General features: G+C 47.8%; 1 protein-coding gene across 2 annotated transcripts; it reads left to right on the forward strand.

The window, feature by feature from the left end:
• The first annotated feature begins 7,197 nt into the window (after positions 1-7,197).
• On the forward strand, positions 7,198-41,581 carry LOC143785102 (uncharacterized). 2 transcript variants are annotated; one of them, XM_077273773.1, is made up of 12 exons: positions 7,198-7,387; positions 16,072-16,131; positions 16,225-16,284; positions 16,366-16,413; positions 17,702-17,721; positions 24,611-24,685; positions 29,379-29,453; positions 29,814-29,885; positions 31,291-31,356; positions 31,431-31,447; positions 37,749-38,007; positions 39,988-41,580. In XM_077273773.1, exons 1-12 carry the CDS (start codon positions 7,353-7,355, stop codon positions 40,146-40,148), a joined length of 948 nt encoding a protein of 315 aa, XP_077129888.1. In that variant the 5' UTR covers positions 7,198-7,352; the 3' UTR covers positions 40,149-41,580. The 2 variants fall into 2 exon arrangements, with proteins under 2 accessions (XP_077129888.1, XP_077129889.1); XM_077273774.1 differs by lacking the exon at positions 16,225-16,284 and having other exon boundaries at positions 7,211-7,387; positions 39,988-41,581.
• Positions 41,582-55,197: the final 13,616 nt, after the last annotated feature.

The following is a 55,197-nucleotide window of genomic DNA, read 5'->3' on the forward strand; positions in this document are numbered from 1 at the left end:
CTTCTGCTTGAAGAATGAGGCAAAGTATTTGGCTGAGATGAGTGGGGAGGGAAGAGGTCCTGGGGGACGGAGGAGAGAATTGAAGGTGTTGAATAACTGTTTAGGCTTGTGAGACAGGGAGGATATGAGAGATGAGAAGTAGGTTTGTTTAGCTGTGGTGACTGTGGTTTTGAAAGTAGTGAGGGACTGTTTGAATGCGATGAAGTGCTCGTGGGAATGGGATCTTTTCTATCTCTGCTCAGCAGCCCTGGAAGCTCGCCTCAGTGTTTTGGTCAGGCTGGTGTGCCAGGGCTGTCTGTTGATTTTGCACGCTTTGGAATGTGTGAGAGGGGCAACCGATTCCAGGGCTGCAGCTATGGTGGTGTTATATAGAGTGGCATCCGCATTGTGTAGTGAACTTATTTCTGTTAGAGGGAGAAGGGATTCATACAGTGAGTGTAGATCGAGGTGTTTGAGATTTCTCCGAGGATGTGTGAGTTTGTGGGGCGGGGATTGTGGACCTGGAGAGGAGAGGGAAAATAATGTAAGTAGATTGTGGTCAGAAAGAGGAAGAGGCGAGTTAGAGAGGTTAGATAGGGAGCAGAGGTGGGTGAAGATTCAGTCCAGTGTGTGGCAATCTTTGTGGGTAGCTGTAGAAGACCATTGAGTGAGGCCGAAGGAGGAAGTGAGAGATAGAAGTGTAGCGCCCACACTGCCGCAGGGCCGAGGGGTACCCGGTACCGGGCCTCTGAGTCTCTGGTCTGGGATTGTCACGGTGGCTAGACCCAGTCTGTGACCCTGCTGAGGGGCGTACAATGAAGGTGGAGGTATGGTGATGATGTTATGGTGTGGTGCTGTGCCGGTCGCAGTAAATAACGAGGACACCAGGTTGCAGTCTCTTTACCTCTTTACTGAAGGCTTCAGGATCCTCAGTCCGGAATACGGTTAACCAGGCTGCGCAAGTCCGGCTGGTCCGATGGCACCTCCAGAGTTCCCTTTGCAGGTGGAAATCTGTACCTACCTTCTAGCGCTTGTGTGTTGTGGTCCTCCCCTGCTGTGCTTACGGGATAGTCCCCACAAGTGTTGTGTCTGTTTCTCATGTTCCCTCACAACTCGATTATACCATGTTCTTCTTCTTCGTCCCCCAGATGCTATGGTTAGGACGCACCCGTATGACGGGTAGGCTCGGAGTTCTTCCAGGACCCTAGAGTCGCCCCTCTCCAAATGTTGCCCCCTATGTCTTCGTAGGTGATTTGGGTGAGACAGCCCGCCTATAACTGACTGTCCTGCTGTAGGTTTGAAGTAATGCCTGGAGCTCTATACTTCCTCGGCGTTCCGGCCACCGGTTATTTGCGCCTCAGTAGGATGTTGCCTCGGTCTTACAGCACGACTCCTACTGGTGTTTCTCCTTGTGCATTGATCTCGTTTCTCACTCAGCACAATAAACCTCGCTTCTTGTCCTTTCTTGGGGTACCGCCGCTATATCGTGCAGGCGCGGTCCCGTAACGTTCTCTCTGTTTGCTAGGCCTCTGTCAGGATCCCACCCCTGACAGGGACCCCTCTGAGTCTCTCCCTGCAACACCCTCTGCCACAAGGTGTTGCCTGTTCGATTCCCAGTCAGCTTTCTCACTAACTTCCTGCCTAACCCCCAGTTTTACCAGACTGTGAGGAGTGGCCTAATACATAGAACCCTTAGCTCCCCCTGGAGGCCAGACTGTGAAATGTATTGGTGTCTGTGATACCTGGTCAGATGAACTCCTTCAGTGCCATCAGACGTACCATAGCCCCCCTTAGAGGCGGAGCAACAGTACTGCAACGATCAGGACTCTGGGGCGCTGCACTCCCCCCCGGTTAAATCCAGTACTCCTGGACTGGGAAGAAAACAGCAATACATGTCAGCAAAAAGACATGCAATTTTGAAATGCAATAACAAGTAAACTTTAACAGAGCTTCCCTTTATGGGAGGTGAGGACACTTGAACGTTACAAACATGGTTAAATATTTAAGTAACATACTATAAATAACTTCTTTTACCCAACCGGGTATTCTACTAAGTGCAAATTTCTGAACAATAATTTAACGTTGCCTTTAAGGACGTACACACTGAATCCACTAAAGACCTTCTTATAAAACACTATAAGGCTAATCAACTTTTCTGCATTCTCCTTCTTTACATCTGCAGGACCGCCTGTCCTAACTGCTCCAGGCCTGCTGCCTCTCCTTTCTGTTACAGGACCGCCCCTTTCCTCCCGGACCTACTGCCTTTCCGCTACTATACACAGTATAGAACTTATCATCCATCTTTCAGTTCAGGATTACTGAGCCATCTCTGTATGGCTCCTAGGAGGACTCACTGACTAACCCCGTACGGGTTCACTTTCTGTCCTCATTCTTCTATCAACATCATTAAACATTTCTTACAATTAACTAGTTAGCTACATTCAACTTTTTCTTTCAAGACATTATTGCCATTTAATCATCTTAAGGCAACACTGTTCGTAAGTGCAATATGTGAACATTCCCTTTAAGAGGGGACCAAGTCTCTATGAGGTAGTGCAACTTCTCAAGCTGCAAGTCTATTCGCAGTAAGGACTCCGGTGCTGGTTCCAAGACCAGTGTCTTCGCAAAGAGTCCTTTCCTTGTGTAAAACCAGTAGAGAGCACCTTTAAGAAGGTGCAAACTATTTACAGCATCAGTTTGTGAATCATTCACCGTCCATGATTCGGTAGTCTCTTGATAACTGGGGCAAAAGTAGAAAACAAACAAAAAGCAATAGGGATCCCGGGTCAACAAAGGGATCCCTTTAAGAATAACCCTAGACGGGTTTTAGCAGAAAGACAGTAGAAACAGTTAACTATTTACAATTTATAAAGCATTCTTGCTTACTCAGTTTCTGGCAGCTTCGGTCCTTGGTCCCCGGCCGATGCAATGTCAGTACCGGTGGTTGGTCTCTCAGGTGCCGTCAGATCACCCGGTGTCTGGATTCGAAGGCTAACCCTGCTTGCAAGTTCGGTAGCCGCTACAAGGCGTACGGTGGTGATAGTAACAAGATCTGTCAAGTCCGGATCAATCATGGTCGGGGCAACAGGTGACGCTCCCTCAGGCTTACAGCGTTGGACGTTCCGAGCGCACCATCCTTGTGCACTCCGGTGGCGGGTGTAGGTCACCTGATCCCCCTTTTGCAATGGGTCACCATATTGGTTGCAGCAGGGAGTTTTCACGTTGTAACTAGTAACGAAGACGTCAGTCGGTAGTCCCGGTTCCTGTATGGAGCCCCAACCCCTCTTCGGGTGGAAGGCCAGCACAGTTCCCCGCTTTACCACGTCTTTCCTGCCGTGCGCAGGCTTTCTGCGTTACATTTTTGGCGTATCAGGCTGTTCTGTCTCGTTCCGGTTTTGCCAATGTAGGATCAGACATTGTTTATACTGTTCCCAAGTGAGCACAGCAAGGGTGAGGCCTTCCCCCCCGAGCTCCATCCAGCTCGTTCCAGGGGGTGTCCCACCGGAGGATCACCCCGTCTGGGCCCACGTCTATGGGTTCTCCCATCTTGGTCGGTAGTGGAGGTACCAGCTTCCCCATCGCGTCGGGGGTGAGGATCACCCGTTCAACCGAGAAGAGGCAGTTACTGTTGGGATGAGAAGCGGTCGCGGGAGCGGGAGCGGTCGGGGGAGCAGGATCGGTCAGGGGAGCAGGGGCGTCTTCCATACCTGCGCCTGATGTGATTCCACCGATGTCGATCCGTTCCGTTGACGAGGACGCTGGAATCGGCTGCGGCCCGGACCGCGGCTCCTCCAAGTTGGCCTCCCGATGTGGCTCCGCTCTCCATGGCTCCGCATCTGCTGGCTCCGTGGTCGGGATAGGTAGGCTCGGCTCCTCCGCCGGCGGCTCCAAGGAGTTCGGATCCTTCTGCTGCGGTGGAGGCGGGTCCGCCTGTGGCAGGTGAGGGTAAGCCGGGATCACTTCGCCATCGCTCGGGCACTTGCTGATCATCATCGCTGTCCGGCATTCGGCGGCAACGCATGCACCTGGCTCCACCATTTCTCAGGGGTCGAGCTCTCTCTTCACCTCGTTCCCGCTGTTGCAAATCAGGGGGCGGTTCTCCTCCGCTGCTGGGCAGGTCATCATCTCGCAGCAGAAGTCGGAGGGGGCGGTCGCTACTTTTGGCGCCGCTTTGGTAGTCTCCTCCCATGGCACGCCCTCCTTCTTCCCCTGCGCTCCCTGTGGCACTGTAATGGCGGCGATCTTTGGCGGGAACTTTTGGCGGCAAGTGGCAATACACAGTCTTTGCAATAAAGCACAGTCCAAGCACAGTAAATCACAGTTCCAAGGCACACATGACCTGATTCTTCAGGCTTAAGTAGATCCTGTTCGTGACACCAAGTTTGTAGCGCCCCCACTGCCGCAGGGCCGAGGGGTACCCGGTACCGGGTCTCTGAGTCTCTGGTCTGGGATTGTCACGGTGGCTAGACCCGGTCCGTGACCCTGCTGAGGGGCGTACAATGAAGGTGGAGGTATGGTGATGATGTTATGGTGCGGTGTAGTGCCGGTCGCAGTAAATAACGAGGACACCAGGTTGCAGTCTCTTTACCTCTTTACTTCAGGATCCTCAGTCCAGAATACGGTTAACCAGGCTGCGCAAGTCCGGCCGGTCCGATGGCACCTCCAGAGTTCCCTTTGCAGGTGGAAATCTGTGCCTACCTTCTAGCGCTTGTGTGTTGTGGTCCTCCCCTGCTGTGCTTACGGGATAGTCCCCACAACTGTTGTGTCTGTTTCTCGTGTTCCATCACAACTCGATTATATCATGTTCTTCTTCTTCGTCCCCCAGATGCTATGGTTAGGACGCACCCGTATGACGGGTAGGCTCGGAGTTCTTCCGGGACCCTAGAGTCGCCCCTCTCCAAATGTTGTCCCCTATGTCTTCGTAGGTGATTTGGGTGAGACAGCCCGCCTATAACTGACTGTCCTGCCGTAGGTTTGAAGTAATGCCTGGAGCTCTATACTTCCTCGGCGTTCCGGCCACCGGTTATTTGCGCCTCAGTAGGATGTTGCCTTGGTCTTACAGCACGACTCCTACTGGTGTTTCTCCTTGTGCGTTGATCTCGTTTCTCACTCAGCACAATAAACCTCGCTTCTTGTCCTTTCTTGGGGCACCGCCGCTATATCGTGCAGGTGCGGTCCCGTAACATTCTCTCTGTTTGTTAGGCCTCTGTCAGGATCCCACCCCTGACAGGGACCCCTCTGAGTCTCTCCCTGCAACACCCTCTGCCACAAGGTGTTGCATGTTCGATTCCCAGTCAGCTTTCTCACTAACTTCCTGCCTAACCCCCAGTTTTACCAGATTGTGAGGAGTGGCCTAATACATAGAACCCTTAGCTCCCCCTGGAGGCCAGACTGTGAAGTGTATTGGTGTCTGTGATACCTGGTCAGATGAACTCCTTCAGTGCCATCAGACGTACCATAGCCCCCCTTAGAGGCGGAGCAACAGTACTGCAATGACCAGGACTCTGGGGTGCTGCAGAAGCTTAGTAACAGCTGAGAGGAAAGTGTCAATGGGGATGTTGAAGTCACCCAAGATGATAGTGGGGATGTTAGCGGAGAGGAAATGAAGTAGCCAGGTGGTGCAGTGGTCAAAGAAGGTGGCGGCTGGTCCTAGGGGGCAGTAAATGACAGCCAGTTGGAGGTTAAAGGGGGAGAAGATGCCCACAGAGTGCACCTCAAAGGAAGGGAGGGTGACAGAGGGTGGCAGTGGGATTGGGGTGAAGTTATTTGACAGGAGAAAACCAACTCCTCCACCACCATGCTTGCTGCTGGGGCGGGGTTTAAGAAAGGTGGAATCCACCATACGAGAGTGCAGCAGGAGAGGCTGTGTCAGAGGGGGGGAGCCAGGATTCAGTGATGGCGAGGAAGGAAAGTTTGTAAAGAAAAGATCATGGATGTAAAAAAGATTGTTGCCGACAAGAGCGAGCGTTCCATAGAGCTCCTGTTGGTGGGACTGGGGAAGGGGGACCGGGTGAATGGGTATAAGGTTAGTGAGGTTAGGGAAAATAGTGATAAAGCGTGGATGGAAGGTAGAAATGACTGTGGGGTGTGGTGAGGAGGACCAGGATTTGGAGAGATATCACCTGCAGTGAGGAGGAGCAGAGAAAGTGATATCAGGAGATGGGAGGAAGTGGCAGGAGGGGACATGAGGAGGCAGGAGAGTGCTTGAGGGGCAGGAGAGGACATGACGGGGCATGAGGGGGCTGTCTGTGCTTGGAGACAGAGGATTGGATGTTGGGGAACAGTTCTGAGGAGGAGGTGAGATGGATGGGGAGGATGGAGGGAGAGATGACCAGCTCCTTACTAGGTGTAGGGATTAGGGGGTTAGTAGGAAGTGAAGGATTATAGGGGTGAGAGTGGAAACAAACAGAAACATTGTTCACAGTGACTGTAGCCAGTTCTCTTCAGTTCCAAGCCTGGGCTAATTCAGGGCAGCGCACTTGTATGACGCACTTGTATGACGCACTTGTATGACGCACTTATGTGATGCACTTGTATGACGCACTTGTATGACGCACTTGTATGACGCACTTGTATGACGCACTTGTATGACGCACTTGTATGACGCACTTGTATGACGCACTTGTATGACGCACTTATGTGATGCACTTGTATGACGCGCTTGTATGACGCACTTGTATGACGCACTTGTATGACGCACTTGTATGACGCACTTGTATAACGCACTTATGTGATGCACAGGGCAGACAAGCTGCTCACGATATATTTGCTGACAAACGCGTTCAGGTGTGAGACATGAGGAGCCCGGACTCATCTCCAGGACCAGTTCATCAATCTGAGGCAGATGAAGGATATTGCAGTCAGAATAAACAAAAGGGTCATAAGGAAAAGTGGGATGAGGTAGCGACATAGCAGGGTGAGAGTTCAGAGTCTGGAAAAGCTGGGTTGTTGCAGAGTGGGACGTTCCTGTGGGAAGAGGAGATAAATAGACGTATAGAGAGCGAAGGTAGAAGAGAGTCGGGGGCTCATACAGTATAATGAGGGGACACAAGAGGGTGAATCCTCCATAATCCGAGGACGTTCTGCGCTCTGTAACGTGCGGAGCTTCCCCGTCAGCGCAGTTTTGTGTCGTGTTCCTCCAGCCCTTCCCCTTTAAGGCGATGCAGCAGAGTCGTCCCCGCAGCATTAGGGAGGGAGAAGGAGAAAAGAAAGTGAAAGAAACTTTGTCTTCAAATGAAACCAGAAAGGTGAAAAATCTGCCACAATCTGATCTCATCGGAGGGAGAGGAGGTCGCTGAAACGGAGCGAGATCCTGAAGAATTAAAGGGGTCACAGGAATCAGGAGGCGACAACGACAGAAGGAAAACGTGAGGATGTCAGGAAACCCTGCGAGATCCCAGCCGGGCAGGTACGTCACTAAATGGAGGCAGCAGCTCTGTCCGGGGGGAAAATGGCTTCATTAGTAGAAAAATGTGCAGAAGCAGCGCCCCCCTTGTCCACAGGTTGTGTCTGGTACTGCAGTTCAGCTCTATTATAGTGAATGGGACTACGCTGTAATACCGCACACAACCTGTGCTCAGGGGGGGCGCTGCTTCTTTAACATATCAGCCAATTCTTGGCAACCCCTTTAATTCCACGATTAACATGAACACCACCGTGCGAGATCAGTCACACGGTGGACACCGATACACGCGGCTCCTACAGGACATCGGCAAAATCCGTCCAAACAATGAGGCTGCTGACTGCTGGGTAATAATAATGATACATACGTAGTGTCATGGATACATTGTTACATATTCACCATGACCCCTATGATCAGGGCAGGGAGGACGTGTCCGCAGTCACCAGGGCGGGACCAGCACATTTCTGCATGGCTTCTTCTTCACCCCTTCCCTTCATGGCCGGATTTCTGTGTTTAAGCTACACCGTCTTCTAAGGCCCCGATGTGCCTATGCTAATAACTCCATCACTGCCCTAGACCACCAGGGACCATACTAATAACTCCATCACTGCCCTAGACCACCAGGGACCATACTAATAACTCCATCACTGCCCTAGACCACCAGGGACCATACTAATAACTCCATCACTGCCCTAGACCACCAGGGACCATACTAATAACAACTCCATCACTCCCCTAGACCACCAGGGACTTTACTAATAACTCCATCACTGCCCTAGACCACCAGGGACCATACTAATAACTCCATCACTGCACTAGACCACCAGGGACTTTACTAATAACTCCATCACTGCCCTAGACCACCAGGGACCATACTAATAACTCCATCACTGCCCTAGACCACCAGGGACTTTACTAATAACTCCATCACTGCCCTAGACCACCAGGGACTATACTAATAATTCCATCACTGCCCTAGACCACAAGGGACCATACTAATAACTCCATCACTGCCCTAGACCACCAGGGACTATACTAATAATTCCATCACTGCCCTAGACCACCAGGGACCATACTAATAACTCCATCACTCCCCTAGACCACCAGGGACCATACTAATAACTCCATCACTGCCCTAGACCACCAGGGACCATACTAATAACTCCATCACTGCCCTAGACCACCAGGGACCATACTAATAACTCCATCACTGCCCTAGACCACCAGGGACTTTACTAATAACTCCATCACTGCCCTAGACCACCAGGGACTTTACTAATAACTCCATCACTGCCCTAGACCACCAGGGACCATACTAATAACTCCATCACTGCCCTAGACCACCAGGGACTTTACTAATAACTCCATCACTGCCCTAGACCACCAGGGACCATACTAATAACTCCATCACTCCCCTAGACCACCAGGGACCATACTAATAACTCCATCACTACCCTAGACCACCAGCGACCATACTAATAACTCCATCACTCCCCTAGACCACCAGGGACTTTAGTAATAACTCCATCACTGCCCTAGACCACCAGGGACCATACTAATAACTCCATCACTCCCCTAGACCACCAGGGACTTTAGTAATAACTCCATCACTGCCCTAGACCACCAGGGACCATACTAATAACTCCATCACTGCCCTAGACCACCAGGGACTTTACTAATAACTCCATCACTGCCCTAGACCACCAGGGACCATACTAATAACGCAATCACTGCCCTGGACCACCAGGGACTTTACTAATAACTCCATCACTGCCCTAGACCACCAGGGACCATACTAATAACTCCATCACTGCCCTAGACCACCAGGGATTTTACTAATAACTCCATCACTGCTCTAGACCACCAGGGACCATACTAATAACTCCATCACTCCCCTAGACCACCAGGGACTTTACTAATAACTCCATCACTGCCGTAGACCACCAGGGACAAAACTAATAATTCCATCACTCCCCTAGACCACCAGGGACCATACTAATAACTCCATCACTGCCCTAGACCACCAGGGACTTTACTAATAACTCCATCACTGCCCTAGACCACCAGGGACCATACTAATAACTCCATCACTGCCCTAGACCACCAGGGACTTTACTAATAACTCCATCACTCCCTTAGACCACCAGGGACTTTACTAATAACTCCATCACTGCCCTAGACCACCAGGGACCATACTAATAACTCCATCACTGCCCTAGACCACCAGGGACCATACTAATAACTCCATCACTCCCCTAGACCACCAGGGACTTTACTAATAACTCCATCACTGCCCTAGACCACCAGGGACCATACTAATAACTCCATCACTGCCCTAGACCACCAGGGACTTTACTAATAACTCCATCACTGCCCTAGACCACCAGGGACTATACTAATAATTCCATCACTGCCCTAGACCACAAGGGACCATACTAATAACTCCATCACTGCCCTAGACCACCAGGGACTATACTAATAATTCCATCACTGCCCTAGACCACCAGGGACCATACTAATAACTCCATCACTGCCCTAGACCACCAGGGACCATACTAATAACTCCATCACTGCCCTAGACCACCAGGGACCATACTAATAACTCCATCACTGCCCTAGACCACCAGGGACCATACTAATAACTCCATCACTGCCCTAGACCACCAGGGATTTTACTAATAACTCCATCACTGCCCTAGACCACCAGGGACCATACTAATAACTCCATCACTCCCCTAGACCACCAGGGAATTTACTAATAACTCCATCACTGCCGTAGACCACCAGGGACAAAACTAATAATTCCATCACTGCCCTAGACCACAAGGGACCATACTAATAACTCCATCACTCCCCTAGACCACCAGGGACCATACTAATAACTCCATCACTGCCCTAGACCACCAGGGACTTTACTAATAACTCCATCACTGCCCTAGACCACCAAGGACTTTACTAATAACTCCATCACTGCTCTAGACCACCAGGGACCATACTAATAACTCCATCACTGCCCTAGACCACCAGGGACTTTACTAATAACTCCATCACTGCCCTAGACCACCAGGGACTATACTAATAATTCCATCACTGCCCTAGACCACCAGGGACCATACTAATAACTCCATCACTCCCCTAGACCACCAGGGACTTTACTAATAACTCCATCACTGCCCTAGACCACCAGGGACCATACTAATAACTCCATCACTGCCCTAGACCACCAGGGACTTTACTAATAACTCCATCACTGCCCTAGACCACCAGGGACTATACTAATAATTCCATCACTGCCCTAGACCACAAGGGACCATACTAATAACTCCATCACTGCCCTAGACCACCAGGGACTATACTAATAATTCCATCACTGCCCTAGACCACCAGGGACCATACTAATAACTCCATCACTGCCCTAGACCACCAGGGACCATACTAATAACTCCATCACTGCCCTAGACCACCAGGGACCATACTAATAACTCCATCACTCCCCTAGACCACCAGGGACTTTACTAATAACTCCATCACTGCCCTAGACCACCAGGGACCATACTAATAACTCCATCACTGCCCTAGACCACCAGGGACCATATTAATAACTCCATCACTGCCCTAGACCACCAGGGACCATACTAATAACTCCATCACTGCCCTAGACCACCAGGGACCATACTAATAACTCCATCACTGCTCTAGACCACCAGGGACCATACTAATAACTCCATCACTCCCCTAGACCACCAGGGACTTTACTAATAACTCCATCACTGCCGTAGACCACCAGGGACAAAACTAATAATTCCATCACTCCCCTAGACCACTAGGGACCATACTAATAACTCCATCACTGCCCTAGACCACCAGGGACTTTACTAATAACTCCATCACTGCCCTAGACCACCAGGGACCATACTAATAACTCCATCACTGCCCTAGACCACCAGGGACTTTACTAATAACTCCATCACTGCCGTAGACCACCAGGGACAAAACTAATAATTCCATCACTCCCCTAGACCACCAGGGACCATACTAATAACTCCATCACTGCCCTAGACCACCAGGGACTTTACTAATAACTCCATCACTGCCCTAGACCACCAGGGACCATACTAATAACTCCATCACTGCCCTAGACCACCAGGGACTTTACTAATAACTCCATCACTCCCCTAGACCACCAGGGACTTTACTAATAACTCCATCACTGCCCTAGACCACCAGGGACCATACTAATAACTCCATCACTGCCCTAGACCACCAGGGACCATACTAATAACTCCATCACTCCCCTAGACCACCAGGGACTTTACTAATAACTCCATCACTGCCCTAGACCACCAGGGACCATACTAATAACTCCATCACTGCCCTAGACCACCAGGGACTTTACTAATAACTCCATCACTGCCCTAGACCACCAGGGACTATACTAATAATTCCATCACTGCCCTAGACCACAAGGGACCATACTAATAACTCCATCACTGCCCTAGACCACCAGGGACTATACTAATAATTCCATCACTGCCCTAGACCACCAGGGACCATACTAATAACTCCATCACTGCCCTAGACCACCAGGGACCATACTAATAACTCCATCACTGCCCTAGACCACAAGGGACCATACTAATAACTCCATCACTCCCCTAGACCACCAGGGACCATACTAATAACTCCATCACTGCCCTAGACCACCAGGGACTTTACTAATAACTCCATCACTGCCCTAGACCACCAGGGACTTTACTAATAACTCCATCACTGCCCTAGACCACCAGGGACCATACTAATAACTCCATCACTGCCCTAGACCACCAGGGACTTTACTAATAACTCCATCACTGCCCTAGACCACCAGGGACTATACTAATAATTCCATCACTGCCCTAGACCACCAGGGACCATACTAATAACTCCATCACTCCCCTAGACCACCAGGGACTTTACTAATAACTCCATCACTGCCCTAGACCACCAGGGACCATACTAATAACTCCATCACTGCCCTAGACCACCAGGGACTTTACTAATAACTCCATCACTGCCCTAGACCACCAGGGACTATACTAATAATTCCATCACTGCCCTAGACCACAAGGGACCATACTAATAACTCCATCACTGCCCTAGACCACCAGGGACTATACTAATAATTCCATCACTGCCCTAGACCACCAGGGACCATACTAATAACTCCATCACTGCCCTAGACCACCAGGGACCATACTAATAACTCCATCACTGCCCTAGACCACCAGGGACCATACTAATAACTCCATCACTCCCCTAGACCACCAGGGACTTTACTAATAACTCCATCACTGCCCTAGACCACCAGGGACCATACTAATAACTCCATCACTGCCCTAGACCACCAGGGACCATATTAATAACTGCATCACTGCCCTAGACCACCAGGGACCATACTAATAACTCCATCACTGCCCTAGACCACCAGGGATTTTACTAATAACTCCATCACTGCTCTAGACCACCAGGGACCATACTAATAACTCCATCACTCCCCTAGACCACCAGGGACTTTACTAATAACTCCATCACTGCCGTAGACCACCAGGGACAAAACTAATAATTCCATCACTCCCCTAGACCACTAGGGACCATACTAATAACTCCATCACTGCCCTAGACCACCAGGGACTTTACTAATATCTCCATCACTGCCCTAGACCACCAGGGACCATACTAATAACTCCATCACTGCCCTAGACCACCAGGGACTTTACTAATAACTCCATCACTGCCCTAGACCACCAGGGACTTTACTAATAATTCCATCACTGCCCTAGACCACCAGGGACCATACTAATAACTCCATCACTCCCCTAGACCACCAGGGACCATAATAATAACTCCATCACTGCCCTAGACCACCAGGGACAATACTAATAATTCCATCACTGCCCTAGACCACCAGGGACCATACTAATAACTCCATCACTCCCCTAGACCACCAGGGACTTTAATAATAACTCCATCACTGCCCTAGACCACCAGGGACCATACTAATAACTCCATCACTGCCCTAGACCACCATGGACTTTACTAATAACTCCATCACTGCCCTAGACCACCAGGGACCATACTAATAACTCCATCACTGCTCTAGACCACCAGGGACCATACTAATAACTCCATCACTGCCCTAGACCACCAGGGACTTTACTAATAACTCCATCACTGCCCTAGACCACCAGGGACTATACTAATAATTCCATCACTGCCCTAGACCACCAGGGACCATACTAATAACTCCATCACTCCCCTAGACCACCAGGGACCATACTAATAACTCCATCACTGCCCTAGACCACCAGGGTCCATACTAATAATTCCATCACTGCCCTAGACCACCAGGGACCATACTAATAACTCCATCACTGCCTTAGACCACTAGGGACTTTGCTAATAACTCCATCACTGCCCTAGACCACCAGGGACCATACTAATAACTCCATCACTGCCCTAGACCACCATGGACTTTACTAATAACTCCATCACTGCCCTAGACCACCAGGGACCATACTAATAACTCCATCACTGCCCTAGACCACCAGGGACTTTACTAATAACTCCATCACTGCCCTAGACCACCAGGGACTTTACTAATAACTCCATCACTGCCCTAGACCACCAGGGACCATACTAATAACTCCATCACTGCCCTAGACCACCAGGGACTTTACTAATAACTCCATCACTGCCCTAGACCACCAGGGACCATACTAATAACTCCATCACTCCCCTAGACCACCAGGGACCATACTAATAACTCCATCACTACCCTAGACCACCAGGGACCATACTAATAACTCCATCACTCCCCTAGACCACCAGGGACTTTAGTAATAACTCCATCACTGCCCTAGACCACCAGGGACTTTACTAATAACTCCATCACTGCCCTAGACCACCAGGGACCATACTAATAACTCCATCACTCCCCTAGACCACCAGGGACTTTAGTAATAACTCCATCACTGCCCTAGACCACCAGGGACCATACTAATAACTCCATCACTGCCCTAGACCACCAGGGACTTTACTAATAACTCCATCACTGCCCTAGACCACCAGGGACCATACTAATAACGCAATCACTGCCCTGGACCACCAGGGACTTTACTAATAACTCCATCACTGCCCTAGACCACCAGGGACCATACTAATAACGCAATCACTGCCCTAGACCACCAGGGACTTTACTAATAACTCCATCACTGCCCTAGACCACCAGGGACTATACTAATAACTCCATCACTGCCCTAGACCACCAGGGACCATACTAATAACTCCATCACTGCCCTAGACCACCAGGGACCATACTAATAACTCAATCACTGCCCTAGACCACCAGGGACCATACTAATAACTCCATCACTCCCCTAGACCACCAGGGACATTAGTAATAACTCCATCACTGCCCTAGACCACCAGATACTTTATTAATAACTCCATCACTGCCCTAGACCACCAGGGACCATACTAATAACTCCATCACTGCCCTAGACCACCAGGGACCATACTAATAACTCAATCACTGCCCTAGACCACCAGGGACCATACTAATAACTCCATCACTTCCCTAGACCACCAGGGATCATACTAATAACTCCATCACTGCCCTAGACCACCAGATACTTTATTAATAACTCCATCACTGCCCTAGACCACCAGGGACTTTAGTAATAACTCCATCACTGCCATAGACCTCCAGGAACAAGTGCAATAAAATCAATGTCTGCTCATTCCATAAAAAGCACCTGGCAGCCTCCTGTGACACCTCTTTGTTTTCACTGCTCCCTGTTGGTGGGGTCACTAACCTCATAAAACTGGGGTCCATTAATTAGGATGGAGGACATTATACTAAGAAAGGGCCAAGGATGGGGGACATTATACTAAGAAGGGACCCAGGATGGGGACATTATACCAAGAAGGAGCCCAGGATGGAGAACATTATACTAAGAAGGGGCCCATGATGGGGACATTATACCAAGAAGGAGCCCAGGATGGGGAACATTATACTAAGAAGGGGCCCAGGATGGGGGACATTATACTAAGAAGGGGCCCAGGATGGGGAACATTATACTAAGAAGGGGCCCAGGATGGGGACATTATACCAAGAAGGGGCCCAGGATGGGGGACATTATACTAAGAAGGGGCCCAGGATGGGGGACATTATACTAAGAAGGGGCCCAGGATGGGGACATTATACCAAGAAGGGGCCCAGGATGGGGAACATTATACTAAGAAGGGGCCCAGGATGGGGGACATTATACTAAGAAGGGGCCCAGGATGGGGGACATTACACCAAGAAGGGGCCCAGGATGGAGGACATCATACCAACAAGGGGCCCATTATGGAGGACATTATACCAAAAAGGGGCCCAGAATGTTGGACATTATACCAAGAAGGGGCCCAGGATGGGGGACATTATTAATTCTATATATCTGTAGCTTTGTCACAATAAAACTAGAGCTCAGGCACATTTCTTGGCTCTAAACCATCAGTGTCTGCCCTTGATAAGAGGCATGAAACAATGGGGCAGACAATAATGATGATGAGGTCACGTTAGTGATGGCGATGATGAGAGCAGGAATCGTAATGATAATAATGAAGGTGGTGATGATGCTGATCTTATATTCTGCTGTTTTCAACAGGTGGATGAAATGTCCTTCTTGTAATCTTGACTGCTGCGCTTGCTGTACACCAGAAGAATGGTAAGAGAACACCTGGGATCTCCCGATGATGATGATGATGATGATAATGATGGTGCTGACAGAAATGATCATTTATTCTCGTTTTTTCGACAGGTGCATGAAATGTCCTTCTTGTAATCTTGACTGCTGCACTTGCTGTACACCAGAAGAAGGGTAAGAGAACACCTGGGATCTCCCGATGATGATGGTGATGGTGCTGACAGAAATTATCATTTATTCTCGTTTTTTCGACAGGTGGATGAAATGTCTGTCTTGCAATCTTGACTGCTGTACACCACAAGAGTAAGCCAACTCCTGTGATCTCCTGATCATGGTGATAGTGGTGATGATGGTGGTGATGATGGTAGTGGTGGTGATGATGATGGTGGTGATGATGGTGGTGGTGGTGGTGATGATGATAGTGGTGGTGATGATGGTGGTGGCGATGGTGATGATGATGATGATGGTAGTGGTGGTGATGATGATGATGGTGGTGATAGTGGTGGTGATGATGGTGGTGGTGGTGATGGTGGTGGTGATGATGATGGTAGTGGTGGTGATGATGGTGGTGGTGATGGTGGTGTTGATGATGATAGTGGTGGTGATGATGGTGGTGGCGATGGTGATGATGATGATGATGGTAGTGGTGGTGATGATGATGATGGTGGTGATAGTGGTGGTGATGATGGTGGTGGTGGTGGTGATGGTGGTGGTGATGATGATGGTAGTGGTGGTGATGATGGTGGTGATGATGGTGGTGGTGATGATGATGGTAGTGGTGGTGATGGTGGTGGTGATGATGATGATGGTAGTGGTGGTGATGGTAATGATGGTAGTGGTGATGATGAGGGTGGTGAAGATGGTGGTGATGGTGGTACACCAGTGGGGTTACCGCTCAGCCTCCCCCACTCCTGAATTGTCTCCAGTCTTGCAGATATGACTCTTGTCCAGGTGTAACAATGTAGCAAAGAAAGAACCACAGGAACTGAAGAGTAGTAATGTCTGACAGTCCGTGTGGGAGGAAGGTGCTGGGTACGGTCATAATCCCATCTGTCCAACACGGTGATCCCGGCCTTAGTCTTGTGCGGGTGGTAATGGGGACTGACAAGTTACAACACATCTAGGACTCAGGCCGTGATCAAGGTGTTGGACAGATGGGATTATGGCCGTGCCCACCACGTTCCTCCCACGCGGACTGTTAGACATTGCTATATTCAGCTGTAAATGTTTGAGGGTCGTGGTTCTCTCGTGGCTACTTGGCACTGAGCGCCATCTGCTGAGCCACGAGTGCCAGACGTAACTTGCCCTGGTGTAACAATGTGGACGTTCCCTCCGGGATCCAGGGAGGCCGAGTCTCTGTTCCGTGGCCCTCTGTAGACATAGCCATGATGTGCCACACCTGGAGCTGGTCTGGGGTCACTCCGGCTCCACCATAACCTTACAACTTACTAAGGGCGAGTTTCATCAATTCCCGCTATCTTCATCCACCCGTTAATTGCTCCATCTGTGACCCTGATGATAGACCTCCTCCGCTGGGGCCACATGTCAGACATAAAGGGCCTGGCTCTAATCTACTTGTCTTTCATTGCAGTGAGACTGGGGCGTTGTTGGGTAAGAAACAGAAATCACAGCAACAATGTAACGTAATAATGAACGGAGAAATGTCTGCCCGACCCAGGAAAAATCCCCCTGCACCGGTCCACTGACCACGGCCGAGCACCCGCCGGCATCGCCTGTATAAGGCCGGGGACACACATACCGTATAAAAAAACGGTCCGTTTTTCACGGACGAGAATCGCACAAATGTTTCCAAAACAGTGATCCGTGTGCAGTGCGAGGATGCGATTTCCTCGCATCAAATGATCCGTTTGACATCCGTATGGCATCCGTATGCTGAGATTTTCGCGCAGGCTTGCAAAACCGACATCTAATGGATTTATTATTATTATTATTATTTATTGCTATAGCGCCATTTATTCCATGGCGCTTTACAAGTGAGGAGGGGTATACATAATAAAAACAAGTACAATAATCTTGAACAATACAAGTCATAACTGGTACAGGAGGAGAGAGGACCCTGCCCGCGAAGGCTCACAATCTACAAGGGATGGGTGAGGATACAGTAGGTGAGGGTAGAGCTGGTCATGCAGCGGTTTGGTCGATCGGTGGTTACTGCAGGTTGTAGGCTTGTCGGAAGAGGTGGCTCTTCAGATTCTTTTTGAAGGTTTCGATGGTGGGCGAGAGTCTGATGTGTTGTGGTAGAGAGTTCCAGAGTAGGGGTGATACGCGAGAGAAGTCTTGTATGCGATTGTGGGAAGAGGAGATAAGAGGGGAGTAGAGAAGGAGATCTTGTGAGGATCGGAGGTTGCATGTAGGAAAGTACCGGGAGATGAGGTCACAGATGTATGGAGGAGACAGGTTGTGGATGGCTTTGTACGTCATGGTTAGGGTTTTCTACTGGAGTCTCTGGGCAATGGGGAGCCAGTGAAGGGATTGACAGAGGGGAGAGGCCGGAGAATAGCGGGGGGACAGGTGGATTAGTCGGGCAGCAGAGTTTAGAATAGATTGGAGGGGTGCGAGCGTGTTTGAGGGGAGGCCACAGAGCAGGAGGTTGCAGTAGTCAAGGCGAGAGATGATGAGGGCATGGACTAGGGTTTTTGCAGATTCTTGGTTGAGGAATGAACGGATTCGTGCAATATTTTTGAGTTGAAGTCGGCAGGAAGTGGAAAGGGCTTGGATATGTGGTTTGAAGGAGAGATCAGCATCAAGGATAACCCCGAGGCAGCGAGCTTGTGGGACTGGGGAGAGTGGGCAGCCATTTACTGTAATGGTTGGGGGGGGTCGCGTGAAATGGGGGAAAGATGATGAATTCTGTTTTGTCCTTGCTAAGTTTCAGAAATCTAGCGGAGAAGAAGGATGAAATAGTGGACAGACATTGAGGGATTCTGGTTAGTAGGGAGGTGATATCTGGTCCAGAGATGTAGATCTGTGTGTCATCAGCATAGAGGTGATACTGAAAGCCGTGAGATTCTATGAGCTGTCCCAGGCCAAAGGTGTAAATGGAGAAGAGCATGGGCCCCAGGACTGAACCTTGTGGGACTCCGACAGATAGGGGGCGAGGTGAGGAGGAGGTGTGTGAGTGGGAGACGCTGAATGTCCGGTCTGTTAGGTATGATGAGATCCAGGATAGGGCCATGTCTGTGATGCCAAGGGATGAGAGGGTCTGTAATAATAGGGAATGGTCCACTGTGTCAAAGGCAGCCGACAGGTCGAGGAGGAGGAGAACAGAGTAGTGTCGCTTGCTCTTGGCGGTTAAGAGGTCATTGGTGACCTTAGTTAGTGCAGTTTCAGTGGAATGGTGTGGCCGGAAGCCAGATTGTAAGCGGTCAAAGAGGGAGCAAGAAGAGAGATGGGAGGACAGTTCAAGGTAGACGTGTTGTTCCAGTAGTTTTGAGGCATAGGGAAGTGATATAGGGCGATAGCTAGATACAGAGGATGGGTCAAGAGAGGGCTTTTTGAGGATAGGTGTGATGGAGGCATGTTTAAAGCTTGAGGGGAAAACACCAGTTGTTAGTGATAGGTTGAAGAGATGGGTTAGGGTTGGGATGAAGATTGTGGTGAGGTTTGGGATGAGGTGGGATGGGAGCGGGTCAAGTGCACAGGTGGTGAGATGCGATCTTGAGAGTAGAGTGGCGAGTTGATCTTCTGTAATGGTGGAGTAGTTGGTTTTGGAGGTGGAGGGTAGGGAAGTTGGGAGGAAGGGCTTTGGGGCTTGTTGACCAAAACTGTCTCTGATGTTATCAATCTTCTGCTTGAAGAATGAGGCAAAGTCTTCAGCAGAGATAAGTGAGGAGGGAGGAGGTGCTGGGGGACGGAGGAGAGAATTGAAAGTGTTGAATAACTGTTTAGGGTTGTGAGACAGGGAGGATATGAGAGATGAGAAGTAGGTTTGTTTAGCTGTGGCGAGTGCGGTCTTGAAAGTAGTGAGGGACTGTTTGAATGCGATTAAGTGGTCGTTGGAGTGGGATCTTTTCCATCTGCGCTCAGCAGCCCTGGAAGCTCGCCTCAGTTCTTTGGTCAGGCTGGTGTGCCAGGGCTGTCTGTTGATTTTGCGAGCTTTGGTATGTGTAAGTGGGGCAGCAGATTCCAAAGCTACAGCAATTGTGGTGTTATATAGAGTGGCAGCGTCATCCGCATTGTGTATGGAACTTATGTCTGTAAGAGGGAGGAGGGATTCAGAGAATGAATGTAGGTCAAGATGTTTAAGATTTCTGCGAGGGTGTGAAAGTTTGTGGGGTGGGGACTCTAGACATGGAGTGGAGAGAGATGAGAATGTGAGAAGGTTGTGGTCAGAGAGAGGAAGAGGTGAGTTAGAGAGGTTAGATAGGGAGCAGAGGCGGGTGAAGATGAGGTCCAGTGTGTGACCATCTTTGTGAGTGGCTGCAGAAGACCATTGAGTGAGGCCGAAGGAGGAAGAGAGAGATAGAAGTTTAGTGGCAGCTGAGAGGGAAGTGTCAATGGGGATGTTGAAATCGCCCATGATGATAGTGGGGATGTCTGCAGAAAGGAAATGAAGTAGCCAGGTGGTGAAGTGATCAAAGAAGATGGTGGCTGGCCCTGGGGGGCGGTAAATGACAGCCAGTTGGAGGGGGAGTAGATGCGCACAGAGTGCACCTCAAAGGAAGGGAGGGTAACAGAGGGTGGCAGTGGGATTGGGGTGAAGGAGCAGTTATCTGACAGGAGAAAACCAACTCCTCCGCCATGCTTGCTGCTGGGGCGGGGTGTGTGAGAAAGGTGGAAGCCACCGTAAGAGAGTGCAGCAGGAGAGGCTGTGTCAGAAGGGGTGAGCCAGGTTTCGGTGATGGCGAGGAAGGAAAGTTTGGTAGTAACAAAAAGATCATGGATGTAGGAAAGCTTGTTACAGACAGAGCGAGCGTTCCACAGAGCTCCTGTTAGTGGGACTGGGGAAGCGGGGGCTGGGCGAATGGGTATAAGGTTAGAGAGGTTACGGAAGTTTGTGATGGAGTGTGGATGGGAGGTAGAAATGACTGTGGGAATGTGGTGAGGAGGACCAGGATTTGGAGAGATATCACCAGCAGTGAGAAGGAGCAGAGAAAGTGTTAGCAGGTGGGAGCAGGAGAGGGCGTGAGGGGGCTGCCTGTGTTTTGAGACAGAGGATTGTATGTTAAGGAACAGTTCTGAGGAGGAGGTGAGATGGATGGGGAGGATTGAAGAGGAGATGAACAGTTCCTTACTTGGTGTGGGGATTGGGGGAGGTAGCAGAAAGTGAAAGATTATAGGGGTAAAAGTGACAACAAACAGAAACATTGATTTATGTGCTCAAATGTTCGTTAAAACATATATACAGTATATATATATATATATATATATATATATATATATATATATATATATGTCATTGAGACACATATATATATAGTCTGTATTTATATTTAATTCAGCGCGAGATATGTGAAAAGTCGGTAATTCAATTGCCGGCTTTTCATTTCTCCTGCACAAACCCGACATGATATGACACATGATTACATACAGTAAACCATCTCATATCCCCTTTTTTTTTGCATATTCCACACTACTAATGTTAGTAGTGTGTATGTGCAAAATTTGGGCGCTGTAGCTGCTAAAATAAAGGGTTAAATGGCGGAAAAAATTGGTGTGGGCTCCCGCGCAATTTTCTCCGCCAGAATGGTAAAGCCAGTGACTGAGGGCAGATATTAATAGCCTAGAGAGGGTCCATGGTTATTGACCCCCCCGTGGCTACAAACATCTGCCCCCAGCCACCCCAGAAAAGGCACATCTGGAAGATGCGCCTATTCTGGCACTTGGCCACTCTCTTCCCACTCCCGTGTAGCGGTGGGATTTGGGGTAATGAAGGGTTAATGCCACCTTGCTATTGTAAGGTGACATTAAGCCAGATTAATAATGGAGAGGCGTCAATTATGTCACCTATCCATTATTAATCCAATTGTATGAAAGGGTTAAAAAACACACACACATGATTAAAAATTATTTTTAATGAAATAAACACACAGGTTGTTTTAGTATTTTATTGTTCTCTCAATCCAGCTGAAGACCCTCGCTTGGCAAAATAATAAACCCACAATATACATATCCTCAGATGAACCGTCACGTCCCATGAGGTAATCCATCTGAAGGGGTTAATTATTTTACAGGCAGGAGCTGCGCTAATGCACTCGCTCGTGTCTGTAATCCCCGGGGAATGAAAGAAAGCTGGGTGATCTGTACTTACATAGAGTCGCGGTGATGCGCCCTCTGCAGGATGAACTCATATGAACTCGAGCGTGGGAACTTTTCCAAAGCTGCAGTTCATGAGAACATCCACCAGAGGGCGCCTCACCGCGACTCAATGTAAGTACAGATCACCCAGCTTTCCTTTCATTACCCGGGGATTACAGACACCAGCGAGTGCATTAGCGCAGCTCCTGCCTGTAAAATAATTAACCCCTTCAGATGGATTACCTCATGGGACGTGACGGCTCATCTGAGGATATGTATATTGTGGGTTTATTATTTTGCCAAGCGAGGGTCTTCAGCTGGATTGAGAGAACAATAAAATACTAAAACAACCTGTGTGTTTATTTCATTAAAATACTTTTTAATCATGTGTGTGTGTTTTATTAACCATTTCGTACAATTGGATTAATAATGGATAGGTGACATAATTGACGCCTCTTCATTATTAATCTGGCTTAATGTCACCTTCCAATAGCAAGGTGGCATTAACCCTTCATTACCCCATATCCCACCGCTACAGAGAGTGGGAAGAGAGTGGCCAAGTGCCAGAATAGGTGCATCTTCCAGATGTGCCTTTTCTGGGGTGGCTGGGGGCAGATGTTTGTAGCCAGGGGGCCAATAACCATGGACCCTCTCCTGGCTATTAATATCTGCCCTCAGTCACTGGCTTTACCACTCTAGCAGAGAAAATTGCGTGGGAGCCCACGCCAATTTTTTCCGCAATTTAACCCTTAAATTTAATAGCTACAGCGGCCAAATTTTGCACATACACACTACTAACATTAGTATTGTGGAATATGCAAAAAAAAAGGGGATATGAGATGGTTTACTGTATGTAATCATGTCTCATATCATGTCGGGTTTGTGCAGGAGAAATGAGAAGCCGGCAATTGAATTACCGGCTTTTCTATAGAACACCGCTGCGTATTTCTCGCAGTGCACACTGCTGGTCCGTGTGGAATCCGATTTTTTCTCGCACCCATAGACTTTCATTGGCGAGTCTCGGCCGAGATACGCTGACAATCGCAGCCTGCTGCAAGTTCCCTCGGATCCTGAATACGGTGGAGAAAATATCGGATGATGGGAGCTGCACCATAGGTTAACATTGGGCCGAGTGCTATGCGATTTTTTATCGCATAGCACTCGTCCGCATTACGGTCTAGTGTGACCCCGGCCTAACGGACGGTCCGCCAGCTGTATAACTGACTTGTGTTCAGTTTCTGCTTGCTGTCAATGAATGAAGCAATTCCCGGTTACATGTAAGGGTATGTGCACACGTATTTTTTAGGGCTGCGTTTTTTTCCGCAGCGTGGGCACAGCGGTTTCTGTTTTCCATAGGTTTACATTGTACTGTCCACTCATGGAAAACTGCTGCGGACCCGCAATTTGTGCACATAGCCTAAAGTGGTGAGCACTACTCCTGCTCTCACAGCTGACGGACGTTACAATGTATCAGTCAGGTAGGTCCAAACAGAAGACACTATGTGCTGCACTGATACATTGTAACAAGACCTCAGCTGTATGGGCAGGACATCGCTACGACGGGTTTTCACCGGCAATTCACTGACAGCAAACAGTGATCCTGAAATTGTAATGTAAAGAGTAATCTGCAGAGAGATGGTGGAGGAGGATCTGGTCGTCCTCGGGAATACTTATAGATACAATGATTCTGGAGCATCTTCCCCTCGGAGTCTACATTGTGCCGTTCCTCTGTTATTCCTCCTGGAAACTTATGAATACACTGCAACTGGGCGTTACCATTTCCCCTGTCAAAGGGGCTTATCCCTCCACAGTCTGATACTGTCAGTGCTGATTGGACAGTGTGAGATGTGCAGGGACACACCCCTCTCTGGTAACGCCCACTTGTTCATTTTGTATTCATACATTTCCAGAATGAATAACAGAGGAACAGAGTTTAATAATGGAGAAAATAATAATGTAATGAAGCAGACAAGTCAGGAGAGAGGACAGATCTGAATGCTGGCCCTTTAAGAACAAAGATTTAACATGACGGAGCGATGTGACAGCTCGGTGGAGAGATCATCCGACAAGCACTGATTACAGGGGGCTCAGCGGGGAGGACTGTGGGGGGCAGAGATGAGGTATTCCAGCACTGCTCATGGCGGGGGGTGACACTGTATATAGGGGACGGTCTGCTCTGATAACGTAGGGCGCGGTGGTGAGGACTCGTATATATAAACCGTCACTGTCTATCAACCCACAGGAAATGACAACGGGCGGCAGAGGACGACGCCACAGAGCACCACCATCCGCCAGCAGCCAACACCGTCACTGCGGGGTAAGTGATGGTGAGAACAAGCGTCGTGTGAAGGAAAATCACACAAGGGTTAATAATATACGACTCCAAAAGGCCAATAAACCGCCCCCGAGGATCCAAATATGGCCAGATTTCACTGTCACCACCTGCCTGTCACTGCCTGTCATTGCCTGCCTGTCACTGTCACTGCCTGCCTGTCATTGCCTGCCTGTCACTGTCACCGCCTGCCTGTCACCACCTGCCTGTCACCACCTGGCTGTCACTGTCACCGCCTGCCTGTCCCTGTCACCACCTGCCTTTCACTGTCACCGCCTGCCTTCACTGTCACCTCCTGCCTGTCATTGTCACTGCCTGCCTGTCACTGTCACCGCCTGCCTATCACTGCCTGCCTGTCACTGTCACCTCCTGCCTGTCATTGTCACTGCCTGCCTGTCACTGTCACCGCCTGCCTGTCATTGTCACTGCCTGCCTGTCACTGTCACCGCCTGCCTGTCACTGTCACCACCTGCCTGTCACTGCCTGTCATTGCGTGCCTATCACTGTCACCGCCTGTCTGTCACCACCTGCCTGTCACCACCTGACTGTCACCACCTGCCTGTCACTGCCTGCCTGTCACTATCACCGCCTGCCTATCACTGCCTGCCTGTCACTGTCACCTCCTGCCTGTCATTGTCACTGCCTGCCTGTCACTGTCACCACCTGCCTGTCATTGTCACTGCCTACCTCTCACTGTCACCGCCTGCCTGTCACTGTCACCGCCTGCCTGTGACTGTCACCGCCTGCCTGTCACTGTCACCGCCTGCCTGTCACTGTCACTACCTGCCTGTCACTGTCACCGCCTGCCTATCACTGCCTGCCTGTCACTGTCACCGCCTGCCTGTCATTGTCACTGCCTACCTCTCACTGTCACCGCCTGCCTGTGACTGTCACCGCCTGCCTGTGACTGTCACCGCCTGCCTGTCACTGTCACCGCCTGCCTGTCACTGTCACTGCCTGCCTGTCACTGTCACCGCCTGTCTGTCACTTATTGCAGAAGTTCATACATATTAAAAATATAAAAAAAAAACAAAAACATAAAAAGTCATAAAAGAAAACAATCTAAGGCCACGGTCACACTTACTTGTGGAAAATTGGTCCGAGTCTCGCTGCTGAGAGTCGCACAAGTGTTCTCTGTATGGTCATCACTGTGTAATGCGTTTGCGATGATGCGATTTTCTCGCGCCTATGTGTCCGTCTGACTTTACATTTCTCACTGCTTTTCCCCATTGAATTTAATGGCTCAGTGGGCTGAAATGAGGAGAATGGTTGGGTATTTCTCACCGGTCACACTGATGGTCCGTGTGGTGTCTGAGTTTTTCTCGCCCCCATAGACTTGCATTGGCCAGACGATATACGCATACAATCGCAGCACGCTGAATACACCTGAGAAGATAACCGCTGATGTGATCTGCCCCATAGATGAACACTGCGCCGAGCGCCGCGATGTTTTCTCACAGAACACTCGCCATATTCCTCGCTAGTGTGACCTCGGCCTAACCGGCAACATCACAGCTTTTCAGTTTCCACAACTCTGACAAGTAATGTGATAAGAAGTGAACAAAACATCAAACCTCCCCCGAAATTGTATCAATAAAAACTACGGAAAATAACAAAACCTCAACATAAAAATTACAGAATGACAGTTCTCGGAAAATGGCGACACAAAATATTTATTTATTTTATACATTTCCATTTTGTTTGTTTCTCTTTCACTACCTCAGTAAAAAAAAATAACTTTACCGGTTTGGTATCTCTGCAACTGAACAACCTAGAGAATGGCGTCACCGGGTCGTTCTTATTACTCTGTAATTCCAGAGCCCCCGGACAATGGAGGAGCTGCGGTTTATTGTATGGTAAAATGAACGGTGACATTCGACTCTACAATAGAACGTTGTTCTATCAGCCTTTTATTCATATGGATTGAGAAAGGTTCCATCATCTGCCGAGACCCTCACACCCACCACAATGTAATAACAATCCCCCCCACGAGGAGCACAAATGCCGATTGGTCCGCCGTCAGGATCAGACCACTATCTCCATAATGGAGGGGGGTTGGATTAGGCACTGATTGCGCTGAGGCAGGACAGGAGCATATAACGCGGTATCGTAAGAAGAGAATTATTTGGGCATCTTACTCCAACCTTATGGTGAAATGTTGAGGGTAATTTGTAATTTTCTGGACCTGGCCTCCTAATAGATGGAGAGTCAGGCCCACTGTTAGAGATGTCCTCACACCGTGGCTCCACCCCCGAGGAGTCGTTAGGTAATTGTCTTCTGGGTGATGACTGAGTCTTGTGGTAATGAGAGGTCTCGCTGTGATCTCCAGTTATCTGAACACCAGAGTTCATCCATCTGCTTAGTAAGAATATTACTTCCTGGCCCAGGAGGAAAGCAGATACTGTTGGATAGATGCTGCCACCTTCTTAGCAGATCCTCACAGGCACAAGCTCCGTAAGCCGCTCCGGAGGAATCGGGAGTCACATACAGATATATAGATCATAGGGAGTGGTCGTCAGCAGTCTGAGTGGTGGTAAATGGAGGTCTCCTGTGATGCGGCCACCTTGGTCAGCACCCGTATAAGACACCTCCTCCCTGTGAACTACTTTTCTATTTGATTCAAATAACAATTTGCTGCCGAATGAGATGAATCAAGAATTGAATTAATTTTGGACAATTTGCTCGTTCTCTACTTGTTACTGTATATAGCCTGAGAGTTGTTCTAAGACTCCACTAATAGAGCTCCACTGTTTCACTTACCCTGACTCTAAGAAACTATATTAAAGTCAATGACCCAGAGATCTTAACCAGTAGCTCGAATGTACTGACTGCAGAAACTTCTTGACACACGTTTCACCACAAAGCTTCATCAGGAGCTGGTTTGTTATATATAACTAGCCCTGGACATTGTATGTCACTTCGCTCTTAGTATGTGTCAGGGTAAGTTCTACTAACCCTGGTCTGTGGCTTTGTTTCACAATGTATCGTAGTCCCCTGTGATTAGTTCCTGACCGTGGCTTGTTTCACTGACTGCCTGTCTCATAATTCTGTCCCTGACTTTTACCTCCTGGTTAATACCTGGCATCATGACAATTCTCTGCCAACTCGCTCCACCAGCCAACTGCTGCTCTGTGACTGTAACCCAGGGGGCCCTGCACAAGTTCAGATCTCTATATGGGGCTTAAAGGATGAAAGATCCTCTGGGATCTGCCAAGAAGAGTGGCTTTTGGAAGGTTTGTGTCATCTACCTACAGTTATAGCTATACATTTCTCAGGAACACTGCCAGATGCTGATGTCAGGCAATGCATCATGTGTGCAGCATGTAATAACAGCCAGAGGGGCAGCAGGTTATAACAGCCAGAGGGACAGCAGGTCAAAACAGTCAGAGAGGCAGCAGGTCAAAACAGCCAGAGAGGCAGCAGGTCATAACAGCCAGAGGGGCAGCAGGTCATAACAGCCAGAGGGGCAGCAGGTCATAACAGCCAGAGGGGCAGCAGGTCATAACAGCCAGAGGGGCAGCAGGTCATAACAGCCAGAGGGGCAGCAGGTTATAACAGCCAGAGGGGCAGCAGGTCATAACAGCCAGAGGGACAGCAGGTCATAACAGCCAGAGGGGCAGCAGGTCATAACAGCCAGAGGGGCAGCAGGTTATAACAGCCAGAGGGGCAGCAGGTCATAACAGCCAGAGGGACAGCAGGTCATAACAGCCAGAGGGGCAGCAGGTCATAACAGCCAGAGGGGCAGCAGGTCATAACAGCCAGAGGGGCAGCAGGTCATGAGAGCCAGAGGGGCAGCAGGTCATAACAGCCAGAGGGGCAGCAAGTCATAACAGCCAGAGGGGCAGCAGGTCAAAACAGCCAGAAAGGCAGCAGGTCAAAACAGCCAGAGGGGCAGCAGGTCATAACAGCCAGAGGGGCAGCAGGTCATAACAGCCAGAGAGGCAGCAGGTCATAACAGCCAGAGGGGCAGCAGGTCATAACAGCCAGAGGGGCAGCAGGTCATAACAGCCAGAGGGGCAGCAGGTCATGAGAGCCAGAGGGGCAGCAGGTCATAACAGCCAGAGGGGCAGCAAGTCATAACAGCCAGAGGGGCAGCAGGTCAAAACAGCCAGAAAGGCAGCAGGTCAAAACAGCCAGAGGGGCAGCAGGTCATAACAGCCAGAGGGGCAGCAGGTCATAACAGCCAGAGAGGCAGCAGGTCATAACAGCCAGAGGGGCAGCAGGTCATAACAGCCAGAGGGGCAGCAGGTCATAACAGCCAGAGGGGCAGCAAGTCATAACAGCCAGAGGGGCAGCAAGTCATAACAGCCAGAGGGGCAGCAGGTCATAACAGCCAGAGGGGCAGCAGGTCATAACAGCCAGAGGGGCAGCAGGTCATAACAGCCAGAGGGGCAGCAGGTCATAACAGCCAGAGGGGCAGCAGGTCATAACAGCCACAGTGCTAAAGACTGTAGTCATGATGGAGTGAATAACACTGATATTGAAGTAGTCAGTAGTGACATTTTGTGGTGAACCTGGACAAAATTTTTGCATATTACAGTAGTTGTGCTCAGCTACTTCTGTTGTTCTTGTTCACTGGTTTATTGAAAGCAGCAGAAGGTTTGTAGGCTTTCCCAATAAAGCTAATAATGGGGTAAGGTTTCATTTTGATTCCAACTGAATCTACATCACCCCACAGGAAACAGTGTCGGGTCAGGGGACAGACCTACACAAAGGATGGACAATTCACCAGAGCCAACACAGACAATGTCAGGTAAGTGATAATGGCGGGAAGGTGAGAAAAAGCTGTATAAAAAGCACAAAAATGTAAAAGACCAGGTAAACATGTGCAAGGAAAACTCAAGAAAGTGACACAAGGGTTAATAAGAGTTTAAGCGTGTAGCTGGTAATGTAACATGACAGTGGACATGTAACACAGTGAGATAGATACACAGATACATAATTACAGGAAAAAACATAAAAATCAATTATGTATAGATACATATGTGGAAGTATCCAGCAAAGACCTTGTATATACTTACAATAATAATACTACAGACACAATTATATAGTCAGTCATCACCCTGTATGGCAGGACTGACCACTGCTAACATCCCTGCCTGTCACCCCACAGAAAACAATGATGAACAACAGGAGAAGACCCCACAAAGGACGAAGAGTAATCAAGATTCAGAAGAGAGAGCAGGTAATGTATACACACAAATATGGGATATGAGGGTGCATGTGTAGTCTGGGGTCCATGATATATATTGTCTGTATATTATCTGTGCCTTGTGTCTTGTCCGTGTCTTGTTTGTGTTTTGTCCATGTCCTGTCCGTGTCTTGTCCATGTCTTGTTTGTGTTTTGTCCATGTCCTGCCCGTGTCTTGTCCGTGTCTTGTCCATGTCTTGTTTGTGTTTTGTCTGTGTCTTGCCCGTGTCTTGTCTTTGTCTTGCCCGTGTCTTGTCTTTGTCTTGTCCGTGTCTTGCCGGTGTCTTGTTTGTGTTTTGTTCATGTCCTGTTTGTGTCTTGTCCGTGTGTTGTGTTTTGTCTGTGTCTTGTCCGTGTCTTGCCAGTGTCTTTTTTGTGTTTTTTCTGTGTCCTGTCCATGTACTGTCCATGTCTTGTTTGCGTTTTGTCCGTGTCTTGTCTGTGTCTTGCTTGTGTTTTGTCTATGTCCTGTCCATGTCTTGTCCGTGTCTTGTTTGTGTTTTGTCTATGTCCTGTCTGTGTCTAGTCCGTGTCTTGTCTGTGTCTTGACCGTGTCTTGTCTTTGTCTTGTCCGTGTCCTGTCCATGTCGTGTCTGTGCCTTATCTGTGTCTTGCCTGTGTCTTCTTTGTGTTTTGTCTATGTCCTGTCTGTGTCTAGTCCGTGTCTTGTCTGTGTCTTGTCCGTGTCTTGTCTTTGTCTTGTCCATGTCCTGTCCATGTCGTGTCTGTGCCTTATCTGTGTCTTGTTTGTGTTTTGTCTATGCCCTGTCCATGTCTTATCCATGTCTTGTTTGTGTTTTGTCTATGTCCTGTCCGTGTCTTGTCTGCGTCTTGTCTGTGTCTTGTTCATGTCTTGTCCGTGTCCTGTCCGCATCTTGTCTGTGTCTTGTCCGTGTCTTGTCTATGTTTTGTCCGTGTCATGTCTGTGTCATGTCTGTGCCTTGTCTGTGTCTTGTCTGTGTTTTGTTTGTGTTTTGTCTATGTCCTGTCCATGTCTTGACTGTGTCTTGTTTCTGTTTTGTCTGTGTCCTGTCCGTGTCTTGTCCATGTCTTGTTTGTGTTTTGTCTGTGTCTTGTCCATGTCTTGTCTGTTTCTTGTCCGTGTCTTGTTTGTGTTTTGTCTATGTCCTGTCCATGTCTTGTCTGTGTCTTGTTTGTGTTTTGTTTATATCCTGTCTGTGTCTTGTCCGTGTCTTGTCTGTGTCCTGTCCATGTCCTGTATGTGTCTTGTCTGTGTTTTGTCCGTGTCCTGTCCGTGTCGTGTCTGTGTTTTTTTGATGTCTTGTCCGTGTCCTGTCAGTATCTTGTCCACATTTCCCCTAACACCAGACTGATCCACCTCCATCCTGCATTATCGTCCTCACTTTCGTCTTTATCTTCTTGTTTACATTTCTTGTAGGTGAATTTAGCAACGGAAAAAGTTCTTCATTTGAAGATAAACTGGAGCACATGCGAATAGTGATAAGTAATCGACTTATCTTACTTTGTCTCCAGCTCAATATTAAAGTTATTAAAATCTTCTTTTGTTCTATTTTGTAGGGAAATCTCCCAATAAGGTGAGTGGAGAAGTTCATTATTTTCCACCCATAGAGACACAATCTAAACCCGGGCCCCTGAATATAATCTATGCAATGGCCCCAGCCTACCATTTATATGTAAGTGCCCCTTGGCACCCCCCCATAGTCACACTCCTGTCTTCTACCACCATCATACTGTGTGGGGGAATGTACTGTGGGGACATCATACTGTGTGTGGGGGAATGTACTGTGGGGACATCATACTGTGTGGGGGGAATGTACTGTGGGGACATCACACTGTGTGTGGGGGGAATGTACAGTGAGGACATCATACTGTGTGGGGGAATGTACTGTGGAGATATCATATTGTGTGGGGGAATGTACTGTGAGGACATCATACTGTGTGGGGGAATGTACTGTGGGGACATCATACTGTGTGTGGGGGGGAATGTACTGTGAGGACATCATACTATGTGGGGGAATGTACTGTGGGGACATCATACTGTGTGTGGGGGGGAATGTACTGTGAGGACATCATACTGTGTGGGGGAATGTACTGTGGGGACATCATACTGTGTGGGGGAATATACTGTGGGGACATCATACTGTGTGTGGGGGAATGTAGTGTGGGGATATCATACTGTGTGTGGGGAGAATGTACAGTGAGGACATCATACTGTGTGGGGGAATGTACTGTGGAGATATCATATTGTGTGTGGGGGAATGTACTGTGAGGACATCATACTGTGTGGGGGAATGTACTGTGGGGACATCATACTGTGTGTGTGGGGGAATGTACTGTGAGGAAATCATACTGTGTGGGGGAATGTACTGTGGGGACATCATACTGTGTGTGGGGGGGAATGTACTGTGAGGACATCATACTGTGTGGGGGAATGTACTGTGGGGACATCATACTGTGTGGGGGAATATACTGTGGGGACATCATACTGTGTGTGGGGGAATGTAGTGTGGGGATATCATACTGTGTGTGGGGGGAATGTACTGTGAGGGCACCCCCCATAGTCACACTCCTGTCTTCTACCACCATCATGCTGTGTGTGTGGGAATGTACTATGGGGACATCATACTGTGTGTGTGGGAATGTAGTGTGAGGATATCATACCGTGTGTGGGGAAATGTCCTGCGGAGACATCATACTGTGTGTGGGGAATGTACTGTGGGGACATCATACTGTGTGTGTGGGAATGTAGTGTGAGGATATCATACCGTGTGTGGGGAAATGTCCTGCGGAGACATCATACTGTGTGTGGGGAATGTACTGTGGGGACATCATACTGTGTGTGGGGAATGTACTGTGGGGACATCATACTGTGTGTGGGGGAATGTACTGTGGAGACATCATACTGTGTGTGGGGGAATGTACTGTGGAGACATCATACTGTGTGTGGGGGAATGTACTGTGGGGACATCATACTGTGTGTGGGGGAATGTACTGTGGAGACATCATACTGTGTGTGGGGGAATGTACTGTGGAGACATCATACTGTGTGTGGGGGAATGTACTGTGGAGACATCATACTGTGTGTGGGGGAATGTACTGTGGAGACATCATACTGTGTGCAGCGCCATCTTGGTGGAGGATTTTTTTTTTCTCTAGCAAGATGACGCTGCTGGTGCCTGTGCAATAGAAGCTGTTGGATCACCTGAATAAACACATATAGCTGCTACTGCGCAGGCGCCATTTTCAAATGGATTTTTTTTATGATTAGGATAACCTCAAGCACATATTCATTATGTAAACTATGGGGCGGGTCAGTGAGGGATCTGTCAACAGTCTGCATTATGAATAGTTAATCAGCACCACATGAAGCCCTGCCCACTGCCCCACCCACAGGTCCACACATCACCAGGTATCATTGGAATCAGTATAACGGCGCCAACCTGACACTGCAGTCACTGAGCACAATCCTGATCACAGGTATCAGTGTAATCAGTATAATGGCACCAACCTGACACTGTCTGTAGTCACTAAGCACAATCCTGATCACAGGTATCAGTGTAATCAGTATAACGGCACCGACCTGACACTGTCTGTAGTCACTGAGCACAATCCTGATCACAGGTATCAGTGTAATCAGTATAACGGCACCGACCTGACACTGTCTGTAGTCACTGAGCACAATCCTGATCACAGGTATCAGTGTAATCAGTATAACGGCACCAACCTGACACTGTCTGTAGTCACTGAGCACAATCCTGATCACAGGTATCAGTGTAATCAATATAACGGCGCCAACCTGACACTGTGACACTGTCTGTAGTCTCTGAGCACAATCCTGGTCACAGGTATCAGTGTAATCAGTATAACGGCGCCAACCTGACACTGTCTGTAGTCATTGAGCACAATCCTGGTCACAGGTATCAGTGTAATCAGTATAACGGCACCAACCTGACACTGTCTGTAGTCACTGAGCACAACCTGATCACAGGTATCAGTGTAATCAGTATAACGGCACCAACCTGACACTGCCTGTAGTCACTGAGCACAATCCTGATCACAGGTATCAGTGTAATCAGTATAACGGCACCAACCTGACACTGCCTGTAGTCACTGAGCACAATCCTGATCACAGGTATCAGTGTAATCAGTATAAGGCGCTGACCTGACACTGCCTGTAGTCACTGAGCACAATCCTGATCACAGATATCAGTGTAATCAGTATAAGGCGCTGACATGACACTGCCTGTAGTCATTGAGCACAATGCTGATAACAGGCAACAGTGTAATCAGTATGACGGCACCGACATGACTGCCTGTAGTCACTGAGCACAATCCTGATCACAGGTATCAGTGTAATCAGCATAATGGCACCGACCTGACACTGTCTGTAGTCACTGAGCACAATCCTGATCACAGGAATCAGTGTAATCAGTATAACAGCTGTTATGATCCTAGTGGCTGAGGATCACAAAACGGACTAGCTAAGTTTATGAACATAGACACGAGCTCTAGGGAGGTGGTAACTGGACTGACCGCAAACCTGATCCTAACCAACACACTAAAGGTAGCCGGTGAACGTGCCTAAAATCCTGGACGTCTCGACGCAGCCTGAGAAACTATCTACTCCTGGAGGGAAAGTAAGACCTCACTTGCCTCAAGAGAAATCACCCCAAAGATATAGGAAGCCCCCAACAAATAATAACGGTGAGGTAAGGGGAAAACACAAACGTAGAAATGAAAACAGATACAGCAAATGAGGCCCGCTAATACTAGATAGCAGAAGACAGATAGGGAACTGTGCGGTCAGTAAAAAACCCTATGCAAAATATCCACGCTGAGAATACAAGAACCCCCACACCAACTAACGGTGTGAGGGGAGAAACTCAGCCCCCTAGAGCTACCAGCAAGCAAGGAAATCACATATTAGCAAGCTGGACAAGAAACAAAAATAAACCAAGAAACATATGACCACTGATGGTCAAAAAATGAACCAAGCAAAACTTAGCTTCTCTTGAAGAGACTGATAACGAAGGACCGCAGGAGAGCTCAAAATAGCACTGAAGACATTGACAGCAGGCAACAACTGAGAGTCCAGGTGAACTAAATAGGAAACCAGCTAACAGATAACAAGACAGCTGATCAAGCCTCAGACCTGCAGAATGACACAAAGAGCCACCAGAGGGAGCCCAAAGACAGCACTCACACAGTACCAGTTGTGACCACAAGAGGGAGCCCAAAAACAGAGTTCACAACAAACAGCCCTCACCTGACACTGTCTGCAGTCTCTGAGCACAATCCTGATCACAGTTATTAGTGTAATCAGTATAAGGCGACGAACTGACAATGTCTGCAGTCACTGAGCACAATCCTGATCACGGGTATCAGTGTAACCAGTATAACAGCTCCAACCTGACACTGTCTGTAGTCACTGAGCACAATCCTGATCACAGGTATCAGTGTAATCAGTATAACGGCGCCGACCTGACACTGTCTTTAGTCACTGAACACAATCCTGATCACAGGTATCCATGTAATCAGTATAACGGCCCCAACCTGACACTGTCTGTAGTCACTGAGCACAATCCTGATCACAGGTATCAGTGTAATGAGTGTAACGGCACCGACCTGACACTGTCTGTAGTCACTGAGCACAACCTGATCACGGGTATCAGTGTAATCAGTATAACGGCACCAACCTGACACTGCCTGTAGTCACTGGGCACAATCCTGATCACAGGTATCAGTGTAATCAGTATAACGGCACCGGCCTGACACTGTCTGTAGTCACTGAGCACAATCCTGATCACAGGTATCAGTGTAATCAGTATAACGGCACCGGCCTGACACTGTCTGTAGTCACCGAGCACAATCCTGATCACAGGTATCAGTGTAATCAGTATAACGGCACCGGCCTGACACTGTCTGTAGTCACTGAGCACAATCCTGATCACAGATATCAGTGTAATCAGTATAACGGCGCCGACCTGACACTGTCTGTAGTCACTGAGCACAATCCTGATCACAGGTATCAGTGTAATCAGTATAACGGCGCCGTCCTGACACTGTCTGTAGTCACTGAGCACAATCCTGATCACAGGTATCAGTGTAATCAGTATAACGGCACCGACCTGACACTGTCTGTAGTCACTGAGCACAATCCTGATCACAGATATCAGTGTAATCAGTATAACGGCACCGACCTGACACTGTCTGTAGTCACTGAGCACAATCCTGATCACAGATATCAGTGTAATCAGTATAACGGCGCCGTCCTGACACTGTCTGTAGTCACTGAGCACAATCCTGATCACAGGTATCAGTGTAATCAGTATAACGGCACCGACCTGACACTGTCTGTAGTCACTGAGCACAATCCTGATCACAGGTATCAGTGTGATCAGTATAACAGCACCGACCTGACACTGTAGTCACTGAGCACAATCCTGATCACAGATATCAGTGTAATCAGTATAACAGCACCGACCTGACACTGTAGTCACTGAGCACAATCCTGATCACAGATATCAGTGTAATCAGTATAACAGCACCGACCTGACACTGTAGTCACTGAGCACAATCCTGATCACAGGTATCAGTGTAATCAGTATAACGGCGCCGACCTGACACTGTCTGTAGTCACTGAGCACAATCCTGATCACAGGTATCAGTGTAATCAGTATAACGGCGCCGACCTGACACTGTCTGTAGTCACTGAGCACAATCCTGATCACAGGTATCAGTGTAATCAGTATAACGGCGCCGACCTGACACTGTCTGTAGTCACTGAGCACAATCCTGATCACAGGTATCAGTGTAATCAGTATAACAGCACCGACCTGACACTGTCTGTAGTCACTGAGCACAATCCTGATCACAGGTATCAGTGTAATCAGTATAACGGCACCGGCCTGACACTGTCTGTAGTCACTGAGCACAATCCTGATCACAGGTATCAGTGTAATCAGTATAACGGCACCGACCTGACACTGTCTGTAGTCACTGAGCACAATCTTGATCACAGGTATCAGTGTAATCAGTATAACGGCGCTGACCTGACACTGTCTGTAGTCACTGAGCACAATCCTGGTCACAGGTATCAGTGTAATCAGTATAACGGCACCGACCTGACACTGTCTGTAGTCACTGAGCACAGTCCTGATCACAGGTATCAGTGTAATCAGTATAACGGCACCGACCTGACACTGTCTGTAGTCACTGAGCACAATCCCGATCACAGGGGCAATCTACAAACCTCTTAATTTTATAGAAGAAAGAATCAATTCTAAAGAAAAAAATGTCTCTACCAATTTTCCCTAAATTCTAACAATTAGGAATTTTTTCGCGTTTTGAATTTTGCTGATTTCTCACAATAACTTTCGCCATTCCCCTTGTTGTCTCCACTGCTAACGTCAGCCTATTTAGAGAATCTTCCATTTATGGCGACTCTTACCTGTTTTTTAACCAGTTCCTTACCTATGTGCATGTACGGTCCATAGTTTCTGAATTTTCAGACTGGTGTCTGGTTCAGATTATATTATGATCAATGTCCAGAATATCCTGATATCAAACAGGCATGACGGTCAGGCACCGTTTCCATCTCTCGAATCCTTGGTGGCTTTCAGTTATTACACTTTCCAGGCCTCTAAATTGCACATTTTGCTTGTTATTCAGTGATATAGACCAAACCTGGGGAAAATAAATGAGGAGTAACTGATGGGGCAGCTGTAATGGCGACTCAAAGAAGCGACTCAAAGACCTCATGACAATAAGAAGCAGTCAGTGATTGACTCTCTATGCAGTCAGTGACTGACTCTCTATGCAGTCAGTGACTGACTCTCTATATAAATACAATGGTTTTCCTATTCTTATTTTCAGAAAGTGAAAGTGGGGATTTTTTCGAGGGCAGTGGAGAGTGAATATGAATGGCTGAAAGCAAAGCTGGAATCTCAATCCTTTGTAAAGAGCGTCCGGCCTTATTACATCTCCAACAGTGGGATGCCCGAGTTCTCGAGTAACGAGTCGAGGTGTGACTTTGGGATCCTGTATCATACCAAGAACAGAGGACGAGTCAATCTCACGGACGTCACAGACTCTCTGTATGACGAGGAGCTAGAAGAGCTGTCCTCAACGCTAGGTAAGAGATAGTGATGGAACCTTGGGAGAGGACGGACTGATACAGGAATGAAGCCATAGAGGCACCTCCGAGGTATCGGGCACAAGTATTTATTAATTATTTATTAGGAATCGGATAAGTCACCATTCAATGGGAGAAGTCCCTTCTCACTGCTCTGACACTGAAAGTGAATGGTGAGGCCACATTGTACGTCTAGTCATTGATCGATGGTCGCCATCTACCTGAATGAGTGCAATGGCATCACCAGTGTTCCCAATCTGTTGGAAAACTACAACTCCCAGCATGCATTGTTTACAGATCATAATACCTGTTATATCTCAGGTGAGCATTGGCTTCAATGATGCCCAATCCACATTATTAGTCATGGATGGCTATCAGTGAGGAACTCGTCCTCCACCTCTAGAGACTTGCTGTTATCCTCATGTATGAGCAAAGCTCCATCACCGGGGGTACCCAGGCAAGTGCTGGAACCCACGGACACTGGGGCCCACTTTGCCCAGGTTTCCATTTGTGACATCTGCTGTGCAAGTACCGGTGATGTGTGCACAGCTCAAGAGCTAAGCCCTCTTCATAGGGCACAGGTGGCGTCTGTGGTATACAGCTGGCATCGGAGCTAACTTCAATCACAGCAGTAGAGTCACAAATAATAGGTGGAAAGGGGGAAGGTGTCCATTATGAGGCCCATTGATCTCTGCTCTAAGACTTGATTGCGAGGGCTGGAGGCATTTTGGTGACAGCTAGGGGCCTTGTGAAGGCCACCATGTCACCTATGACGCCCAACCAGAAGAGATCGTACATTCGCAATACATCAGGTGAAAGATGAATTTGAATTTGCCCGTTTGCGTAGATTTTACCGGGAAATTTGATTTGCGCAATTTGAGGTCAACAGCAACATGACTTCACCGTGTGCACCATGACCTTTGTGTGATCATGCGTTGAACCTTCCTGGGTGCCGTGACAGCTGGAAGTCCGGCACAATGTGAGACGCCGGAAGATTCCAACGTGAGTGGAGGGAATAAGAAAATGTGACAAGGACCGGACGGGTGGTGGTGGGCAGCAGAGGGGCCACAGAAGTATGAACATTTTTTTTATTTTTTAACCTTTTTATGGCCCATTATGGTTCAGAAAAATGGCAGCAAGGGGTCCTCATTTTGTTGAATTCACGAGACAGCAAATTTCGAGAAATTCTTTGGCGAAAGTAAAATTCAATTCCACTTAAAAGTAAATTCTCATCTCTAAGAGCAATATTACTCTACAGCTGATCTAGGGAACCCTGGTTTATCTACCCTGGGGGGGGGGCTGAACAAAAATTACATTAAAAAAATGAATAATATTTGCAAAAAAAAAAAATATATATATAGAACAGGTCTTATCGCCACCTACGATGTAAAATCTAAAAAATAAAAAGATCCACATACGTGGTACAGCTTTATGCGGATCTGTTGGAACCACTAAGGCATCATCACATTCTCCCAGGAAAATGGCAAAAATTCTTTTTTTTTTTTTTTTCTTACCAAAAAATGGAAAAAATAAAAATCAGAAAGACATCAAATTGTTAATGATAAGGTACCGTAAAAAATAAAAAAACTGACATTGACACTGCGCTCATCTGAAAAATACATAAAATGACGGCTCTTGGAAGGTGAGGGAGAAAAATTGAAAATGAAGAGGGGGCCACTAGGACTCTATCACATCGAGGGTCCACATCAACCTGGAGCCAACCCTAAGTAGCATAAGTGGCTCCTCCGATCTTCTAAGTAAGTAAAGTAATAAATGGAGGGCGAGAAAAGTGGAGCAGACGAGGCAAGCTCTGGGGAAACTAGACGATGTACAGAGTAGAGGAAGCGCCATGATAGGACCTCAGTCTTCTCCAGGCCGGGCTCTAATCCCATCCAAATCCTTTTCTCCTCTTATTATTATCTGTAATCACAATCTTGTAATTCTGTTCTAACGAGAGAATCTTATGTTCCCGAAATACAGAGAAGAAGAACGTGATTGTGGTGATCGATGACCTGACGGACAGCAGCGAGGAGCGGAAGAAGGAGATCCTGAAGGATCAGCCCAAGCTCGGGTCACTGGCCGCCGACGTGTTCCTGTTCTCCGAAGAGGAGAAGAAGAGAAATAAGGAAAGTATCTACTAGGACGGATCCGGTGAAACAGGCGGCTCCGACCAACAATGGCAGTAATCAGGGGGAACGCCGCTCCCTCTCCATTGCAAGCCTCCTCACAGGGCGGCCACTGTGTAATAATCTACAACGAGGCTCTGGCTCCACAATATTCTTCAGCCTTGATGAATTGGTCCCAGAAACGTTTCATTTACAAAATAATAAATCTCAATATTACAAAGCCTCCCTGTACACAGGACCCGTGTGTAACGCTCTGAGGTCCCTAGGACTGTATCCAACCATTGCAAGCTTAACGCTAGAACAGCTCCAGCATTGTCCAAGAGATCTCCACATATACGGCAACCATGTGACCACACATGTGACCACAGATTTCTTAAAGGGAAGAAATCATCTGAAAATGACTGACTGCTTCAATCAAGATTTTGAGTAAAATGCATTATTTACAAAATATTTTTTTCATGAAATTACATTCTGTGTTAAAAATCTAAACTAGGAATCTTTCTATTTTCACAGCAGACACTGAGGATTTTTAGACTAATTTCATGTTGTTTCAGGAAATACATTACGTACATTAGCAGCAAACACCAGACTCGGCCTCTATCTTTTGTAGTGAAGTGAGTGGTCATTGTAAAGGGAGGTGGAGGAGGTGAGCTGTGACATGGTGGATGGTGGATCCTATAATATCAGCTGTATATAGAGGAGTTATCAGTCATTGTAAAGGGAGGTGGAGGAGGTGAGCTGTGACATGGTGGATGGTGGATCCTATAATATCAGCTGTATATAGAGGAGTTATCAGTCATTGTAAAGGGAGGTGGAGGAGGTGAGCTTTGACATGGTGGGTGGTGGATCCTATAATATCAGCTGTATATAGAGGTGTTATCAGTCATTGTACAGGAGGAGGAGGTGAGCTGTGACATGGTGGATGGTGGATCCTATAATATCAGCTGTATATAGAGGAGTTATCAGTCATTGTAAAGGGAGGTGGAGGAGGTGAGCTGTGACATGGTGGATGGTGGATCCTATAATATCAGCTGTATATAGAGGAGTTATCAGTCATTGTAAAGGGAGGTGGAGGAGGTGAGCTGTGACATGGTGGATGGTGGATCCTATAATATCAGCTGTATATAGAGGAGTTATCAGTCATTGTAAAGGGAGGTGGAGGAGGTGAGCTGTGACATGGTGGATGGTGGATCCTATAATATCAGCTGTATATAGAGGAGTTATCAGTCATTGTAAAGGGAGGTGGAGGAGGTGAGCTTTGACATGGTGGGTGGTGGATCCTATAATATCAGCTGTATATAGAGGTGTTATCAGTCATTGTACAGGAGGAGGAGGTGAGCTGTGACATGGTGGATGGTGGATCCTATAATATCAGCTGTATATAGAGGTGTTATCAGTCATTGTATAGGAGGAGGAGGAGGTGAGCTGTGACATCATCTATTGTGAATGGTGGATTCTGTGTTATCTACTGTATATAGAGGTGTTATCAGTCATTGTACAGGAGGAGGAGGAGGAGGTGAGCTGTGACATCACCTATTGTGAATGGTGAATCCTGTGCTATCTACTGTATATAGAGGTGTTATCAGTCATTGTACAGGAGGAGGAGGAGGTGAGCTGTGACATCCCCTATTGTGAATGGTGGATCCTGTGTTATCTGCTGTATATAGAGGTGTTATCAGTCATTGTACAGGAGGAGGAGGTGAGCTGTGACATCACCTATTGTGAATGGTGAATCCTGTGCTATCTACTGTATATAGAGGTGTTATCAGTCATTGTACAGGAGGAGGAGGTGAGCTGTGACATGGTGGATGGTGGATCCTATAATATCAGCTCTATATAGAGGTGTTATCAGTCATTGTACAGGAGGAGGAGGAGGTGAGCTGTGATATCATCTATTGTGAATGGTGGATTCTGTGTTATCTACTGTATATAGAGGTGTTATCAGTCATTGTACAGGAGGAGGAGGTGAGCTGTGACATGGTGGATGGTGGATCCTATAATATCAGCTCTATATAGAGGTGTTATCAGTCATTGTACAGGAGGAGGAGGAGGTGAGCTGTGATATCATCTATTGTGAATGGTGGATTCTGTGTTATCTACTGTATATAGAGATGTTATCAGTCATTGTACAGGAGGAGGAGGTGAGCTGCGACATCACCTATTGTGAATGGTGGATCCTGTATTATCTACTGTATATAGAGGTGTTATCAGTCATTGTACAGGAGGAGGAGGTGAGCTGCGACATCACCTATTGTGAATGGTGAATCCTGTGCTATCTACTGTATATAGAGGTGTTATCAGTCATTGTACAGGAGGAGGAGGTGAGCTGTGACATCATCTATTGTGAATGGTGGATCCTGTGTTATCTACTGTATATAGAGGTGTTATCAGTCATTGTACAGGAGGAGGTGAGCTGTGACATGGTGGATGGTGGATCCTATAATATCAGCTGTATATAGAGGTGTTATCAGTCATTGTACAGGAGGGGAGGAGGTGAGCTGTGACATGGTGGATGGTGGATCCCATAATATCAGCTGTATATAGAGGTGTTATCAGTCACTGTAATCCTGCCTCTGATAATAAGAGAACTGATGTAAACTCTTCATGAAATAACAGAAAGTATTAGTCTAATCTCGCCCCAGTAGACAGTGTGTGAAAATTGGAAGATAATTTTTTGTTTTTTAAACATTGTGCTATAAAAAGTGACAAACATTATTAAAGATGCATGTAACAGTAAAAACAGATGTGAAGAGTTGGTCATTTTGTGTTGGCGCAGTCACTTTCCTACACACAGCATTATTACATGTTTTATGCTTTTAAAATTAAAAATGGTCCAAAAATTATCCCTTGTTTCGTGCGCATGTGCCGAGTGAAATTATACGCAAGGAGTTTACACAGATGTCGTGGCTTTTTTCATGTAGTGATCCAAAATGATCCCTTTTTTGAGGAGTAAGAACAAGTGACAGGTTTTTATGTTTTGGTGTCCTGTTTAGATTACATCCAGTTAGAGTAATACAGCGGGTGGAAAAACTCTGCACATCCCCTTGTGACAGGCACACTCTAGATTTATTTTTCATTAAGCAATATCGTTGGATTGCTTCTGCAGGAACAATGAAATGCATCTAATGCCCTATAATCAATTAATGCTGCCAGCTGTTCGCTCCCTCCCTATCGATTAAAGGGATTGTCCACTACTTTGATATTGATCGCCTATCCTTAGGTCATCAATATCTGATTGGCGGGGTGGACCCCTGGCACTTCCCTTGATCAGCTGTTACTGGTGCCGGCGACTGCCAGAACAGCTCAGTTACTGAACAGCACAGCTCTCTCGTTGTATAGTGGCCGCATCCGTGCACAACCGCGTCTATTTAATTCAGTAGGAGGTGGATTTGCAGCGCACGGCTGCGGCTGCTCTACAGTTGACGGAGCTGTGCTGCACAGCTTGATGAAGTCTGTGCACCACGAGGTGCTGTCCACAGAGATCGGAAGATAAGGGCAATCCAGAGGAGTTCTCGATAACTGCAGTCAGCACCCAACATACCATCATCATCATTTCCAGGTGGTTTCGATTTGTCTGCACTGTGAGCCGATCACCACTGGCAGCCGTCTCATTGCTCCATCACTTACTTCTCTCGCTACCATTATTCCGGTTTTGGGACCTCTACTTTTATTGTAGTTTTTTGGCGGAATTACATCTTCAGTCTTTCTTTGCTGGGAAGGACGTTTTGAAGTTCACAAAGGCATTCAATGTTAGAAGACATCATTGCAGAGTAGTCAACTGCAGCAAGATTGTGCAGGAGCAAGAAGGCGGCTGCCAGACACAGCCAGACTCCTCATAGAGAAGGCAGAGATGGTTTATTACCATTATGACTGAGCTGTGTAGACATTGCCCTGAGCAAAAGTGCTAAGAGCTCGTCCCTCTCCGGGCCCAGCGATCATGTGATTACTAGGTGCCAGGCAGGGCCGGTATTAGACAAAGTGGGTCCCCGGGCGAAAGATTAAACTGGGACCCCAAATCCTGAAATATTGCATATTGCACCATCACACAGAAGCATTTCAGTTGTATTTACAGACCGCTAAATGAGTGTGATCGACAATATTGAAATCGTTCAACGCTTGTTTGCCAGCCTCTTTCCACCGGCGGAGGAACAATGATGGGACAGAACAATCACTAATAGATCAATCTGTCCTCATACAGTATCATGGTATCAGCAGCACATTTGCAGAGTGCACAGGACAATGTGCTGCCGAGAACAGTGAGCTTTATTCCTGCATAAACAATCCAATCACTCAATGAATAAACAGCATTTAGCCAACATGTTTACACCAATGAACTCTATCTGCACTTCCAAGATTTATAAATGAGGATACACACAGAGCACATACATACAGGCACATACGTAACTACAGATACATGTATACAGAGCACCTACATATAGAGGCATGCACACACAGAGCATATACATACAAAGACATGCATGGATGGAGCACATACATACCGACACATGCATGGCTGGAGCACATACATACAGACACATGCAGGGACGGAGCACATACATACAGACACATGCAGGGATGGAGCACATACATACAGACACATGCAGGGATGGAGCACATACATATAGACACATGCATGGACGGAGCACAGAGATACCGACACATGCAGGAACGGAGCACATACATACAGACACATGCATGAACGGACCACATACATACCGACACATGCAGGGACAGAGCACATACATACCGACACATGCAGGTACGGACAACATACATTTAGACACATGCAGGTACGGAGCACATACATACCAACACATGCAGAGACGGAGCACATACAGACACATGCATGGACGGAGCACATACAGACACATGCAGTGACGGAGCACACACATACAGATGCATGGATGGAGCACATACTTACAGACACACACTGTACATGGGTGGAGCACATACATACTGAGACATGCATGGATGGAGCACATACATATAGACACATGCATGGACGGAGCACAGAGATACCGACACATGCAGGAACGGAGCACATACATACAGACACATGCATGAACGGACCACATACATACCGACACATGCAGGGACAGAGCACATACATACCGACACATGCAGGTACGGAGAACATACATATAGACACATGCATGGACGGAGCACATACCGACACATGCAGGGATGGAGCACATACATACCAACACATGCAGAGACGGAGCACATACAGACACATGCAGTGACGGAGCACACACATACAGATGCATGCAGGGATGGAGCACATACATACAGACACATGCAGGGATGGAGCACATACATACAGACACATGCAGGGATGGAGCACATACATACAGACACATGCAGGGATGGAGCACATGCAGACACATGCAGGGACAGAATGTGGCGCCCCTAGGGGTATTTGCCACAAAAATAGTTATTGACACCAAATACAAATACTAAAATAGCAAGACTGCACTACCATCTCCGGCCAGAAGGGGGAGCTCCAGAGACTCTCCTTGATCTAATCTGGTCTGAGAAAAGGACTGGCAGTTGGGCTAAGGAGCTAGGAGTGAAAGGTCATACAACTGATTTTCTAACAACCCTATGACGGTTGATAAGTCAGGACCATCGACCTGAAGAGAAGGAGAATAGAGAGAAAGGACATTGTGAGAATCAGGTAGCATTAATTATTACCCAGAATAGGCGCAGAGATGGATACCGGATCCGCGGCTATATTCATTATATATAATACAGCAACCGGAAAGACGTGAGGTGATATCAGCCTCACTAGGGTCAGGCGCAGCAACAGACACAGAGTTCAGCGGTACTCCCAGAGGGGATAAACTAACAAAAAGGACTCGGGTTGCCCGTCAAACCAGGACCCGGGAGGGACAGATTGAGTCGGCAGCCAGTTCACATACAGCAGCAGGGCCACATGGAAACTGCGCATAATAAGAGATAGAAATCTTGACAAGGTCAGAGTAATTCAGAGTGCTCATACAGACTCCGGTGACAGTACTGATTGCAAATCCCTTCATGTTGAAGTAAACTGGTTAAACATTTCAGCGCCTCAGTCTTTCATTTGGACAATAATCATCTACTCAAGATCGGGACCATCACTACTGGGAGGACCTGCTGCTGATCAAGTAAGTGTCTGTTCCTTCATGATATCCCTTACACTGTGCATCGCCTGAGGCCACAGCACCGGGTCAAGCCACTAGTGACATCCCCCTCAAGAGACGGACCTCATTGATCTGGTGCTGGGTACCTCGGTCTCCTGGGCGTCACAACTGGCGTCACGAACAGAATCGGGCCAGCCCGTACACCGGGTATTGTGTGCCGTGATTGGAGCCTAAAACTGTGAAAACTTGAATGAAAAGTTTTGAAAATTGACTTTATTAAAGAAAATCCAATTCTCCATTGAAAACTATTGAAAGTGACTTTTCTCCATTGGTTATAATGGGGTAAAAATGGCTGCCATCCCCTGAAGTAATCATCTCATAACTGTCAGGCACAAAACTGTTAATCGAGTTACGTCATTACCCAAGCCCCAGTCTAACTGAAAAACTTCAAAATCCACCATTACCATCACAGAGCGTGCGGCAGTTAGAGGCAGCAGGGGGCATGTCATTGTGAGCGGTACCAAGCAGAGTGCTCTGACATCAGAGCGAGGGGAAAACCAATCCTGTTGCACAGAGGAACGAATCTACATTATCTAGACGGAAGCTGGGACCGGAGGGGTCTGGATTAACTAAGGAGGTACAGAATGTCGCAGCACAGAGACGCCGCAGCATCCGGCGACGCTAATGCAGCTGAAGGACAGAGTGTCGATAGAGAGCCTGGCAGTGCAGCAGTGCAAGGAGTGGCGCCCATCATGCCGGTGTTGATGCCATATACCCCGGGTGGCCCGTGGCTTCCAATGTATGAAGGTGAACCTAATACCCTTGACGGTTTCAGGGAAAAGATGCTGGCTCATTTTGATATGTTCCCCGTGGGTGAAGCTCAGCGTGTTAGTCTCCTGATGATGCAGTTAAGTGGCCATGCTAAGCGAGAAGTCACGGCATGGGCAACTGATCTAAAAGGTACTGTTGAACGCATATTTGCTGGATTAAAAGCTACATTTGAAACCACTACCAGCAGCAAAGCTAAAGTACGATTCTTTAATTGCAAACAAAAAGCTAATGAGGGCGTGAGAGATTTTGCCTTAAACCTGCAGGAAGCCCTTAAATCACTTACACTGGCTGAACAGATTTTTAACACTGGAGCGGATAAACTACTAAGAGATCAATTTATTGAGGGACTCTACACCCCTTCTCACCGGGGGCATGTGAGCATGCTTGTTTTTAAGAACCCTGAATTGACATTTGCCCAATTAAAAGAGAGCGCTATTCGTCTCCAGCTGGCAGAGGCACCTCGGGATCAGGATCTCACACAACCCATGGCAGGTGCATCTCAACAACAGGAAGTGCCAGTGACATCGGCTATGTCTGGGGCCATTGCTAAGCCCCTGGGGCCTAGTACTAATGAGACTCTTCAACAAAAGCTTGACTCTTTAACTGATGTTGTTGCTTCAATGGCTAAAACCATGCAGGAGATGAGAGGACTCAAGATAGAGTTGGCAAACCGTAGAGAGGATGTCCCATGGATGAGACCCCGGAGATACCCGACATGGAGAGGGCGACCCCGCGACTGTTTCCAACCAGATGGACAGCCCATTTGCCGCCGTTGCCAGCAGCCAGGCCACTTTGCACGAGATTGTGGTTTAAACGGGAATCCCCTGGGAATGCGGGCCGCTTCGCAGGAATTAATTTTCAAGGCCCAACACCCTGGCACGACAGGTACATCGGAGGGCGACCCATCATCCCTATCGTGCTGGACGGAATTCCCCTCAACGCTTTGCTGGATACAGGTTCCCAGATTTCATCTATACCATATATCCTTTATAAGAGGTACTGGGCTGAGGTAGATATTGATAAAGGACCCTCTGATGTTGAACTAGATATATGGGCCAGTAATGGTAAGTTGTGTTGTGATTTTGCTTTTTGCTCCCTCTAGTGGTCATTAGTGATTTGACTCTGGAGCTTCTGTCTTTTCCTATATCCTCACCTGGGCCGTTAGTTCAGGGGCGTTGCTATATAAGCTCCCTGGACCTTCAGTTCAATGCCTGGCATCGTTGAAATCAGAGCTAATCTGTTGTGCTCTTGTCCTATGATCCTGGTTCCTGTATTTCAAGCTAAGTCTTCTTCTTTGCTTTTTGCTTTTGTTTTGTTTGGTATTTTTGTCCAGCTTGTTCCAATCTGTATCCTGACCTTTGCTGGAAGCTCTAGGGGGCTGGTGTTCTCCCCCCGGACCGTTAGACGGTTCGGGGGTTCTTGAATCTCCAGCGTGGATTTTTATAGGGTTTTTGTTGACCAGATAAGTTATCTTGCTATATTCTGCTATTAGTAAGCTGGCCTCTCTGTGCTAAACCTGGTTCATTTCTGTGTTTGTCATTTCCTCTTACCTCACCGTTATTATTTGTGGGGGGCTTGTATCTTGCTTTGGGGTCCCTTTCTCTGGAGGCAAGAGAGGTCTTTGTTTTCTTCTCCTAGGGGTAGTTAGATTCTCCGGCTGGCGCGAGTCATCTAGCGATCCGTAGGCATGATCCCCGGCTACTTCTAGTGTTGGCGTTAGGAGTAGCTATTTGGTCAACCCAGTTACCACAGCCCTATGAGCTGGATTTTTGAATCTCGCAGACTTACACGTTCCTCTGAGACCCTGTCCACTGGGGTCATAACAAAGTTGGTACCGAAACTAGGATTCAGGGAGATGACCATAAAGATTGGTAAAGCAGAATTGAATAAACAGGGTATAATTGTCGTTGATGTTGACCGACAGAACTGTGAACCAACTGTATTGATAGGAATGAATGTGTTAGAGAACTGCTTTTCCGAAGTTATTTCTGTCTTACAACAAATTGCTGAAACCGCCCGATCCTGCCAGCAGAGAGTTCTCCGGAGGGAAATAAAAGTATTAATGTTAAGGCAACAGGTAGAAGTTGCAGGTGGAGAAATCGGCAGTGTGAGGGTGAGTGATCCAACGTCTATTGTAATCCCACCAAAAACAGAAATGCTGGTATGGTGTAGAGCGGCCATTGGTACTAAAGGATGAGACTATCAAGCCTTAATAGAACCATCATACACCGACAGCAGGCCCACTATACTCACGGCACGAGGGGTGGTCGAGGTACACAGGGGACGGGTGCCGGTACGACTTTTGAACTGTGGAGAGGAAGAGGTCACTTTGCCAAGGTACGCTACAGTGGCAAAGTTATATACTGTTGACAACAATGCCATCACAACCGTTGAGCCTTTAGAATCGACCTGTCAGGTGGAAAATAACGGCTCAGATGGAGAATCGGAGGATTGGTGCCAACAGCTAGACGTGGGCGTAGATTCAACACCTACCCATCAAAGACAAGGGGTGTATAGATTAGTGACGGAATATGAACAGGTCTTCAGTAAACACCCATTGGACTTCGGACGGATAGAAGGGGTGGAACATACAATCCCCACCGGTGACCATCCCCCGATAAAAGAAAGATATAGGCCCATACCGCCCGCTCACTATCAATGCGCGAAGGACATGCTGACAGATGAAACAGGCCGGGGTAATAAGAGATAGTTGTAGCCCTTGGGAGGCCCCTCTGGTGATTGTCAAAAAAAGGACGGAACCGAACATACCAATTGTTATTTCAAAATGTTATCGTCCCACAGTCCCGGAGTACTGTTCTTAACTAAGGGGGAATGTGGCGCCCCTAGGGGTATTTGCCACAAAAATAGTTATTGACACCAAATACAAATACTAAAATAGCAAGACTGCACTACCATCTCTGGCCAGAAGGGGGAGCTCCAGAGACTCCCCTTGATCTATTCTGGTCTGAGAAAAGGACTGGCAGTTGGGCTAAGGAGCTAGGAGTGAAAGGTCATACAACTGATTTTCTAACAACCCTATGACGGTTGATAAGTTGGGACCATCGACCTGAAGAGGAGAATAGAGAGAGAAGACATTGTGAGAACCGGGTAGCATTAATTATTACCCAGAATAGGCACAGAGATGGATACCGGATCCGCGGCTATATTCATTATATATAATACAGCAACCGGAAAGACGTGAGGTGATATCAGCCTCACTAGGGTCAGGCGCAGCAACAGACACAGAGTTCAGCGGTATTCCCAGAGGGGATAAACTGACAAAAAGGACTCGGGTTGCCCGTCGAACCAGGACCCGGGAGGGACAGATTGAGTCGGCAGCCAGTTCACATACAGCAGCAGGGCCACATGGAAACTGCGCATAATAAGAGATAGAAATCTTGACAAGGTCAGAGTAATTCAGAGTGCTCATACAGACTCCGGTGACAGTACTGATTGCAAATCCCTTCATGTTGAAGTAAACTGGTTAAACATTTCAGCGCCTCAGTCTTTCATTTGGACAATAATCATCTACTCAAGATCGGGATCATCACTACTGGGAGGATCTGCTGCTGATCAAGTAAGTGCCTGTTCCTTCACGATATCCCTTACACTGTGCATCGCCTGAGGCCACAGCACCGGGTCAAGCTATTCGTGACATCCCCCTCAAGAAACAGACTTCATTGGTCTAATGCTGGGTACCTCGGTCTCCCGGGCATCACAAGAGCATATACATATAGACACATGCATGGACAGAGCACATACATACAGACACATGCAGGGATGGAGCACATACATACAGACACATGCATGGACAGAGCACATACATACAGACACATGCAGGTATGGAGAACATACATACAGACACATGCATGGATGGAGCACATACATACAGACACATGCAGGGATGGAGCACATACATACAGACACATGCATGGACAGAGCACATACATACAGACACATGCAGGTATGGAGCACATACATACAGACACATGCATGGACAGAGCACATACATACAGACACATGCAGGTATGGAGAACATACATACAGACACATGCATGGATGGAGCACATACATACAGACACATGCAGGGATGGAGCACATACATACCAACACATGCATGGACGCAGCACATACAGACACATGCAGGGACGGAGCACATACATACAGACACATGCAGGGACGGAGCACATACATACAGACACATGCAGGGACGGAGCACATACATACAGACACATGCAGGGATGGAGCACATACATACAGACACATGCAGGGATGGAGCACATACATACAGACACATGCAGGTATGGAGAACATACATACAGACACATGCAGGGATGGAGCACATACATACTGACACACATGGGCGGAGCAAATGCATGCAAACACATGCAGGGGCAGAGGACATACATGCTGACACATACATGGACAGAACAGACTATGTCCACTGGGTACATTTTTAACTAGCCCATTCAGTCATTATGCGACCATAAGGTTTGATAAGAAGCTAACTCCACAAAGCTTTAACCAATTAGAAAACAAAGAGTCTTTTTATAGCTAAAATAAATACTTTATTGAAATTACACAAACAATTACACTAACAAAATCATTAAATATACATAGGACGACTACACAAAGCGTTTTAGCAACTACACGGCACATATGTTTAGCATCAAAAATAAGTATATTGATATGAATGCACAGATGAAATATAAGTAATAGACACAATGGTCAGTATACAAGATAGCACCGAATACATCAGCACCGATACCTAAATTCAGATTTGTATATGACAATAATGCTCTTACTCATTATAAATATGCACTGCTTTCTGCTACCAAACTACCCTGACGTACGTTTCGCATACATAGATGTCGCTTTGTCAAGGGGGAATCACAACCATAATTTATATAAGGATGTCCCTCTCAAAAATGAAATGTTTACAACTGCTCAGGCGGCCAAGTGCACAGTTGTATTGGTCAGTCCTGTAAATGCAGCTCTGTTCTTGCACGTCTGTGTCTGGGTGCATGCAGTGCATGGTAATGGCCAGTAGGTGGCGCTCCAATACTGGCTTATGTTATGTAAGGATGTGGATCCCGCCACCTGGTTCCCCTGCTCAGCTTTTCCTTTGGCTCCTCTGATATTATTCCTCCTTCCGATCACCATTCCCACTGACTCCCAAACGTCTGCAGCCACCACACTCCTGTCACTCCTTTTATCCTTTGGTCTTACTCAGTGGTCCTCCTCAGCCACCCACAGGGGCAGACGTACCCTAGACATCCTCTTCACCCGCCTCTGCTCCCCATCTAACGTCACCTCCCCCCGCTATCTGATCACCATCTATTCACCTTCTCATCCCTGTCCTCCTCACCTGCCCCCCATGTCCAGCATCGAGCGCCCCCCACAGAAACCTGGCACACCTAGAAACCTGGCACACCTGCTTTGCTCTACGCCACTGAACCTCTCCCTGTCCTTGATATGCTCCCACACAGACATTTTGCTCCTAGTGAAGCCCGTTCATGTTCCCTCACAGTCTGGCAGTGATTTCATGGCCCTACTGTGCCCCCACACACAGTATAACGCTTATCATGGCCCCCACATGCAGACTGATGCCGGCATACACATCCCCGGTGCTCTTGTGTCCTGCTCTCTGGAGGTATCTTCTCTATAGACAGATGGTGGAGCAGAGACCAGATGGCTCCCTGCTCCACCATTGTATTCCAGCATATCTCCTCTGACAGCAGGACAGATCCCCAGATTCTGGGCCTGTGAGGTATGGGGGAGTCTGTGGTGTCCGCAGTCTGGGCTGTGGGGCCCTGGAGAGTGACGTTACTTCTCTGTCTCCGGGGTCCTGGATGATCTCAGAAGATGGAGTCCAGACCCAAGTGATGGTTTTCATCAATATGGCTGCACAGGTACGGACTGGGGCAGAAATTCAGTCCTGGCATTTGAAATCACACAGGTCCATGTTGTCCCCGTCCCCAAGCACCAGATGGGAGATATTACTAATATTATCCCCTGGATGGAGGAACGGAAGATTTACTACAAGACCAGTATTTCTAATGATCCCTGTGGCTGCTGGGGTAAGGGACGGAGTCAGTGACTTTGTGCTCCATCACAAGTCTTACCAGTATGGGAGTCTTGAGAAAAGCGATTCTGTTAGCAACATAGCAGACAAGGCTGCCCATGACCAGACCGGCCCTTCTGGCATTTGCCAGGATTGCCCAATGGCCAGTCCGGCCCTGGCTGCACTGTATCTGCAATACACACGTCACACAGCTTTCCTGGACCCCAAAGAATCAGCTGAGTACACGGACCCCGGAGGACGGATGCATTTCATTTTTACAATTCAGACCCCTGGGGAAGCTGGATGATCTCCAGTGGTGATAGTCACCCAGCTTTCCCAGAGTCAGACACGAGCTAGAATATGTAACGACACAAGGGGGCGATTACTCCATAATCCGAGGACGTTACAGTAACATAACCTGATCCTGGTGGGCCCACATAGAAATCGCCATCATGGCCGCCGGCCCAACTATCACAGGACTTTAATATTAGTAGTCTTTTCATATGGTCCATAAAGACTATTTGGGCCCCTCGGGCTCCAGGGCCCGGGTACAAATGCAACCTCTGCGCCCACTATGGTTCCCTCCCTGTTCTGGTCTCTGTAATGTGCGGGTCTTCCCTGTCAGAGCAGTTTTGTGTCAGGTTCCTCCAGTCCTTCCCCTTTAAGGCGATGCAGCAGAGTCGTCCCTGCGCCTGTAATATTAGGGATGGAGACAAAGGAAATGAAAGTGAAAGAAACTTTGTCTTCTAATGAAACCAGAAAGGTGAAAAATTACAAATCTGCCACAATCTGATCTCATCGGAGAGAGGAGGTCGCTGCGCCCCCAAAACACGGAGCGAGATCGTGAAGAATTAAGGGGTCACAGGAATCGGAGAGAGAAAAGAAAGTGACGAGAACGACAGAAGGAAAACATCAGGATGTCAGGAAACGCTGGGAGATCCACACAGGACAGGTTTGTCATAACGGCGGACAGCGGACGACGAGAGCGCGCCGAACATCCGCGAAAATACGGAGAAACAATGGACAAAATGATCTGTCCGCAGAGAAAACACGCGGCAATAGTATTAGGAGAACATGTATCTTCCAGACACAGCGCCCCCACTTGTCCACAGGTTGTGTCTGGCAGCGGCGTAACTTCAAGCTGATGGTCCCCAATGGGAGAAGTCTATAATAGCATTGTCTTTTTATATTGGGCCCCTGCGTCTCCGGGGCCCGGGTACGACTACAATCCCAGAACCAATTGTAGTTACACCCCTGGTGTCTGGTCTTATCAGCGCCCTGAAAATGAATGACACTTAGCTGTAATACCGCACACAACCTGTAGTCAGGGGGGCGCTGTTTCTTGAACTATTTATCCATGGCTTTGTAATCCTGGACAACCCCTTTAAAAGGTACAATCAACATCTAAGATGCTGTGCTGACCTGACAGACGACGGGCACTGATGTACAACGATATCGGCACTTATAAGACACCACAGCTCAATAGAATGGGAGCAAAATCAGGCCAAGAATACTGGGAGGCAGAGAGTTAATCCCGATACATAGTAACCCAGATACATTGTTACATGGTAACACAGATACGTTGTTGCACAGTGACTTCTATGATCAGTGCAGGGAAGACCCCAGGCTGCAGTGATGGACGAGTTCAGCCTCTTCCTTTCTCCCTTCTCACAGATGACACTTTTTGTTCTCGCCCTTTTGTAGATTTTCCCTCTTCTTCCTTAATCTTCCGTTCTCATAGCCATATGAGGACTTGCTGTAGTTTGGAATTATGCTATTTATTTTATCATGTGCACTACTGAAATCGGGGAGAATAAATCCAAATGGTGGGAAACCCCAATGTATGTGTCCAACCCTTAACCCTAAGAGTCCAACCACTAACCAAAACCATAACTCAGTGTCCGACCACTAACCAAATTGTCTCTTCAGAGAGGAAGAGGACTAGAACGCTAGTTCCACCTATTGGAAGAAAGAATCCTAACAGTCAATGTTGACTTTTGGGATTGCTTCTTCCAATAGGTGGCACTAGAGTTCTAGTCCTCTTCCT

Source organism: Ranitomeya variabilis, chromosome 7 (genome assembly GCF_051348905.1).
Source record: "Ranitomeya variabilis isolate aRanVar5 chromosome 7, aRanVar5.hap1, whole genome shotgun sequence".
Taxonomy (NCBI): Eukaryota; Metazoa; Chordata; class Amphibia; order Anura; family Dendrobatidae; genus Ranitomeya; species Ranitomeya variabilis.

What these genes read in the sequence shown, in the direction of transcription:
- LOC143785102 (XM_077273773.1), top strand. Translation starts at nt 7,353, where the DNA reads ATGTCAGGAAACCCTGCGAGATCCCAGCCGGGCAG. An exon ending in GACTGCTGTACACCACAAGA is followed by an intron (nt 16,414 to 17,701) that starts GTAAGCCAACTC and finishes CTTTCATTGCAG; the next exon opens with TGAGACTGGGGCGTTGTTGG. An exon ending in GCCAACACAGACAATGTCAG is followed by an intron (nt 29,454 to 29,813) that starts GTAAGTGATAAT and finishes GTCACCCCACAG; the next exon opens with AAAACAATGATGAACAACAG.